Source organism: Musa acuminata, chromosome BXJ2-9 (assembly GCF_036884655.1).
Source record: "Musa acuminata AAA Group cultivar baxijiao chromosome BXJ2-9, Cavendish_Baxijiao_AAA, whole genome shotgun sequence".
Taxonomy (NCBI): Eukaryota; Viridiplantae; Streptophyta; class Magnoliopsida; order Zingiberales; family Musaceae; genus Musa; species Musa acuminata.
Window position 1 is genome coordinate 5,963,911 of NC_088346.1, and position 56,501 is coordinate 6,020,411.

At 38.9% G+C, this 56,501-nt stretch overlaps 6 protein-coding genes across 9 annotated transcripts; 4 read left to right on the forward strand and 2 right to left on the reverse strand.

Annotated features, from left to right (window-relative positions):
• Nucleotides 1-5,031: 5,031 nt before the first annotated feature.
• On the forward strand, nucleotides 5,032-11,016 carry LOC135622817 (probable arabinosyltransferase ARAD1). 2 transcript variants are annotated; one of them, XR_010491166.1, is made up of 5 exons: nucleotides 5,032-5,185; nucleotides 5,272-6,441; nucleotides 6,831-7,498; nucleotides 8,093-8,293; nucleotides 8,375-11,016. XR_010491166.1 is itself a non-coding variant. In XM_065125016.1 (3 exons), the coding sequence occupies exons 2-3, from the start codon at nucleotides 5,503-5,505 to the stop codon at nucleotides 7,350-7,352; spliced, it is 1,461 nt and encodes a 486-aa protein (XP_064981088.1). In that variant the 5' UTR covers nucleotides 5,032-5,185; nucleotides 5,272-5,502; the 3' UTR covers nucleotides 7,353-10,029. The 2 variants fall into 2 exon arrangements, 1 of the variants encoding a protein (XP_064981088.1); XM_065125016.1 differs by having other exon boundaries at nucleotides 6,831-10,029.
• Nucleotides 11,017-12,288: 1,272 nt separating this feature from the next.
• LOC103997392 (probable apyrase 6) lies at nucleotides 12,289-23,396 on the forward strand. Of its 2 annotated transcripts, none has more exons than XM_065125020.1 (8): nucleotides 12,289-13,054; nucleotides 14,397-14,509; nucleotides 17,784-17,891; nucleotides 18,857-18,911; nucleotides 19,805-19,987; nucleotides 20,727-20,824; nucleotides 21,208-21,404; nucleotides 22,807-23,396. In XM_065125020.1, exons 1-8 carry the CDS (start codon nucleotides 12,451-12,453, stop codon nucleotides 23,072-23,074), a joined length of 1,626 nt encoding a protein of 541 aa, XP_064981092.1. In that variant the 5' UTR covers nucleotides 12,289-12,450; the 3' UTR covers nucleotides 23,075-23,396. The 2 variants fall into 2 exon arrangements, with proteins under 2 accessions (XP_064981092.1, XP_009416865.2); XM_009418590.3 differs by having other exon boundaries at nucleotides 12,290-13,054; nucleotides 19,799-19,987.
• A 236-nt stretch (nucleotides 23,397-23,632) lies between these two features.
• Nucleotides 23,633-29,590, reverse strand: LOC135622818 (protein ADP-ribosyltransferase PARP3-like). Of its 2 annotated transcripts, XM_065125017.1 has the most exons (18): nucleotides 27,880-29,586; nucleotides 27,277-27,581; nucleotides 26,991-27,186; nucleotides 26,794-26,904; nucleotides 26,648-26,705; nucleotides 26,507-26,576; nucleotides 26,212-26,386; nucleotides 25,998-26,131; nucleotides 25,675-25,912; nucleotides 25,448-25,575; nucleotides 25,281-25,357; nucleotides 25,041-25,201; nucleotides 24,743-24,952; nucleotides 24,568-24,670; nucleotides 24,405-24,487; nucleotides 24,187-24,330; nucleotides 23,931-24,113; nucleotides 23,633-23,842 (listed from the first exon to the last, which is right to left on the reverse strand). In XM_065125017.1, exons 1-18 carry the CDS (start codon nucleotides 27,883-27,885, stop codon nucleotides 23,777-23,779), a joined length of 2,448 nt encoding a protein of 815 aa, XP_064981089.1. In that variant the 5' UTR covers nucleotides 27,886-29,586; the 3' UTR covers nucleotides 23,633-23,776. The 2 variants fall into 2 exon arrangements, with proteins under 2 accessions (XP_064981089.1, XP_064981090.1); XM_065125018.1 differs by lacking the exon at nucleotides 23,633-23,842 and having other exon boundaries at nucleotides 23,972-24,113; nucleotides 24,187-24,305; nucleotides 27,880-29,590.
• Nucleotides 29,591-30,116: 526 nt separating this feature from the next.
• Nucleotides 30,117-38,402, forward strand: LOC135622819 (uncharacterized). The gene is made up of 14 exons (XM_065125021.1): nucleotides 30,117-30,492; nucleotides 31,954-32,065; nucleotides 32,553-32,665; nucleotides 33,839-33,961; nucleotides 34,062-34,234; nucleotides 34,535-34,610; nucleotides 34,774-34,860; nucleotides 35,901-35,981; nucleotides 36,056-36,088; nucleotides 36,244-36,297; nucleotides 36,499-36,540; nucleotides 37,601-37,679; nucleotides 37,771-37,841; nucleotides 37,975-38,402. Exons 1-14 carry the CDS (start codon nucleotides 30,313-30,315, stop codon nucleotides 38,092-38,094), a joined length of 1,344 nt encoding a protein of 447 aa, XP_064981093.1. The 5' UTR covers nucleotides 30,117-30,312; the 3' UTR covers nucleotides 38,095-38,402.
• Nucleotides 38,403-40,734: 2,332 nt separating this feature from the next.
• Nucleotides 40,735-41,353, reverse strand: LOC135621924 (stress-response A/B barrel domain-containing protein At5g22580-like). The gene is made up of 2 exons (XM_065123552.1): nucleotides 41,196-41,353; nucleotides 40,735-41,093 (listed from the first exon to the last, which is right to left on the reverse strand). Exons 1-2 carry the CDS (start codon nucleotides 41,312-41,314, stop codon nucleotides 40,895-40,897), a joined length of 318 nt encoding a protein of 105 aa, XP_064979624.1. The 5' UTR covers nucleotides 41,315-41,353; the 3' UTR covers nucleotides 40,735-40,894.
• A 9,066-nt stretch (nucleotides 41,354-50,419) lies between these two features.
• Nucleotides 50,420-50,855, forward strand: LOC135624003 (stress-response A/B barrel domain-containing protein At5g22580-like). The gene is made up of 2 exons (XM_065127471.1): nucleotides 50,420-50,538; nucleotides 50,630-50,855. Exons 1-2 carry the CDS (start codon nucleotides 50,420-50,422, stop codon nucleotides 50,853-50,855), a joined length of 345 nt encoding a protein of 114 aa, XP_064983543.1.
• The last annotated feature ends 5,646 nt before the right edge of the window (nucleotides 50,856-56,501 follow it).

Consider the following 56,501-nt stretch of genomic DNA (forward strand, 5'->3'; position numbering starts at 1 on the left):
CTATGCACGGTCGAAGCCTTCCGCGACACCGCTCCTCGGACTCAAACAAAGGGAGGACGAGCCCCTCTCTCATTTTGTGGATCGTTTTGCCACGCAAATCCGGGGCCTGCCGGACACTCACCCCTCTCTGTTAGTGCAGGCGTTCATGATAGGCCTACGACCTTTCAGATTCCTCTGGTCCCTCGCGGAGCAACCTCCCACCATGGTGCCAGAGATGCTCCAACACGCTAACCGGTACATCACCGCGGAGGCCTGGGCGACCGTGAGGAGAAGGGCGGCCCCCGACCGTGGGCTCCATAACAGAGGTCAAGCACCCGCGGTGGCTACCCTATGTAGTACTCATGAAAAGAAATTCAAGCCCTGCCTCAGCCTTTTTCGAGCCAAGGTCCAGTATCTACCTGACCCCCTCTTGACTCGTGGCTTAAAATCTTTTGAATCTACACGGCTCGGTCGCAGCCCGCTTGCGCCGAGCTCCTCGGCCATAGGTTGCCGAGCAAACCTCAGGGCGGCTTGCCCACCTGAGTTGCATCCCTCGGCCGCAGCCCGCCTACGCCGAGCTCCTCGACCACAGACTGCCAAAGAAACCTCAGGGCGGCTTGCCCACCTGAGTTGCATCCCTCGGCCGCAGCCCGCCTGCGTTGAGCTCCTCGGCCACAGACTACCGAGCAAACCTCAGGGCGGCTTGCCCACCTGAGTTGCATCCCTTGGCCATAGATTGCCGAGCAAACCTCAGGGCGGTTTGCCCACATGAGTTGCATCCCTCTGCCGCAGCCCGCCTGCGCCGAGCTCCTCGGCCAAAGTTTGCCGAGCAAACCTCAGGACGGCTTGCCCACCTGAGCTGCATCCCTCGGCCGCAGCCCGCCTGCGCCGAGCTCCTCGGCCGCGTGTTGCCCGAGACCACACCTGCGTTGTGCTACTCGACCGCGTGTTGCCCAAGACCACACCTGTGCGGCTTGCCCGCCTGCGTCGTGCAACTCGGTCGCATGATGCCCTAGACCACACCTGCGCGGCCTGCCCGCCTGCGTCGTGCTCCTCGGCTCCATGCCCCCGATGTTGGGAAATACTGGGGGTGACATCACATGCGCAACGGAAGAACAAGAAAAACAAAATCCCCGATTCCCAAAGAGATGTTCGTCGTCGTGCAAAGATTGGTACACAAAAATCCGTGAAAAATGAAACTGCGTATAGAGTAGATTGTGTTACCTAGGGAGATCGTATATCCATGTTTCCTTGTAGATCCTTAGGAGAGGGTGAAGGAGGTCAAGCGTCCTCCTCTTAAGCGGTGATCCACACAGCAGGGTTGCGACGACGCTCCTCAAAACTCAAGGCCTTCTCTGAGGTGGAGAGGGAGAGGAGAATAGGAAAGGCAAGCAAAAGCTCTCTAGCCTATGAGGCTCTGAATCCCTCCCATTTATAGAGGTCCCCTGTCAAACCCTAATGGGTCCTCCCCTAGTGGGTATTGGATTTGCATCCAATAAGACAAGGGCTCCGTCGGATATCTCATATCCGAACCTCTACTCATCGCAATGCCTACCTTATGTGTGTGACCCTCTAGGCCCAATATCGAGCTGGCCGTGAGTCATACCAGTCAGAACTCTTTCTAACTCAGTGAATTATTATCTCTGTAATAATTCACTCGACTCATCGACTACGGACGTACTAGGCCACTACGCCATAGTCCCCATACGATACAGGGGAATCCAATCCATTGGACCTGTTTGTCCTTAGTTACCGTGTACCTATAGTCCCTCATCCATCTAATATCCCAGAGACTGTATATCGAGCATGGTGTTGTCAGACCCATACGGTTTCTACTCGAGTCTCGCTCTAATCGGATTCTCTCGGAGAACTCTCTCTCTCAACCCGAATGACCCTAGCCAGGGATTTGTCTGAGCAAGAACACTTGGAATATTCCTTTCATGACGTCGAGAGTGGATGATCCTCTATCGACACTCAATAGCCCTCGTAAGGTCGACTACCACTCCCAATGACCAGCTGTACTAGATTTGAGACATCCAAACCTATAAGTCCGGTATCAAAGAGTGGAGCACTCATACATGACATCCTTGGTGTCTCAAGTCTAAGGACCAGATACACTACTAGGACTACGGAATCGCTGTCTGACAATAAGGCATCATCAACCATCCAGCATTCCGTAAGCGGATCAATCAGTGAACTCATTCTCCAATGAGCACATGTACTGTATCCCTAGTATCCCTACACGAGCAGCTATGAGACCAGCTACATCCATCATATGGACAGATATACAACACACCAGTCTATCTGGTTATCACGATGTCCCTCTCGAGTAACCTATGACCAGGATTATTTAGGATATGTGTTTAAAGGTGAATTGATCTCATTATCGTGATCTCATCACGATCCGATTCCCATTGCACAAATCCAAGGACATCACAATATATGTATGCATTTATGCAATAGTTATAAAGTGATATACGCCAAAATATAATAAGCAAAACGATTCTGTATCAAGTCACACGTGTCATCACTTACGTGATTGGCTTGCTGGGCACCTATGATTAGCACCCGAGACCACACCTACGCGGCCTGCCCACCTGCGTCGTGCTCCTCGGCTCCATGCTCCTGAGACACACCTGCGCGGCAAGCCCGCCTACGTCGTGCTCCTCGGCTTGATGCCCCCGAGACACACCTGCGTGGCCTGCCCGCCCGCGTCGTGCTCCTCGGCCGCATGGTACCCGAGACCACACCTGCGCGGTCTACCCGCCTGCGTCGTGCTCCTCGGCTCCGTGCTCCCCGAGACCACACCTACGCGGCCAGCCCGCCTGCGTCGTGCTCCTCGGCTCCGTGCTCCCCGAGACACACCTGCGCGGTCATCCCGCCTGCGTCGTGCTCCTCGGCTCTATGCTCCCCGAGACACACCTGCACGGTCAGCCCGACTGCGTCGTGCTCCTCGGCTCCACGCCCCCCGAAACCACCTCCCTCGTCGCGGCCTGCCCGCCCGAGACGTGCCCGACCTCATGTCACATGAGACTACGGCATCACCAAAGGACAAAGCCATGCCTCGGACTTCCCCCTATTACAATGACCGACGCATAGCTTCTTCCGGGGGGAATATGATGAGGGTAATAATTGCGACATGACGTGTCACGACGTCAGCCACACCTGGGCGCCACTCTGCCCGAGGAGGAGGGCAATAATGCTGACTCGATGTGCGCTGATGTCACCCGCTCTCAGACAATGACTTCATCGTTGTCTGACCCGCGCGCTTGACTAAGGCAGAGGAGGACGACGACCGATGCTCGCCCATACCCTACGGCAGTTCGGTTCTCCACGCAACGTCAATGGCAATGTCAGACGCCATCAGAGGTACGATCCTGCCTCCCGCAGGCAGGCACATCAGGTAACGCTAAACTTACTTATAAATACCCCAAAGTTCTAAATGAGGGGGGGACACTTCTTCACTAAAAAACTCCTTCCACATCATCTAACTTGATCGTCGGAGGGGTCGGGTCGAGTTTCCGACCCGACCTGTGTGCAGGTACAAGGGCAAGGTTGCATCTTCCCAGCGTCGCGGAAAAGCTTCACTCCCCATGCAACGTCCCGCCCGGACCATCGTAACCGGCCACCCCAGTGGGCTCGAGGAACGCCGCGCAAGATCCCCGCGCATTCGGACCTGAACCAAACCGCGTCGGCCCCGAGGCCACGACATAAAGTTGTTTACACTAACAGCTGACATCATTATTCTTTGCAGTAAGGCCAAATTATTGTATAATGTGATATTGATAATAAAACATTTATCATTATCATGTACAAGTATTGGTCTGATGAGAAAGTACCAAATCCACGTGTCAAATATCGATGATTGGAAACCTCATAATTTTTGTATCAATCTATAAAAAGTTGAAGATAAAAAAAATAATATTATTATTATATTGATGATGTATCGAATTTATTTACAAGACGTTAAGATTTTGATTCAAACCACGATGAATTTTATCGGATTCCCAAGTAATATGAATGAAAATAATAGAAATGAAATTAACTATTTATTTTTACTTATCTTCTTGACCTAAAGCTAAAACTAGTATGTACCTTGAATACTGTTCATATCTTATGACATCTTAATTAGTCCACATGGGTAAGATTAAAATTAATTTATAAGAATATGATGAATATATTATTATTAATTTTAACTTAAATATTTAGGTATGAGATTTGAGTCAAACAAAATTGATATACTAGTTAGCTCATCATGCTCGGATCGTAATTTTTTATATCATAGCTAACATAGTATTTAAGCATGTGAAGACTCCAGAAAATGATTATTCATGAATGGAGTGACTCGTCACGATATGAAGTCATCATTGAGTTACGTCTTACATTCATCATGTTAGGATTTGATAATCTAATCAGTTTTTAATAATTTACCAGTTGAAAATTGAATTAGAATCGAATCTAGATAATTTGATTTTGATTCAATTTTATTAGACTAAAATTTTTATGTGATTATGAATTATTAAATTTAAATCAAAAGTTTTATGTTACTATTTTTGTGTGAGAGTACATTCAGTTTTGAAACTTTATCAAATTTTTAAATAAAATTAAATTTTTTTTACTACTATATATATACTGATCAAAATATTTCGTGGTTAAAAAAGGTGGCTGAATAATTTTCTCATTGTATTAATGATGTGTTAAGGGAGTTGAATATTCTATGAAATATTTTACGAGGGTAAGAATACTCCATACAATATTCATTGGATTTTTATCCATGCAGATACACAGATGGAAAGTGATGATTTATATATTAGCAAAATATTTCGTGGTTAAAAGAGGTTGAATATTCCGTTGAATATACTTTGTGTAATATTGGTTTGGAATCTAATCCACACGGTGTATAGATATGGATGAAAGTAACCTACAATATTTCTTAAGTAAAAATATATTATATATATATATATATATATATATATAATATCATCAATAAATATTCTATGATAAAAAAGAGAGTAACAGTTCAGGTGGGACTCGCGCCAGTGAGGCGCAACGTGGCGTCTTTGATCTCTCTCCACGAGGCGCAACTGCAGGTCAATCGTACTTCCTCCTCGGTGAAGGTTTCTCTTCCACCCATGCTTTTGTATCCTCCTCCTGACCACCTCCCAACACTAAATCACCGTGAATCGAGGGGGTGATTCAGCTCGAGGTAGGGTTACAAGATGTTTCATTTATTTCTTTTTCTCTTCTTCTTTGAATGAGAAGAATAAACTAATTTGATACCTTTTTATTAAGATTCACAAGAAGACGGGTCTAACAAATTCTTGAGATCCATCGGGAATTGGGTTTAGGGTTTTGTCCTCACAACAATGTTGGTTTTTTCTTCTTTGATCCACCGATCGTGTTGGGCATTATGAGATATCAATGAACTGATTCATCATAAAGTCACCGTCATTTATTCTTGATGTCTTGCTCGATCTGGGAGTGCTGAAAACGTGCTCTTTGGGACCCGTGTCAGAGAGGAAGATGCAACCCTCGATCTCGGTGACGAGAAGGTTCCTCTTCTATGTTCTGTTTGCGTCGCTGTTCTTCTTGTTGTTTACGTGTTCCGATCTTTTGAGGCCCCGCAGTAGGCCCCTTGTACCTCAAACAGTGCTTATGTTCGTTCTTCCTAATAAGACTTCAGATGACAGCTTTAGAGCTAGAGATAGGACCAAGTTTCCCCATTCCGATCCATTTCCCTTTTCTTCCTCAATCGTCGTCAATGATAGACGAGGAAGATCTGAGAAAGACATTAGAGAAGCAAGCAGCAAAGGATGCGACTTGGATCGGTCTTTACTCAAGGTATACATGTATGATTTGCCTCCTGAGTTTCATTTTGGATCGTTGGGCTGGAACGGAAAAACCGATCAGACATGGCCGGATATCGCCGAAATGGATCGAATTCCGACCTACCCTGGTGGATTAAATTTGCAGCATAGTGTAGAATACTGGCTCACCTTGGATCTTCTTGCTTCAAATGTTCCCATTGTGGCGAGGCCTTGCACGGTGGTCCGTGTGACAAATTCAAGCTCGGCTGATGTGTTCTTCGTGCCCTTCTTCTCATCTTTGAGTTACAACCGGCATTCGAAGCCACAAGGGAAAGGTAAAGCTAGCAAAAACAGGATTTTGCAGGATGAGTTGGTGAGGTACTTAATGGGCAGAGAGGAGTGGAATAGAGGTGGTGGGAAGGATCATCTTATTGTAGCTCACCATCCCAACAGCATGTTGCAGGCTCGAAGGAAGCTTGGTTCTGCTATGTTTCTGCTTGCAGATTTTGGGAGGTATCCATCGAAGATAGCCAATCTCAAGAAGGATATCATTGCTCCTTACAGGCATGTAGTTCGTTCAGTCGGCAATGACTCTGCCACCTTCGATGAGCGTCCGATATTAGCATATTTCCAGGGAGCCATCAATAGGAAGGATGTAAGTTAATTGCAATTGCCTTATTCGGCTCTTTGGATTGTTTCTTTTAACATCTTGCTTTATATGTTGGTATCAATAGGTTTGAATCATCTATGGGTATAATTAACTTTTTAATAATTTTAGAAAACTTAATTTGCATTTTTAGCTCAAATATGTGGCAAGGGTAACATATTAGCTCAAATTAAGGTACAATCGCAAGTCATCTTATGATATAATGCATGTTAGGGTATTCCTTTGGTGCTTACATCATGCAGCTTATTTTAGTCATGGATACTTGTTTTCAAACATTTCCTTAGCATTTCAGACTGCACATGCTGTTCTTTTAATATGTTAATTTCATTTGACTGCCTTGTCAATTTGATATACCTGACTGGACTAATATATATCAGGGCGGTAAAATTCGTCAAAAGCTCTATTACCTTCTCAAAGACGAGAAAGATGTGCACTTTTCTTATGGTAGCGTAAGGGAGAATGGAATAAGAAGTTCTGGTCAGGGAATGGCTTCATCGAAATTCTGCCTGAATATCGCTGGAGACACCCCCTCCTCAAATCGTCTCTTCGATGCCATTGTCAGCCATTGTGTTCCCATTGTGATCAGTGATGACATTGAACTCCCGTTCGAAGATATCCTAGACTATTCAGATTTCTGCATCTTTGTACGCACCTCGGATGCTGTTAAGAAGGGTTTTCTTCTGGATCTTCTCAGGGGAATCAAAAGAACAGAATGGACTAAGATGTGGGAAAGGTTGAAGCAAATAGCTCATCACTTTGAGTATCAGTATCCATCAAAGCAGGGGGATTCTGTTCAGATGATCTGGGAAGAAGTTGCTCGCAAAATCCCATATGTTCGTCTGAGCCTTAACAAGGAGAAGAGATTACACAGATCACAGTTTGTGAAGCAAAGCAAATAGGATAATACTTTTGAGGACTCTTGTACATCAGGTTGAAACCTTAGAAAGCTATTTTCTGGGCACAGGGGAAATCAATATCATAGAATTGTGCTTCACTTGTTCAATAAAGAATGTGCAAGCTTGTTAATAGTGCATATAATTTTCTGGTATGTCTATTATTTCTATCCTATGCATTATGTTTCTGTTGCTTTTCCTAACCATTGTGAACCATGCACTGAGAAATACTGACACAGGACATTGCCAATGTGCCTGTAATTTTATTCATAAATAAACTCAAACATCAGACTGAGGAGGATCAACTGATCTACAGATGAATGCCATTAAAAGCTAACTTCAGCTGTCCCTATGCATAAATGAGTAGGAATTTATGCTTGAGATCTAGTTTCTCAGATGATAAATCATGGAGCTGTTGATTGTTGTTAGAACAAAATCACACTGCTGAGTTTACAGTAAGTCTTAATTGTTTATGAATGTCTTTATATATATGTATGCATGCTTTTAAGATGTGTTATCCAAGAAATGCAAGACAGACCCAAAGGGATCTAAATTTGTGATGCCCAGGTTGTCTTACTGTAATCCTCCATTCTTTCCCTTTAACCGGCTATTTACAGATGCCTCCTCTCTAGCAAAACCATTGGATGATTGAACTATCAAATGAGGAAAGAAACAAAGCATTACAAGCAGCAACGAAACCTCATGATCTCCTTGCAGTTCTTCGCGTGATGGATTTCTTTTCCCAGCTTTAGTTGCTTCATGGATGCAACATCCTCCCAGCTAGTTTTGGACGACGATAAGGAAGAGCGCTCACGAAGCTTCAGCACCGGTTGTGGATGGGATCTGATCCCCTTCGAACTCTTCGTTTGCTCATCTTGTTAGGATCCACAGGCGGTGGCTCTGCTGCAGATTTCTTGCTCGCATCAAGGCTGACGACACCAGTATGGGTAAGGCTGCGTTCCTTCTTTACTGTCCTTGCATGTTCTTCTTCGTTCCACCTGATGCCGTAGACCTCCTCTGGCTTGCAGGAAAACAACCAAACGCACACGAGAAGTACAAGGAGGAGGAGCCTACGAGTGCAGATTCCCATCGGTCCTCCAGTTAGCCACAGAGATGTGAGAGGCCCTTCTGGTTCGGCCTTAAAAGGCCCCATCCCTGTAGATATAGTCCTCTCATTCATCGGCATATGGGTTTTGGTCCAAAAGCACAAAGCTCAGTAACCCAAAAAACACCTAGAGAATTCGGATTCACTCCAATCATATGGCTGCAACCCAAGCAAATCCAAGGCTGTTTTAGAAGGTTCTGTCATGTATGAATAAAGAGATTGGCACGCCATCCTTGGGAAGCGAAGTATCTTTCCGGTGGTTCCCTTCCCTCCCCTCCAAATCCCCCCTCACTAAGCAAGCACTAAAGGAGATGTTCAGGGAGTACGGCAGCAGCAAAAGAAACACCTGCTTTATCTCTCTTCTGTGATCATCATCCTGTGCTTTAGGATTTCCTCTTACAACAAGGAAGCACTCTTATCCATGCACCCAATGAAATAAAACAAGTACTTGGTTTCTCGTGCTGAATGCGCTTCTTTATGCTTTTCTGCGTTATTCCTGCTGCTATATACCCTACTTTTCCTATATCTCATCCATTACTTCTCCCATGACTCTTTAATTTTCCTCTTTTCCTTTTTCCATGGAGAACACATTCCTCTTTCACTGTTTTTTTCATATTTATATTGCTTCTCAGTATCACATGCAGCTCGTAGGATTCCTAAAGCACAGGTTCCCTCACTTCAACAAAAACTACGAGCAACTCAAGTATCGCACATCAGGTGTTTGTTGCTTTTTCTCTTTGAAATAAAGCAAAAGAGCAACAGTGGATGCTGCTGCTTTCCAAGGGCACAAGACTAGAACTCACATGGAGGACTATGCTCCCATTGCATGAAGAAAAACTCAACAATATTGTTTCATGCAACATAAAAAATTTATCTCCATATTCAAGTGCCTTTCATACATACATCATGCACAATGTCAATTTGATTTTTGATTCTAGAAGCATGCTTGTTCACTTTGAAATAAACTCTCTGATGTTCTTTTTATTTATTTATTTATTTTTCTTGCTAAAAAGTGTTCATCTATTATTACTTAATACATGGTACTTCGGAAACCTCACAAGTTTGTGATCATTGAACAGGGAGAAGAAGGAAAGAACACAGGAAATAGAGCTGCAGGGAAATCCAGGGAATTATCATGATTTGGTCTTCTCTCTGGAGACTAGTTTTCTAAAGTGGGCAATTTCTTAATGTCACCCAAGTGCTTTTATATACTTTTGAAGCAGGCTATCAGATATTTGGGACCCAACTGAGTAATTCTATATTAGAACTGGCAGAAAAGTAAGTGAATCCTAGCTAATGTGGACACTTGTTTTAAAGCACCCTAAAGAACAAGTGTGCAAATGCTGACTGTTCCATTAATTTACCTAACAGCTATTTTATGTAGTATTCAGTGGATCTAAAGATATCAGGTCTTGGAGGAATTTAGGTAGAATTTGCACATGGTCTTCAGCCAGTTTGCCTCAGATGTCCTTCAAATAGGATCAATTACATCCATTTCATATTTAGTGAAGTTGTATGGCGTAAAAGTGATCAACCAAAATAACAGTCTGTTTCTCGTGAAGTGATATTTGAACTCAATAGGCTCTCTCCTTCTGTGATAATTTTTAGCATAGTTAAAGGCACTCATAATATTAATGTGCATCATCACAGGAACTGAGCCATCTGTCAGAACTCCAAGATATTTTAGAAATTATCTTAGCTATATGATTTCTCAAATTCTCATTACAATAAAAACATGTCTTCCTCTTATTTTGCCATCTGATTGGTTCAAATTAAAATTATAGTTGCCCTATGTTGAAAGACCATTGATGTTGAAGTTTAAAGGCTCCATGAACTATATATTGTAGCCTCTCCTCTTCATATGCTTCTTGAAGAGCATGATAGAAGTGTGCATTTTCTTTGAGGTGAGGCTCTCATCACCAAGATTCATGGATAATTTATGGTGGCATTTTGGTGAACCCTTTTAAATTATGTCTAGTACACTCATCTACCATGATCTTAATCATTTAATTAGGTTCAAATAGCTACAAAATTGCTTCACGGATCTCCGAACAAGCTTATTATATTCTTGTATGTGATGTGAGTCCTGATTGTACCAATGTGATATTTCAGTTTTTAAGTGCAAAGTTATGATCATCTCAGCTTCATGGGGTTTCCACATTGTCAAAGAAGTCGAAGAATTGCCATGCCAAGAAGACTGGAAGGAATGCGATGCCTAAGCAGTGACCCCCTCCGAAAGATATCTTTTGGGGTATATCACATAGCAAATAATTTCTCACAGTTCAAAGAGTTTATACTAGTAAACATTTTTTTATTAATCTTGTCACAAAGTATCATTGCAAATGTAAGAGGATGAGATGTTCAATGGAGTTTGAGGTGTAGATTGAATTGTGTATGTATCAAGTCGATCGTATGAATATGTTAATGACGCAAACGAAATTTGTGTTTTTTCTTTTAACTTGTTTAGGTACTAAAAGTACATGTTGATATGGTTTGAGTGTAATGCTCGTTGATGTTAGATTTTGGGATAAGTGGAAGCATCATCATCTTCTTCGGATCCTTCAATCACTATTTCATCTTTTTCATCTTGGATAATTTAAAGGCGTCTGGGATTGCTCTCGAGTAACAATAAGGTTACATATTTCATTGCTTTTGTGACTGCTAGGTGGATATTTATCTAAAAGCTTTTGTGATTGTCTATCTATCTTTATAGTCATTCATCAATTGCAATGGCAATTATAAGCTGTTCATGCCATGCTCGAATGCTTGGGCTAAACTTAGTGGTAAGGTCCATTCTATCCTCACCCTATTAATTGATGACTAATCTAATTTTATTTTTTAGTAGAGATAATATAATGTGTTTGACATCAGATCACTTCCCTCGTACATTCCTCTCTTCTAGGTGCCACTATCCTCCTAAGAGACTGCTACCATAGTACTCTCCGACTATCTTGTCTTCCCCAAATAAGGGGATCTCCACTAATTCTTTCTAATTTTTAATTCTTAATCAATAAATATTTGATTCTCATGAAAGCTTATCATATTTGTAAAAAGATAATTTTCAAAACCATCCATCAATTTTAAATATTTATACTCCACATTTTATATAATCCTTAAAAAAGATTTAATTTATAATATTATTGAAAATAAATTATAATATTTATGATAATATTCTTAAAAATATATTAATTAACAAAAATAAAATCACCTTATTCTATTGTTGTAGCAAAAACATGAAAATTAGAGTCTTTACAAAAATCAGATCCCTAAGATTGAAGAATCTACCAGATAGTTGATCAAATTTCATATGATCAAATTTCTGAAGGATATAACACCACTAAATGAAAGAAAAAGAATTTACCAGATAGTTGATAAGTAAAATAACTGATTAATAAAAATATTTTATATTTGGTAATTAATGAGATTGCAACCTCATAATCATTAACCAAAACATTAAAAGTCCATAAATGATAAATAAAACAAAAAATATAAAAAAGACCACACACCTGCCGCACCTGCGCCGCATGCGCGGGGATTCACCGTTCACTTCGGATGCCCAAATTCACGCTCCTTGTAACGAGGCACAAATCTTGCGCTTGCCAACGATTCCGTGCTGCGTCACGCCCGTCTCAGACTCGGCGCGTGCTTCCCTCTTTGCAGGGCCACGTAAGCATTGGACAGAAATTGCTACGACGGATGTTGTAACAGATCCTCCACTGCGGAAATGCGGTCATCAGCTCAAAGCGTGACCGTCTGATGCGTGGGTCCCCTCTGTCGCGCTGGATCCAATTGGTCCGTGTCCTTTTTCCTCTCAGCGACAAAAATAAAACCAGAAACTACAAGAACTCCATCCGTCGCATCTGTCCGCCGCAGGAGGAGGCACTCCGGCGAGAATCGGCGGCGGAGGCAGGGTCAAACCCTAAGTTCCTATTCTTCATCTTCTTCTTCCAGGAACTCTGGCGATCCGACCAGACTTCCTAGACCTCACCCTGCGTATTGATGCGACGATCGAATGCTCGACCGCCGGCAGTCGAGCCCGAGCCCTCGCACACGATGAGCGCCTCCAAGCCCCATCAACTCCGCCATTTGTCCGTATCCTCCCGCCTCTCCTTCTTATCTCCCTCGAATTCCAAGCACCACCGCCGTGCCGACGGCTGTGGCCGCCGCTGCGCCGTCATCGCCCTTGCGGCCGTCTTCCTATGTCTCTTCATCGTCACAAGAGGCCCTGATTCTCGCAAATATGCGATAATTTTGGATGGCGGGAGCACCGGGACTCGGATCCACGTATTCGCCTACAGGATCGGATGGGGATCGATGCCGACGCTCGATCTTGGCCTGACGGCGTCGATGAAAGTCTCCCCAGGGCTGTCGTCGTACGCAGCGGACCCAGAGAACGCGGGGCAGTCTCTGGTGGAGCTGCTGGAGTTTGCGAAGGAGAGAGTTCCAGGGGAACTGTGGGAGGATACGGAGGTACGACTCATGGCAACGGCAGGGTTGAGGTTGCTCGATGTAGCAGTTGTGGAGAGGATACTGGAGTCTTGCAGAAAGGTCCTGTGGTCTTCGGGCTTCCAATTCCAGCATGATTGGGCAGCTGTGATCTCAGGCAGGTGAATCTAGAGAACTCTATTGCTGCTTTTTGAAATGCTCTTTTGGTGTTTTTAAGCATATCAGAAGTTGTATAGAGCAGAAGATTTATGTGCAAGTCATTTCTTGTGGAATATTTGTTAATTTATCTTTTTTACCTTTCACGTTTGTTATCTATTGCTTGTCAGTTCAATTCTTTTGCATGCAAGTTTATAATGGTTAATTGAGTGTCCAAATCTTTCCAAGCATTTTTGTAAGTGAGACTATGGCTTAAGAAATTCAAATCTTGTTATTGAGCTCTGGATCTTATAAATGTTTTGTTTACTTGGATGCAAATGCATAAGCTGCATATGTTCTCTAGTAAAGCAGTTCGAGGTATAAGCAGCTGAAGTTCACGTGAATTCAATTGAATTAAGTTGGATAATCTTATTGCATGAGACCCATCTCCATGTTTCAGCTTCCAGTAGTGGGAAGCAAAACTAACAGTCACTAGATTTCTCTTTTTTGTTTTTTTTTCTTGTAAAGGAGTTACCTCTGTCTTCCCAAAATATCAGCTGCTTCTTCTGCTAGCTGCCTTCTTACCGTGCTAAATTAACTTCACTAAATTACTTTTAGACCCAAGTGAACTTATCATCTTCTTAGAAGTCTAAGTTTCTTGTAGAATTCAAGTAGTTTAAGTTTCAATGGCTTAAGATGCTAAGTTGCTAATTCTTCCATAGTTTCCAAAAGATTAAACTCAGAGGTCAAAGCATTTTAATATGACACATTTTCTTTCGTCTAACTTGTGAAAAGGAACAGTGGTCTATTTTAATGATCCAAATGTACCTCATAAGGTGCATCAAGCTGTTATTGATGATTCTCTCATTATTAAGAGAAAAAATTGGTCATGGTACTTGTCCTTTTAAGACTTAGGTTTTATTCCGTGTTGTCAACCTAGTACTTAACTAAGATGGATTATATTTTTTATTGAGCTGGCTTATATGGATTAGCTTGTTTAGATGCGTCAAAGAAGCCCATGGTCTGGATCATTATCACCCTGGTTGTATGTATACTTTGTGTGTTTCGATTTGGGTTCCTGACAATCTTGCTCTGGCTAACATTATTGAGGTGCCGATAGGAAAGCTATATTTCCTTTTATATTTGTTTTAGTTATCAAAATGTTTCAATGTCACCTATTTTCTCTAACATAATTGGCCTTGTTTTGTATATTATGGTTATCCTTCTACTCAATGTCAAGTGAACCTGCATTTACTAGAAAATTACACCTCTAAATTATTATATCTTTAGGATCCTCCTCTTGGAGGACTCCAGATGAGTTTTAGTTTTGTAACGTTGTATAACTTGTAACAATCTTCTTACAGGTTCTGATGAAGGCATCTATGCATGGGTTGCAGCTAACTATGCTCTGGGTAGTTTAGGAGGTGAACCTAAGAAAACTACTGGGATATTTGAACTAGGAGGAGCTTCCATTCAGGTTTTTTTACCATTTCATAAGTTAGCTAAATCAACTCTTGCTGCAAGCTCTTTCTTCTTAGGATTTTTTATGTTGATTGTAAAAATTTGGTTAATGGATAAAAGTTTTTCAGACAACGAATAAGTTGTTCTGCCTGATATTTGTTCAAAAAGGTTAATCTTGTTATAGATGTGGTTTGTACTCGACTTCAGTTAGTAATATGTAGTGCAATACTTGCATGACTCTCTGTCATTATGACTTATATTTCTTAGAGAAAGTTGTGGTAGTTTAGAAAAACATAAGCTAGGTATTGCAATTTGTTTATGTTTTGCTGGGTTGTGAAAATTGCTATATTAGCTCACCTCCATTAAGGATAAGTTGCATTATATATGCAATTTAAGTAAATAATATTTTTGAGTTCTTTGATGTCCTAATCCCTGGTTTAAGGCACTGGTTCTTTAGTTTGGTTTCATGATTTCATTGAAGAATGTAAATATATACAAAATGTAAGCTGTGCAACTTAAATGGATTTAAAAAACTCTAACATCTTAAATTTGTTTTTTTTTTATTTAAAAAATGATAACGACAACTACAACAGTAATAGGACACTCTTTTAGGAAGCTAAGTTTATTTTCTTAACAGCTATTTTGCTGAATTTGTTCTTCTTTCCTTGTTTTGGTTATTCTCCTCTTTCTGAATTTTCTTTTTTCTTGACCTATCAGTGTGATTGGAATTGAAGATTCTAGGAAATTTAACGTGTAACTGAAACCATTTGACTCTGGTAGGTGACAATAACCCTAACATAGGTAAAAAAATTTCAACCATTGGTTAATTTTTTTTTTATAATACTGAATCTCCATTTAGTTAAATCCTGTTGCTTAAATAAGAACTAAGGAACTCAGTTGAAGTCAACTAAAGTAATCCAAGATATAGGAAAATTAGGCATGACACCCTCAGGGTTAGAGAAATGGCATTTGACATTTTATGTGGAAAATGACAGATAATTTCAATTTTGATTTGGTTCTTGTTACAGACAGATTACATGTTTGTTCCACAAAAAGGAGATTATAAGTGGAGGCCTGTGGTTCAATTGGGCTTCTCAGCTTATAGCCTCCTTTATGTGTGATGGTATGTCAAGAGTTGTCTTTTCCCCTTTTTGAGTTCTTAGTCTAGGATTACCCTGAGTTAAATAAAGCTCCTATTGTACTGGAAATCAATAATAGGAGTTCAATCACCTGTTGGTTCTTTCCGGCACCATTTTCTAGACCAAATGCTTGTCTTCACTGAAATAGGAAGGGCCTCTTTATAAGTCTTCATGTTGTCCTACTTTAGCTGATTTCTTTTTTGGGCCATGATGGGGCTGGTGCAGGTGCACTAGGATATCAGTGGCTAGTACATAATTTAGGTGGGAGCAGCACCGATTGGTCTTGTCCGTTATGGGGTCAACAATTTTCTTTTGTTATGAACTTGAGAGTTTCTTGTTGAAGTTTAGTTGTAATCTTATTCCTGAGCCATTGGGGTTGACAGTTGACATAGAAGCTTCTTTTCTTCTCTGAATTGCCATGAGTTGTCATAGTTTCTGTATTTTTTATGTGATAAGGCCAACCAAGCAGGGTGCTTGGCTAGCCAAGCCACCGGCCTAATTGGCCCAATGCATGTGGCCAAGTGCCTTGTTGCTGTCTACTGTCATGGGTGGCAAGGGGAGAGAGCTTGCCACATTAGTCCATCTCACATAAACAGCTAGTGTAAATCTCTTGTGGTTTGTATGATAGTGAAGACTGGCTTTGGTTAGGGTTTGACTAGGAAGCTCAGTCAACTTCTATTTGGAATTAAACTAGGGCTAACTTGAACAATTCTATTAGTCCTAATCTCGGTTAAAGATGCCTAAGAAGACTGACAATCTTCTTGAGAAGCTGAGTGATAGAGGGAGAGATTGATTGTGGTTTTCACTCCAATCCATTTGGATCTGATGGATGAATGTGCTACAATTTACTTCTGTTATAAAGCAATGGTTGCTAGCTCTACCCAAACATTGTCACTGATAAAGGTGGGGCACGAGGCAAATTGATTGCTGTATCTCTGTAAATTTTATGCAGTCTTAAGGTGCAATGTTACAAACACTAAGACAGCTGCAGGTGGCCATGCTATATATGGCTTGCCCATCAAACATGGTTGTGGTGCTTAATTTGTAGATGGAATTATCAACAGCGGTAAATTTTAAATTTTGTAATAAACAGATTCTTTATCGTCGACTTAAAAGTCAAAAATTTGATAATGCTGATGATTATGCCCTTAAAGTTCCCAAGATCTTGCTTATAATAGGTTGGTCTTCTTATCTATGTGCATAAAGGTGGGTGGGAAGGGGACACGTTTAGGATAGCTATGCCATATATCCATACACCCAATTACAGTAACACCCCATGACACAAGTATGGTAAATTCTGGCCTTTGCCTGTACTGGATCTGTTACGATTGCAACACCAGTCCTAGAATGGCCTCTAAAATGGTCAAGGGCAGTCAATGGTAGTCCCTTTAGATTGGCCTACATCCTAAACATATTGCTTCACCAGCCTGCACAACAAAACAATTGAGCAGATGGCCACACCAAATATCAGCAATATTGCACCATTGATGCTGTTGGTAGATCATCAAACTTACATCAGACTTTTGCATTGGAAAATGCAATTTTTTTTCCAGGTTCAGTTAATTATTCAGAGCTAAGCAATCTTAAGCATAAGGACAGAGCTAACAAGATCAAGGTGCCATTTCAAGCATTCCATCTTGAGGAGCGAATTTTGCAATTGTGCAAATTCCTGAGTTGGAAGATTCTACAATCTGGAAATTCCAAGATGAGCAATTCTTCTACATTTTTGTGATGGAATTCGACAATTTTACGGGAGAACGCTAGGATCCTTGATTGGAGGCTAAACTCATAATAAAATTTTCGTTTTAATATGAATATGACCACTAAATTATTGAAAGTATTTGATAGAGGGGCCCAGTTACCATTTTTAATAATCACTTTAATGATTATGTTGCCTGAAACAACAGATGTAGGATGATGATAGTTGCTTCTTCATTTCAGGAAATTTTAGTAAATAGCTAGATGCTAGTACAAGCAAATTATGCTATGTGGTTGAGCTTTGATCAAAATTTTAAACTTTTGTAATTAATATTTTCTTGTATTTCAGAATGAAAATTATTCTGTAGTGCATAATTGACCTTCATTCAATGTTTCAAAATTTTGTAATTATGATCACCATTTATGTTACTTTGTCTTGATTCTCAATTTCAGGCAACCTTTGTTTCAAGTGAACCTTTGGCCCCAGAGCTCTCACATGTCCTTCAGTTTGGAAAAATTACATATAACCTTTACAGCAATAGCTTCCTGTATCTCGGTCAGGTGAATTTCCTGCCATAATAAGCTTGATCATTTCTACTTATTAAATATGTATAACTGCCATAACTTGAGAAGTTATTTCCCTAGATTCTTGTGTGCACAAATATGCACTTAATGGCCTAAATCTATACACTGAATATGTTACTCTATTGACCAGTTGCACTAAACTTTGTCAGGACAGTTCCATACAAGTCATGACTTGAATAGTCAATAGAGATCATAAGGCATTTGCTATTTCAGATGTTTGTTATTTGATTTACACAGGAGCGTTTATAAAATCAAATTGTGTTCCAAATTTAATTGAGTAGATAAAAGTATTAAGATTTGTTGTGATAGATTCTGAATAACAAATGTGGAAATATATCATGAAAAGTTAAATAGGTTATTTGCATATTTTCAGAATAAGGTGCATCAATCAATCTGGCATTTTGTGGTACCATTGGTCAGTTTGGGATAATATGGTGCCATTGACTAGTTTAACCATGCTACAAGAGAAAAGCTAAAAGATACCATAGAACTCATCACCATTATTTGAAAAGGTTGATCCTCATAGATGCTACAACATTAAAAAGAAAACTTTGTATTACCAAGTTCTTTTCCTTTCAAAACATTATAAATGACAGAGAGTATAGCCATTTGGATGTTGCTAATCAATAATTCTGAATAACAAAAAAAATGTCAGTTCCATGTTATCCAAAAGAGATCTGGGTGCTATTTGAGTCCACATAATCACATTATAATTTTCTTTAGTAAGAATGGCACTGTTCTGAGATTCATCAATATTCGTGTACTCGTAGAGACTCATCTAAATTTTTTATTTACATTGCTGAATGAAACCAGTCTTGTGCTTCCACTTTTGCTGCTTATTCCAGAAGGCATTATATATATGTTGGATGGGTTAAATATGTACAGCAATATAGGTTCATTGAAATCTTGTATATAGGGAGCTAACTGATGTCATCCTGCAGAATGTGGCTTATGACTCACTTCATAACTTGCTTAGCTCAGGAGACCTTAGATCATGTAAGTTGTTAGTTTTTTTACTCTTCTTTCTGATTACTACTAAGTTTTGTTTGTTGAGTTTCTACATGGGAAAATGCAGATTTTTCCTATTGCTATGATAACAACATAGCTTCCTTACCAAATTGGTTTGCATAAGCTTAAAAGATCTTTTTGATGCTTTGTAAAAGATAGGTCTCTAGATAGAGGGTTAGTAGTGTTGGAGTTTGCAATTTCTATATTGGGATTCATTTCCTACTTATGCTTGCTGGTCCTTTTTGTTATTTAACATTTGGAGATAATATGATACCTTAGATATCATAAAATATGTGTGGTTGTTACTTGTTAAGTTCCAATGAGTGGCTGAACTTTTGAAGCAATTTATGCATATTTCAGATTCTTGCTACCTGGTGTTCCTGAAATGAGCCTTAGCTTTTGTAGGAATGAACAGGGCCTTGTTCTAGTGGTTGTTTGCCCTCTTCAACTTGAAGAGTTCTAGGTAAAGAATTGTCATGGAAGTGATGCCAGGTATTTGACTCCTTAAGGTCCATGACAAGAAAGTTCAGAATTTTGAGGATGATTGGACTTCTCTATGTAAAAGTTATGGCAAGTTCAATGCATTTTCGTTTCTGAGGTTTAAATTGATCTTGATATCCTTCAATGTTCAGCAGTGCATTATGTACATAAGAGTGATTCATCATGTTTGTTATGCCCTCAATCTAATCCAAGTAGTGTTACAAATGAAAAGGCATGTAGCATAGATAATAATCAATAATCCAACCTGTCACTGCATTTTCTGGCAGATGTAGTGTTCAGGTTAGATCAATTTTAAGGTTTATGGTTCTAACGCCATGTGTCTCTATGAGTATATTAGGAATGATAAATAGTAATATTTGGACACTTGTTTCCAGCTGCAGCTTTTATCCAGGAAGAAACCTATATAGATCCTTGTATTCCCAGAGGATATATGCGTGGTGGGGGACCAGGAAAGCTTTCTACCAGTCTCCTCAATTCAAAGACCACATATAGGTCTTCTCGTGCAATTGGTAACTTCTCCGAATGTAGACTAGCTGCATTGAAGCTTCTAGAGAAGGAAAAAGGTAACTAGTTGTTTTTTTGCTACTGCTGAAGACCACATTTTATCATCATCTTACAAGGTTTCTTTTTTCTATTTTTTCACCTTCTTAAATGTAGCCATGTTAAGTTAGTTATATCATTTTTTTGGCCTAAGCTATTAAGATATGAGATTACCACTTCAGTTTGCCATAACTCCAACGGCAGTCATCAGAGAAACAACCTTAAATTTGTACCATGATCTTTTGATTTATGGAGGTCAAATTAATGGTGTTCTGTCATGTGCCTTTGCTGACAGCCTCACAATTGTGAACTCTCTGATACAATTTTTCAACTCATTTGAAATAAAGCCACTGCAAGTTTTTCTAGAAGAAGATTAAATTTTATGGGCACAATTACCTTTATGTGGAAAATGGGTGGTTATCTGCAGTATCCATCATTATGATCAGAAGAGCAACGGACTCTCTACTTATTTGGACATCTTAAGATTTGTCAGTCCATTTTAAAATGTATATCTTGCCTTATGGACCACACATGTTGATGTCAAAGGTTTTATTCTGGCCTCTTTATCTCCTCATCTGATTTCTTTCCTGTATAGTTTTGAAAGAGAGACTAAGCTAGGTTCAGTTCAGAATGCCATATTAAGTAATGATATATAAGTAATCACATATTATTGATTTCTTTTTGGGAAGAAATCCTTATGTATAGAATGAATTTAGTGGCTATTCTTGTAAAAGAAAATTTTTATTTTTTTGATATCTGCAGAAAAATGCTTATCCCAGATCTGCCATTTTCGGCTGACATCTATGCCTAAGTTGCAAGGGAGATTTTTGGCAACTGAGAATTTCTTTCATACTTCAAAGGTTAGTTAATTTTGTTTTCTGTTCACATATTGTTTTCGATAGACAAATCTAGGATTTGCCAGCAACAACTTAGGCCGCAATGCCTTCAACCAACAGCATGAGATAACGCTGGATATGACTGCAAAACTTGTTTTAAAACTATAGAACATGATGGAAAGGAAAATAAGATTCTTGTCGAATATGCCCAATGGCAAGCTCAAATAGGCTGCATATGTATCCTTTCTGTGTGCACATGTGCTGATATGCATTTGCTCTTTGGAGCTTAGCAGTGATTATTTTGGGATCTTACAGCAAGTTTTAGTGAGAAAATTGCTCTTTATGGTGTTTTTCCATGGCCAAGCTTGTTTATGACTCATCATTTGTCTCTTTCTTCTACTTGATAGTTCTTGGGCTTGGGACCAACACCATTACTATCTGATTTGATAATGGCTGGGGAACAATTTTGCGGTGAAGATTGGCTGAGACTCAAAAGGAAATATGATACTTATGACGAGGAAGATCTCTTGAGGTTTTGCTTTTCTACAGCATATATTGTGGCTCTACTACATGACACTTTAGGATTTCCTATGGATGATGGAAGGTATATGAGCTATGCCCATTGCATATCTGCGAGTAATTTATATTTTGTTCTTTTTCCAATTCAGATTAGAACATGAAGATAGTAAGATTATATTTTACTTGTTGAAGTTACTTTACTTTAATTTGGTTTTTTTAGCTTCTAAATTGTTAGCTGAACTTGCATATATGCAAAAAAAGAAAAACTTATTTTAGCAGTACATAGTTCTAGCTCTTGTTTTATATATGCTAAAATCTCATGAGGTTATGTTCCAGGCAGTATCTACCATGAGCTTAATATTCTAAACTGAAAAGGTATCATCATCAACCAACAAGAAAAATAACAAGCTGTAACGTCTTGCGGTTCACTATATAAATGTTTTTTGTTCATTTTTCTATATAAGACAATATGGCTATAATTAATTACTTAACTACCCAATACCCTAATCGATAGAGCATATATCTTACAACTACCTTATATATGTGTTCTTAACAAACACAAGAATCACATAAAAATTCGAAGTTCTTTTGTACTTTACTACTTAGCTTTTTTATTTATGATAATGTCTTTGTCAATTTCTTCTTTTTGTTGTATAATAGATCGAATTTACCTAAAACCCATATTTGTATAATATATCTTACAATTACCTTATATATGTGCTCTTAACAAACACAAGAATCACATAATTTAAAGTTCTTTTTGTACTTTACCACTTAACTTTTTTCTTTATGATAATATCTTTGTCAATTTCTTCTTTTTGTTGTATAATAGATCAAATTTACCTAAAAACCCATATTTGTATAATATATCAAATTTGTATAATATATCTTACAATTACCTTATATATGTGTTCTTAACAAACACAAGAATCACATAAAAATTCAAAGTTCTTTTTGTACTTTTACCACTTAACTTTTTTCTTTATTATAATATCTTTGTCAATTTCTTCTTTTTGTTGTATAATAGATCAAATTTACCTAAAACCTTTACTTACATGAAATTGTTCATCCATCTTGAATACACTTCAATTCTTCTCTTAGTATTATTAAAACTTTGTTACTTGTAATTGTTGTTACTCCTTACTCTAAAACCTTTAATTTCTAAAATTTTACAGAAGTTTCGAGTAAATGCTATCTATCTATCATTGACTAAGATAATATCATGAACAAACAACATATGTCATGAGATTTATCCACCAAATTTAAAAGTCTAGGACTATTATCATCCACTGAAAGCCCTATAGACTTTCCATATTAAAAGGGGCTTAAAGTAGATATTCAATTCAAGGTTGAGTGTGCTTAAACATGGATGATGACACCCGAGAATCTTTGCAGATTCCACCTTGAAGTTGATACAATATCTTATTTAGGTTTACTTTAGCTGTATATAATAAGGAGACATAACCCACATATTGTCTATGTTGCAGGGTTGTTTTCGCAAACCAGGTTGGTAACATACCACTTGACTGGGCATTGGGTGCTTTCATAACGCAAAAAGCATTAAGACCAAGTGCAGAGAGCTCTGATTGGATCTTTGCTGTATTAGGCGAAGACCCATCGGCGTTCTTCTATCTATTCGTCTCCATTATGCTAATCTTTACAGCATGGTCTGTGTTGAAATGGATGAAACCAAAGCTGAAGATTATATACGACCTGGAGAGAGGCCGTTACATCCTAACTCCTGTGAACCGATGATCCTGCTTGACTTCTGGATATATGTCCCTGAAGAAGAGGTAGATAGCTTCACACTATACCGAATAAATAGTGATTATTGTATCATCCTAACTCCTGTCAACCGATGATCCTGCTTGACTTGTGGATGTATGTCCCTGAAAAGAGGTAGATAGCTTCACACTTTACCGAATAATGATTGATTATTGTATTTGGGGATTACCCTCCTAGCGAATTGACATATCGTAGCCAGGGATTCACAGGTCCCTCTGTATTTATTAGATAATGTTGTAGTAATGTCCATTGTATTTCTTAGTATAGAATATAAAGTCATTTGCATTCAGAATGCACTCACATGGTTGTGCCAGTTCGGCGATGTCCGACATTGGCCGACAGGCTGCTCTCATGTAGCTGTGTGAAACGAGATTTAACAGTGTGTTATTGAATCTGTAGCCCTATCTTTCCAAGTCGAGTTTCTCGATGCATTCTACTTGCAGTCGTCCATTTCTCACCATTGCTGTCGGTCGATGGTCTCGCCATTACATTCTACCAAGCATAGCCATAAATCTAGTACACCGTACCTGAAGTAAGCATCCGTTCAGAAGCAAGCAAGCGTTACACCTGCTCCGCAGCGTATTCACATTCAAAGTTCTTACAGAACAGGTTCTCTACAAAACAGGAAAAAGATTCCCTCACAAAGGACCCCCGCAACAGGTCTCCTCATGATCATTCCTCACCCATCACCACGTTCTGCTCCTCGTACTTCACGGCAACCACGAATCGCATGCACACCTGCACGTCACCGCACGAGATTTGAGCAAACCCCGTCGAGAACTTACGCTGCTCGGCAACTAAAGCCGAAGTAGACAAACATCATCACCTGTCTCGGATCGTAAACAGCGTACTCGTTATACTCGAGCGGCCTATCGGTGTGCTCGGACGCAACTAAACGTCCGCAAGGCACCTTCACGTCGTCCACCCACTTGAAGTGCTGCGACCCATCGGGCTTCTTCCTGCCGAGTCCTTTTACGCTTACCTTCTCCTCCTCCAGTTCCTTCGTGTCCTGCTACCCACAGACGAATCAGTTCATTGTGCGGATAGCTTGCAGCAGAAACCCAAGAAAGACTCATTCTTACATCTGGTGCAGTAGACATCTCAGTTATCTGCTCTCCCAGGGAAACCACGGCCAAGAGCAAGAACCCATCTGGCCTGTCAACTGCGGTGAATCCGTATCTAGCGGCCTCAGCCGATGCATCTGAGCAAACAATCGCTTTTCCAAACTGAGAAATTAAAGAACAAGAATATGATACCGATCCCACCATTTGCCGATCATGAAGTCGTAGTCTCCGCTTACCATGTATCCAGGCGCTGGTATTTGACATACTGATGGGAGCAGTCCTTTCTGTAAATGCCTAATCAAACTAGAACTCCTCGTTCCTGCGATCGTAAATGGAAAACGATTAATCTCGTCGATTGCTCCCTTTCCGTAATCAGACGTGGATCGGACTGCAACATACCACACCACAACAAGATCTTGTTTGGCAGCTTCTTCACTTCCTCGTACGAAGGACCAGCGCCCGATTCGACGGCAAATATGTTCTCCACGGATACACCGTACGTCTGCAAGAAAGATTGAATCTTCAGCGTGAGATCCTCGACGAAAGCTTTCGAGAAATCACAAGAGTTGCTAACCACGTCTCCAACTTTGATGGGCTCGTATGTGGTCTCGAGGTACTTGAGGATCATCTTGTGGTCGTCTGATTCCTTGTCCAGAGGTGCCACAGAGCAGCCGAGTCTGCCGTAGCGATCGGAAAGTGGGTCGTCGACGGTCGCACCAGACATGTCGCCGACGAGGCGGGACGCAACGTTGATGTCCCTTATGCACTCCAGTCCTGCAGCCACCTGCAAGTTTCAGCAGGCAAGCCGTGTTAATCGATGTCGCTCGTCCACAGCGTTCCCCGAGACAACACAGGCGTTCGTGTTCATTTACGTGAACCGTGAGTTCCTGGAAATTCTTCATGATGAACGGCCGGACGGAGTGCATGAGCGTGAACCACTTGTTGGTGAAGTCCAGCCACAGGACATTGGCCTTGTCGCTCGAATCAGGTGCTTTCTTGATGTCCTCTCTGAAATTGAGCAGCTCCTCCTCACCTGAGAGCAATAGATTCTTGATCGGATGATCGGATATTGTAGAAGCAGTAGACATAGAAGAGTCGGATGGCTAACTCACATCTTTCTAGATGCAGATCGGTGACCATTCCCACGGGTAGGTCTGGACAATCATATCCCATTTCCATCATTGCATATCTATTCAATACATGCTTGTGAGCGGGAAGGCAGAGATTTTGATGCATGGAGTTCGCATTCTGTTCTACAGAATCCAGCAGCATGACCTACCTGTAGATCTCCTGGCTGCACAAGACCTTCATAAACTTCGCCACCAGTGGCTCCAGCTTACAGTGAGCAGCTGCAACACCCAGCTGCCGAGCACTCAATCCCCCGTGTCTCACATCAATACCATCGTCCTGCAACACGAATGATCTTGACTGGCATATATTTGCGGAAATAATTTGATTTGGACACCAACAAATCGTCGCAAAAAGAAGCTCAAGTATTAACCTCACCATGTCGATAGGATAGAACTTGAGAGGCATTTTCTGGAACTTCTTCTCCCTCTCCCATGTCTCAAACTCGTTCCCTGTGACCTCTTTGAAGAGGCGAACAAACTCTTTCAGCGCATCATCCACGTTGTTCCACTCCTCGACCCTCTCATCTGCCTTGGGGTCGTCTCCTACTCGGCCCTTCTTATAGTACAGATGCACGTTTTTCTCAGGAACCTGAATCAGCTGCAAGACGCAATATCTGCAAGAAGATGCATGGACAGAGAATATCATATGATCCGAAACACACGAGCTTCCAGTAAATCATGTGCAAGGTCGAGATATACTCGTTGATTCCCCTCCCCAGATCACAAAGGGAGAACGCACAGTTGTATAAGATTCCATCCTTCTCAAATATGAACCCTCCTTGCTCCTGCAACATGCTATCCTTGTAGACACACCTCTTTCCATACAGCTTGAGCTGCCAAAACCAGTTGGAATCCCCCTTGGCGGTGAGATCATTTTCTCAGTCCAAACGAAGAAGAAACAAGAACAGCTTACTTCTGCCGTCAAAGATTCGAGAGCTTCTTCGTTCGGGTCCATTTTGTCCCATGGAATTCCCCTTCCCTCGGGGATAAGATCAGAGACGACGTCGTAGGCATCGAGGGGCTGCGCCTGCTGCTTCTGGATGCTATCTATCAACCAGTTTTCACTCACCACAGCAATGTTCCTTTCCCTGTTTTGATGTTTCACCACGAAACAGAGTAAAAGATAATAATATATCTAAAGTTCAAGTTTTGACTTGAAAGTAAACAATAGAATCAAGTCGACGAGTGTGATTCGTCGATGAGTATACATTGCCTCCGCCACTCTGGATGAACCTCCTCTTTCACGTTCCGCAGGGGACACAACCAAGCAATTGGCACCTGTCAAGGCAAGACTACCAAGTTCACAACCATCTTTTTGCAGAGGAGAGAAGGAAGAAGTCCCTACATACCAATAATGTTATTAGAGACCTTTCCGCCATGCTTCTCAATTTCCTCCCTCCATGTTTGCTACACCAGTCAATTCAGAAGTTGGTCGCCGGGGAGCAGAATGTAGGATACGTAGGAACTCAAAGATAGAGAGAAAAAGAGACGTTACATGTGTTCGAGACAGACGACCGGAGAGGGAGATCACCAATCCAGCAAAAGGCTTATTCGACGAAGTCAACTCCCGGCGAGGGTAGATTCTCGATTCTTGTTTCTTGATCCACTGCGATGAGACGAACCCAACAGGTCATGTTTCTCGTGCGTACAAGTGGGAAGAGGAGAATGATGCGAGTAGAGAGACTATATCACCTCCTTAACCGTCTCATCTCCAATCCCCTCGGGGATCATCAACGGCTGATCTCTCCTCCGCGCGTCGGTGGTGGTGTATATACAGGTGCTCCATTCGCTGTAAGCCCCTCTGCATAGGTAGTTGCTCCCGCTGCAATCCACCTGGTTACGGCAGACCGGGCATTTCTCCAAGGGCCCATAGAACATCATATCTTGGCTGTGGCAGAACGACGGAAGCAGGAGGGTTAGAATGAATACATAGCTCAAGACATCAGAATGCTCGAGTAGTATTAGGATGCAGAACTACCATCGAGGGACGACTGCATCATCAGAACCAGAAGGGTCTTGCTCGTTAGCTTCCAGTATCCTGCGCATCTCGTTTATCGACAGATGCTGCCTCGTAGCCTTGCAGAACTCCTCAAACTCGACAGCAACGTCTACTGCAGGTTTGCCGTTTGCATCTCGATTCTCCCCCTCGACCTTCGCCTTCTTATTTTTAGATGCCTGCTGCTGTTCACCATCTCGCCCTCCGTTCTCCGCCTTCTGTTTCCCTTTCCCGATCTTGCCTTCCTCCTCGGCGGAACTGCGTGTATGGGACCTTGTCTCATGAACCTGTGCATGAGTCCTCGATTAACATCCATTGTATTATTCCAGTTGTACACGACAGTCGAAAAGTAACTGCGACATGGTTAGGGAAACAAGAAGAGAAGGTGCCGTTCATATATTTTCGGTCATTAATCGCATTCGCCACCGAGTAGCTGCTGTAGAAATTGAATTATAGTACCAGTTCATGGCTTCCCAATACAAAACACGGTAGGTGCACTCTCCTAAAAACGAAACAAAGAGAAACCTCGACAAAGTCCATTCTCGATCCACCATCACAAAACATGTACAAGGAGAAACGACACACCTTCATGTTGTCTCCGGCAAACACCACTCCAAAATTACCCTCTTCGAAACAACGCTTGGCAAGCGGCAACGTTATCCGCGGCTATAAATAAGAACATCCTCGTCCGAGACACCTGTTATGCCGTTCGTGTCTGTCCCCGTCCCGGACGAACAAGTGTATCGCCTGCGGCCATATCCTGACACGGGGCCGCTGAGTGTTCCACGGACGGTGGCCAGCGGTCACGGGCGCCCGACACGGTAGATGGTCAGGATTTACCGCCTCGAGTAAAGAGACGGACGATGAGCGGTGCACAATTCGCAGCGGATAGTGTTGGAGATATCCGTCAGAATGGTGTTAAACCTTTTGCCTTGTCCTCTCATCATCATAATCCCTCTACATACCAATCAATTACCGCCCTCATATCCAATCCTTTTGAGGCCTTGGGCCATGAGGAAGAGCCGCATGCACCCCGCCCAAGGCACCGCTCGACAAGGGCAGTTCAGCTGGCGATCCTTTCGGGGCTTTTGGTTGATAGCGTCACCGAGGCATTCAGGAGAGCAGCGGATAGCATGGCAGAGGACGACAGTGGCTTTCTCCAGGAAGAGGAAGATCCAAAATGGTACAGGATCACGCTTAAGCAGGGTCCCAAATATCGCAAACCACGAGTGCAGGAAAGTCCCTACCTACCTCTCCTCAATCTCAAACGACGAACTAAGAAATCCAAAATTGATCTTAACCTAGCCTCGTCGGCTGACACCCTGATACCGGATCTGCTATTACATCCTCCGCACAGTGTTCCGTTCTCTGTTTGCGTTACTGCTTTCTTCCTGTTCCACTCCTTGATCGAGCAACTTTTACTGGAGAATTTTATGTAGTAATATGGTGGATACTACAAGAGAACACAATAAGAAACTTAGACATAATCCTCCGCATGACCGTCTGCTCGCTTACGAGTACAACACTAATTGCTCGCGCCCGCACCACCGGTCGCCAGTCCCCTCTCTCCCCTCTCCTTTAGCATCATTCCGGTGCCACGCCACTGTGCATGGGACGCAAGGTGTTACCTTCTCCTCATCTTGCGCGCTATAAGCAGTCCCTCCACTACCCCCACCACCCCCATACTCTTCCCGTCTTTTCTTGACCAGTAGGTGGTACTCACACTGCTACTATTCTTATCTCCACGTATCAGATAAAGCTCCGCCATGTCCCCTCTTGTTAGGTGCTGTTCGTGCTATATGGAATCTTCATGCGCCTGCAGTGCCTTTTAATGTTTGCAGCACTGTTGATTTAACGGCATCTTTATAGACTCTCTGCTTCAATTTTTATGGTAGAAACTCGTCTTTCCTTGCTCTAAACTGGCATTACATATGTTTTCCTGCAGACGAGTCATGGAGAGGCTCAACACCTTGCTGTTTTGGCAGAACTGCTGCGTGATGAAGGAGACTGAGAGGCTGTGTAAGAAGGCACAGCTCTTGAACCAGCGGAACCATGCACTCCTGCCTCAATTGAAACAGAAGACCACACTGTTCATTTAGATCTGACTTAGAATGGAAGGAAACAAGGAAAAAGATTAATTAATTATTGAAATTATTTTTTTTACTAAAATAGTAGGAGCTTTGTTTTAGGAAAAAAAAAATCAAATTAGAGATATTTTGTGGGGAAGAAAAATCAAAAATAGATATTTTTTGCCTTCCAAGTTTCCTCCCAAAACTGTCCCCAAATGTCAGATTTATGAGAGTGCGATATGAATGAACTCTTAAGGTCAATTACTGTAAGATGGCCACCTGTATGGCAGCCTTGAATGCAGATTGGACTTGATTGACGGTGATGGCATCTCTATGCAACTTTCTAATTTTCAATACCCCACAATTAATTATTATATGTAAAATGCATCGGGTGAGTATTTTTGGTACCGAATCTATTCCATTAGCTTGAACCGACCTAAGATAAATCGGATTCGAGTTCAGACACGTAAGTAGATTCAAATATCGTGCAAATTGTGATCACCTATGATCGCCACCAACCCTGCTCGCGGCGGCGCGTCGTCATCATCAATTCGATCGACACCCCCGGAGCACGAGCGACCACGCGTGCGAGGGTCACCGTCCAGCGTCTGCCACGCGATCGCTCGTGGCTGGTATCGCCCCGCATAGGTGCGGGCTGCCAACTTGTCATGCTTAGTCATCCCTAAAACGAGTTCTGAGCGGTGTGGCAGTCCCTCCGCGGAGGCCACATCAACCCGGGCCGATCTGGTAACATCCATCCTCGGCTCGAAGTGAAAAATCTGTATCATCAGCGCCAACCACCAGCCGTCTCCGAGCAAGAAAGAAGCCGCTAAGCGTCAAATGGGCCATCCTTACCTTTGACGCTTCTTGCGCGGAGTAGTACAAAGAGAAGCAAAAGGAACAGAAAGGAGGAGAGTAGCAGACGAGAGGAGAGGAGGGTTAATTGATAATGGCGGTGAGTGATGTCAGGATCTTGAGGCCGTTGGTTCACTTGTTGGTGCCGTTGTTTATCCATTGGATCGCCGAGGAGATGACGGTGTCTGTGCTGGTGGATGTCACCACCGGAGCCCTCTGCCCCGGCGAGAGGTCCTGTGCCGAGGCCATCTACATCACCGGCCTCCAACAGACGGTGACTTCTCTTATGTCCATCATTTTTGTTCTTCCGAATCCGGGCTTTAATTTTTACTGTAGTTGTAGTCGCCGGGCATATTCGCCCTTCGATTTTCCCAGGTCTCTTGAGTAGCTGTTTTTGGGGTTAGATCTTTGATGTCCCTGAAAACGGGATGGATAGCTTCATGAGTTAATTTTCCTGTGAGTTAGCTATGTTGGGATTAGCTTCCTGCGGTAAATGATGTTTTATGTTTATACTACAGACTTGGATCAAGAAGTGACTTGATTAGACGACACTCGTAATTGTGTTACTTTTTTTCGTATCGTTTTAAATTTGATTTGTTTATAGTTGTATTCAAAGTTGACCGAATAAAAAAATACGGGCTTGTTGTAAGTTGATGAATTATTTGGTTAATATATAGTCTGCTTTCAAGAATCAAGATTTCACATTCTTATTTGTTAAACTCATACAGTGCCTCTTTAATTGATGTGCTTTTCATAAATAATCTGATAATTTATATGTTGCCAGCACCACTTGTGTGAATCTTTAGAGCATTGTTCCACTTGGATTGGCAATGGATTATTCCCATGTCTGTAGTTTTATTTTAAAGAAAAAACTAATATCCTTCTGTTAGTATCACATTAGTTTACAGACAAGATGCTCTTACCTGTACTTGAATGAATTCTCTAACCATCGGGGGATGTGTCAATAGTCACTTCCCATCTCTGTAGTTACAATGATAACCTTGACATTGGCAAAACAAAATGTCGTTAGTCAGACTCTTTCCTTTTTTTGATAGGTTGTCACAACAAATTTTGGTTGTCCAACATGTTAGGGGTTTAGGGCCAACCTGAGTCTAACAATTACAAATTAGCAAAAGGTTAAGTGGTTAAGGCCAAAGGTATGGGAAGCCTTGTGGCTTCTTCATCAGAAATTACAATTAGAAATCTGAAACAGATCACAAAAAATGAGATCCTCATTCTGCTCTTGATTATTACACTTCACAATGGCAAGCAGAAGGAATCGATTTATACTCCAAAGTTGTATATTCCTTGCAAATCAACCTGTGGCAGTAGAAAATCCATTTTCGACTTGCATAATTTTCTGTAGGGAATAGGATCATTTAACCTCCCTGTTAGACTTATGAGCATTGCTTCATAGCTATGTACTTCCAGTAGGATTATGGAATTAAATTAATTTGAACTTATTGAACTGTCTGATACAACTTAGATGGCCTCCTGGAGTTGGTCTTATATCAGTACATAAACAAATGTTTGCTATTGGATGTTCATTGGAGTTTTCGTTCTTATTTCTTTCTCATCTTTTTGAATCTAAAAATATAAAATGAAGCTTGGTATTTGATATATCCATGATTCTCAGATAAATTCTGAGGAGATTAGTTGAAACTTCTAAGATCAAACATCAAAGGCGGTTGATATCTTGTTGGGCTTGATTTTAAATTCTTCAATGCCCTTGTAGGTTGTTGGAGTATTTAAAATGGTGGTGCTTCCTATTTTGGGCCAGCTAGCGGATGAATATGGGCGTAAACCGCTGCTTCTCATTACTATTTCTACATCTATAGTCCCATTTGGTATGAATCTTCTGTAATCCTTCCTAGACATATAATTCAGGCGATCACTATAAATCACTTAGTTATGTTGTTGAGCATGGTCTATTAGTGTACAACATAGTGTCAAAAAGATTTTCCTTTTGCTTTATATTTTCAGTCAGTGTAGACTGAAAATAAGCACATCTCATGGCATCCAAGATAAATAAGTGTCAAAAAGATTTTCCTTTTCCTTAATGGTCTATTAATGATCATAAACGTATCCAAGATAAATGAAGAAGCATAATTATACTATCAGTGAGTACAGTACTTGAAGTTATTAGATATTTCATTTGACATTTCATGGCATTGTTGTATTGATGCCTAAACTAACTTAATTTGTTATGTTAACTCTCACATATTTTTTTAACCTTTTCATTTTCCAATTAGTCAATATTTTTCATCAAGTAGAATTTTGGTAAATCTCTTTCCCTTTTATTTCTCAATATTCACTTTGTACTTGTAATTGCAGCCATACTTGCTTGGGATGATTCCAGGGCAGCTGTCTATTGGTATTTTGTACTTCGCACAATATCATATATCATAAGTCAAGGAAGCATATTATGCATATCAATTGCTTATGCGGTTAGAGGTTCTCCTGCTTTGGTTTTTTTTTTTCCTTTTATATGCAAATAGAGTAGACTGATAATATGTTTTCTGTTGGTGTTCAGTTTTATGACTGTCTTATCTTAATTCTGCTAATTTATGATAGATTATCTTTCACAACACTTAAATTCTATTCCATGCATGTCTAATAATAACTTCTTAGATATTTAATATGTGATCCAACAATGAAGTTTTGTGGTAATGAAGAGGATAGACTAGCAACATAGTAATGGGATACTAATTCGCTTTTGAACAATATTTCAAGTAAGCACTCATTTTAAAATTTTAGTGGAGCCACCACTAGAGGTTAGCAACGTCTCTGCTAGAGTGTCAAAGGTGAATCCGGCTTCTGACTTAAGCCATTGCTGGAGGCCATTGATGCCTTTGGTAAAGTCTCAAAAGTTTTGTCAAGTTACATGCAGTAGCCTTGTAACTTCCTATGCACTAGCTTCCTTCTTATATGGGCCACTAACCCTTTTGAATATATCATTAATAAAGTCCTCACTACAACTTTTATCTGGCAATACTGTGTCTCATTTTGCCACATCCATCAGTGCAATTCAAGTGCTTATCTGCTCATGCAAAACCCTGGGGCTGTACTACTTCATAGCAAAGTTGACAATTGAAAATTTCCCCGGTTTCTTCAGAATACTCTTCCAACAAATAGAAACCATACTGTAAGACACCTATTGAAATAAGAATATCTATATATCTGAATATACAAAGGTCTATCCTACATGTGTGTTGCCAAATCCATTTCACACGCAAGGGATAGTTAAAATCTTTTAAATTGTATATCCCAGTTTATTATGTCCTCTTCAGTTTCATTCACTAGATCCCTTCCATATTCCTGTGTAGATTATCTAACTTTCTAACATCAACTATTAAGTGTGTTAAGAGTGTTTTCACTTAAAATGTTGGTACATATATAACTATCCTATCTATCAACAATCTTTCTTGTTAGCTCTTTCTTGAGAAAAAAGTTCTTGTTACTAAACATAAAGAATTATATAACTATCTCCTGTTGAGCCTCATATTAAAAGCTTTGAGTTGGCGAACATATACATAGATTCCTATATGAATCTCAAGTGTCATATACATGCACATATTCCTGCCCATGCTACGGATTGATCCATTCAGAAATTCAACTAGGCTGATGTAATTGAGGTCAGAAAGAGATCTGCTGCATTTGGATGGATTACTGGACTTTTCTCTGCTGCACATGTACTGGGAAATATCCTGGCTCGCTTTCTACCTGAAGGGTGGATATTTGAGGCATGTTCTTGATCATATTTATAAGCCTTCACTTTCTTTTTTCAGCATTGAAACTTTGTTTACCATCATTTGTCATTCTATTATTTGATATCATGTATAGGTGTCAATATGTTTGTTGGTTTGTTCCACACTGTACTTGAAAATATTTCTGGTCGAGACGGTCATGGTGTCTCCAAGACAAAGTGAAAACAGATCGTGTTCATCCATTGTTCTCAAAGTCTTCGTGGAACGTTGGTATTCGATGAAAGATAATATTTTTGTTATTAATAGTAGGTAATTATTTTGATCATTTAACCTTTTATTTGAAGTATGTGTATTCAATTTTTGTAACTTTCCTCTATGCTGCACCTATTACAGTGTCCGAGTACAGGTCACATTCTTATCATTAATTTACAGGAACTGATCATTCATTTGTCTGTTAGTATTTAGTAATAACATTGCTCAATTTGGACTCCCTGACAACAATTTTAGTGTGTCCAGCAGCTTAAATTTTAATCTGTTTTCATGGATACATCCATGGAATATGATGATTGTTATCTCTTACTAACTAGTCTTCTTGTATATAATATGTAGTGCAACTCTCAAGTGCATCTCATCCATTTCCTTCTTCTATGAGTTGGGGATGTCTGGCATAAGCAGTGTTTTACTGGTATAGTTCTTTCATTGTCCTCCAGTAATATTTGTTTAGCTTTTTGTGAAAGTTTACTTTTGTTTACATCCTTGTCTTCTAAATTCTTTCACTAGATATTCTCATGTTCTAGATCTATTATCACATATGAACAAGTGGGTTCTTACATAAATTTTTTCTGCAGTACTATTTGAAGTCAGCTTTTGGTTTCAACAAAAACCAGTTCTCGGAAATTCTACTGATGGTTAGCTTTGGGTCTATATTTTCCCAGGTGCCACAATGGCTTTTGTTTGTACCACTTCATTCTTAATCTGCTATTTGTCTCTATCAGTTCTTTTCCTTTCTTTGTTAGTGAAGCATCAAATATAACTTTTAGATGTAGAAAGAACTTTCTCATGCTGGAAACTGTATTTACTATCTTCAATGACTTGTCATCCTCTGAATTAGATATTTCAAGTGATTGGACTAGTACCAGACAGGTAACTTGGCCTATATATGTAAAATTATGTGTATATATTCATGAAAATGAGTTATACTAATAAATTTATTTATATTGTCATTCAATAAAAAAGAATCAACATCAATTTGTCTTTTGCAGATAGAAGTTCTCCACTATAGGAACATCTCCATCACCATAAAAATGTACTTCTTGAGTATAGCTGGTTGTAATTTACAGTTCATCAAACAAGTTTTGGCTGTGTATAACATAATGTTTTCTGAACCAGCAAACATCTTATGTATTTTACCCAACTCTAAAACTGTCTACGTTACAGAGAAATTTAAAGAGAGTTACTAAAAAACAAAATTTGGTAGATCTTTCAATTACTTAATTTTCACAGAGTCACTATTCAGCTAGACCGGGTTTGAGATTCTCTTTCTGATCCACTTGCTTCTGATAATAATTCTCCATCATTTGTTGTAAATCTTCGCATTAATTAGAGATATCTTCTGGTCAGATGGTAGACATATTACAACATCCTTTGCCTTGCATTTTATAATCATTGCACATACTCTAGAGGAGCTAATTTTTTGTTTTAATTAGTTAACAGGATGTTATATTATATTTGTGCTGCATATATGCATTGGCTATTTCGGCATGATCAATGAATTCTTTATCATATGTTATGCATCGATTTTATTTTCAAGTGATTGATGTGTTCAATGCCAAAACGATTTATTTGTGATAGGTTGCAAGTTCCTGAAAACATTTCCTACTGAGTCAGCTACTAATGCAACCAGACGTAATCATGTATTAATTTATCATTTTTTATGTTGTGCTTGAAGTTGCTGATTTGACTCTTTTGTTTGTAGATCTTGGTTCTTCCACTTATCAATCCTCTTATGGGAGAAAAGGGTGTACTTCTAATTGCTTTGGGTGCTTCAATTGCTTATGTTAGTCTTAATCTTCTTCGAACTTTTGGAATTTGTTTTAGTTTACATATTCCTAATGTATCTTTCTCTTACAGGGTATGCTTTATGGCTTGGCATGGGCGCCTTGGGTATGATTTTTATCCATACTTTATGTTGAGTTATGTGTCCTTTATCAGTTTTTGTTACACAGCCAAATACCACTCAAGCAGAGAACTATTTAGCAGATGAAGTGATTTGCATGTTGTTTAAGATATCTCTAGCTCTGATTACATAACTTCTACAGGTTCCTTATCTTAGTGCTTCATTTGGAGTCATCTATGTCCTTGTTAAACCATCGGTAAGCATCTCGACTTTCAGAAAATTTGTTTCTGTAATTTGTCTTACTGAAATGTTAAATATACATAGAACTTTACATTTAATGACTATACCTTTAGATTTGTTAATTAAATTTATTTGTAAAAATTGTTTTTCTTCACTGCTTGGATAGTTTTATATTTGTGACCTTATACATTCTAAGCTAAGATATCATCATTGGCAGACATACGCCATCATCTCAAAAGCAGCTATTTCAAGTGATCAGGTATATTGCTAAAACTTTGGTTTTTAAGTAAATATTCTAACAATATTGCAAAATGCAAATGTCTGTTCATAAGGAAATGCCAAATAAATTTATCAACTGGTTTCTTTGCCAAGTACTGAAAATTTTTATATCATGGAGTTCCTTTATGTGAAATAGGTGCATGGTTAGGTAGATATTCCAAAGCAAAAGAAAAGTTGTGCTCATTCAACTTATAGATCTAACATCAATCTAATTAGCTTTTTACATAACAAAAAATCTGTTTAATATGAGGCTTTCTCATTTATAAAAAAAAAAGAAAATTCTTTTTCAATTCTTAGCAACTATACTATACAAGGTTCACAAGGTAAGGAACAGAATCCAGATCACAGTTCGCCAAATTTTGCCCAATTAGTTAGGAATTAGCTGAATTGTCAGGATCAGTCAGAAGTGTCAGTTGGTAACAGCAGGGCTCAGTCAGTTTGGACTGGCATCAGTAGATTTCAGCCAATTTCTGGTCAGGCCTGATGAGACTCTGAAAAACTGGGAGAGGATCAGGATCAAACTTGGTCAACGGTGATCAAGGTTAGCTGATCTAAGAATTACAGGGCTAGCGTCTTTCTTGCCCAGTTTGTTGTTCCCAAATTGTTTAAAAGTAATTTTTATTATTGATTTTTAAATAATTTAAACCAGGTAGTTAATCACGTAAAATCCCAAGGGAGCTGGCCTACACACCCCTTTGGAGAGAGGACAAAGAAAGTTGGAAGCTATGTTCGGGGGTGTTAATTGGGCTTACCCATCTATGTTGTTATATGCCAAACCATAACATCCGGTATTACTTGCAAAAACAATTATAGAATAAACATTAATTGTTTACCGAGTGATACCGGTTGTGTCCATTAGTTTGATAAGTATTTGAAACCATGATTTAAGCTATGACCTGTTGGCAAATTCATTGTGAATGGAACACTCCATCTCTTTGTATGAGAAATAAAGCTATACGTTTGATTGGGAACAAAAGGACTGCCTGCAGTCCAAGTATTTAGTTGTCCATGATTGAGTGCGGAATTTGGTTCATTTACAGGGGAAGGCACAAGGACTTATTGCAGGTGTGCAGTCAGTTGCAAGCTTTCTATCACCTCTTGTAATGAGTCCACTAACATGTAAGTAGAGTATTTCTCTCAGATTTGTAAGACTGCAGAGTTGCATTTCTAACATCTAACATTTTTATCTCTGCAAAATTTTCGAATTCAGCTCTGTTCATTTCGGGCAAGGCCCCTTTTAATTGCAAAGGTTTCAGCATTCTGGTTGCCTCAGTTTCTTTGGTATGTTGTATCTCCCTTTGCTGCACACACATTTCCACTTGTAATTCCACAGATTCAACATCCCAACAGAAATTTCAGGTATGCACCGACACTGTAGACTTGCATTCTGATCTAAAGTTGCATTTGTATGTAGATCATCTCATTGGCCCATGCTTGTCTGCTTAACTCGGAGAATCCAGATAAACCACCTGAACATGAGACTAGCCAGTGCGGGGATGAAACTGTAGAAGCACCTCTTCTGGCACAGTCTTAATTTCCTCGAGTTGTGCAGTTTGCCTTTTGCTATCACTTGAATCTCAGCAAAGCAAGTCATCAGTTTAAAGGATTCTTTTATTCTATCAAGAGTGGAGAAGAGTTTTACGCATGTGAAACGCAAAAGGATCTGCACGCTGGGTGATGTTCCGAGTGGCACCAAATTGACCTGTGTAAAATTAGTCAAAGCATAGTAATATACTGTACATATTAATGTAGACTATTGAGGTTTTGCCTGGTTCTGTAATGTAGAGAAGGTGGACATTTTCACTTCTATTTGAATAATATTATTATCATGTTTTAGATTCATTTTATAGGTCATTAAAGATCTCATGATGATCAATTTGATTTTGTCTTATATGAGATCATATAACGTGACATCACATACCATTTATGGGAGATTAAGTGCAGAGATAGAAATTTTACTCCACTGATATATCAAGGACAGATAACCTTAATATCTTATAAACAATAGGATAAAGAAAATTGGATGGAAAACATGGGAAACAATTTTGAGAATAAAGTATATGAAAATATCGTACAAATCGACGAGAACTGAATTGGACCAAAATATAATTATAAACTTGGACCGGCCACAATCTAAGGGCAAAAGATCTTTCTTAAATCAAACGAGTGATCTATGGTTACTGTGAGAAAGTGAAAATATCTGGGTTTTTTATCCAGTATTTTTTTTGAAAATAAATATTTTTTAGAAACTATCGTTTACAACATATAAGACGCTCAAAGATTGAAACTATCGACAAAGACTTTTTAGTAAATTATCCTTTACAATATGACTGGCCATAAAGAACTTTCCATATCATGTATAACATCATGCCATCAGAAACAGAAAAAGAAAGGAGCATTGTAAGTCAAGAGAAATAGACAACTTTGACGTTAGCCTTTAACTTATCTCTTGTCTGTTCATTCGACATGGAGATCAGTCTCCAGCAGCCATAAGCCAACTTTTGACGACTCGAGAGGCCACGAAGGGACTTTCCCTGTCGTGTGTTCCCTTCTGTTGGTGGTCAGAAGCAACAAACGAGGAGACCCATCAATCTATCGAACACCAACCGGCCCGTCCATCTCGAGCCTCGGAAAGATGCGGCACAAAAATGCAAGTGAATCGTTGAAGTAGATAAAAAGGTCGCAGCACATGTTTTTCTTGAGGAGAGACGCACAATTTGTTTTGTGGGTGGAAATAGAAGTCATGAATGAAATGCTATCCAGCCCTCATCCACAAATAGAGTAGTCCTTTCTAGTCTATTTCAATATTAATTATCAGATTTGATAGGATAATTAAATTAATAAATTCATCGAGCTTGAATCATTGATCTTTAATATTTATTTAAAAAAACAAAAGAAAAATAGAGATCCACCAAACTCTTCAGCTTCAATGGACAAAATGAAAACTAGTACTGTACATTTCTTCCCATCCTTCTCATACGTGCAGCGTTATCAAAAGATACAAAGAAGAATGAATACATCAACGACTCATTGATCATTTTGAATAGGACATGTAGCGGCGTTCCACAGTCTTTCCAAATCTAACTCGTCCCTATCCTTGCGAAGTCTTCTTTGGAAAACGTTATGATGCCTCTCGAATCTGTTGTGCATGCCTTTCACAAACAACACGGTACCTTTACAACTCCACCTCTTTGGAAGAAAAGAAGAGCCAGAAATAAATGGTTCTAATCTTCCCATTCTGGATTAGAAGACTTGCAATGCTACGAGCATCGACATACTCTTAATCATTTCTACTACTGAGTTATATTGTGAACTGAGCATGTGTAGAAATATTTTTTATTACTTTGATTTCTTTAGTGATCACACAATTATCGGAAAGAGAATAAGCTAACACATTAGGTTACGAAATATTGATTTTCTATAGAACTCCAAGAAGAAAGGTAAGAAGATAGTAAAAGTAACGACGAGTACTTCCGATCTACGATATAATTTTTTAAAAATAATGAAGAAATCAATCATAGCTTATAAACGAGAAGTTGAAAGTTCTCTTTGAAGAGAAGGCTAATCATAAAGTCTATAAACCGTTTCACTTTTGGTATCATTAAAATAATATTTTTAATTCTAACCATTAATTGATGGTGAGAGAATAAGTAAATCTCACTCATAATATGCATGAAATCATGGAAATGCTTTTCAACAAAGCATCAAGTTCATGTATTATCATACATTTTATTGATTGCATAAGAAAAACAATCATGCGTATGATTGTTGAACAACCAACGGTACAAAGTTCTACTTATAAGATTCATTTACTTGAGTTGATGTAATTTGACATGTGACATATACCATCTCGAGTCTGAAGAGTAATTTAACATGTTTTGCACGTGCCAATGACATATAGCACATTCTCCGCATGCGGCTAAGTCTCAATATGGCCCCTATTCAGTTCTATAACTCGTATTTGTACACCATTGACGAATCCATTTGGATCTCAGTATGAACCCTCATCTGCCCATTGGAAGCATAAGAAATATATTGGATACGATTTATCTTTAGTTATTAGATCCATAGTGCATAGTTATACATGTAATATCTGATTTCAACTTCAATGACTTCAAACTATTACAGGATTTAATTAATCCTCGCATGATCATATGTTTTGGTAAAAGCAATATTATACGACAATGGTAGGTTTTATTTTGTATTAACTTTACGGTTTACTACATAACTTCATCGTTATCAATACGTAGCCTTTGACACACGGCAGAGACAACAATAATACTCGAGACAACGTAGACATATGCTTGCGAACTAATCATGGCATAGTTATGGCTTCAAGCACTAATCTTGTTGGTGACCACCGGGAAATCGATGGCCAGGATCTTGTCAATGGCTGCACGGAATGCCTTCCCGAATGCCACATGGCTGGGGTGCTTTATGTAGGTGGCAAGGTCTTCGGCACTCCCGAAGGTCAAGAGGAACGCATGAGTGAAGCCTTGGCCGAGCCTCTCGTCCTTGAGCACGTCCTCTCCCCTGAAGAATTGTCAGGTACCGATGTGATAAACGATGCATGCAACTCCTAACTAAGACACACATAGCACAGACGAGGAATGCATTTATGGATGAGTTCCTTACCATTCAAAGGATTTGACGACGTCTATCTCCGAGACGAGCTTCTGCAAACCTTGCAGCAGCTCTTCCACCGCCGCCTCGTCCTTGAACTTGGCCAGAACGAGATGCCTAATGCTCCCCATATGTTATTGTGTTCTATGGATACTTGGAGCGAGGGATGGGGAAGACTGGGAGGATGGCAGTGGTATTTATAAGCAAGGAGAGGGCTATAGGGATCACCGTGGAAGGTCGCTGGCCACAGCTTCCGGAATTTCCCTCGTGCCTTCCGACTACAAGCTGGTGGGGATGCGTTGGTACGAAGAGCAGGAGACTTTGAGAAGCCAGAAAGCGGGCGATGTTGAATAAAGGAGCCAATCATGCTTCTCATAATAATGCCTGCAGCTACAATATGGATTGTAGCGGTGCCATTACCGACTATTCTGCCTGACAGAGGGGGCCGACGCTCACTGTGTGTCTGCTGCTGCTGCCTTTTATCCATTCAACACGATAGACATATCTTTTTCCTATATTTTACTATAAAAAAAGGAATTAAGAGAGTCGAATAATCAATAATTTAATAGTTTCAATTTTAAATTATATCTCATATGTGCTAATGTTAACCGATTTTTTCAGATAAAAAAGAGGTGAGGGGATTTTTGAACCCAATTCTAAGGTAAGATAATTGATATAGAAAAAAAAAAAAGATAAGAGTGATGGATGATTCTAAGAAGAATTTATTTTCTTTTTCTGTGGAAGATACCTTCAAAAAATTGTGGATTCCTTTTCATAAGAAAGATGTAAAGGGTCTCTCCATAACCATCCTTTCCTAACAAAAATAAATATCAAAATTTGTTTTCCAAAAAATTGAGATGATAAATATATGCCATCACACAGTAAATCTCATTATTCTATACTCGAGAAAACGAAATAGCTTTCGAATATAAAGAGTTACAATAGCAATGTATACTCGGATATCAGAAATGGCCACAAAAACACATTGGCAATGTATAACACGTGTAGTGTGGATATGATATTTTCTAAGTGCATTTGCCGTGGACAAGTGAAAAAGGAGCCCTCAAGCCTGAATTCTTTAATGTCCTCCAACATAAATAAATTAGAAAGCAAGCGATGCAGATCATAAGCTAGTAAAGAACGAGATCCATTTATGCCAAACATGAAAGGCCATAGAAGTTGTCTTGTATGAAGTAAGTTTATATTATCTCTTAGAAGTGTCATGATGCAAACCCTACCTAATCCCACTATAGAATCTTTAGTTAAAGGCTACATATTTATATTATCTCTTACTTTTTCTTTCTCTCTCTATGCCATGATTCATCCTCAATCGCTAAAAGTCACTATCTACACATCAAAAGGGACGAAGAAATAAAAAGAAAACTTTGAAGTTCTAATAAAATAAATCAAAAGCCACCATTATCTCAGCTTCTATATCAATAATTTTCTGTCTATTCGAATTACGGCAATGAGTGGTGACGAAGGGATCTTCATATCACGTGCAAACATTGTGTGATCGGGAAAAAGTGAGCCATGGAGTTCTGATAAAAGGACAGCTTCGACATCTTCATCGACACGGAGATCAGTTTCCGGAAGCGTATCCTATCGTTTACTATATGAGTGGCCACGGAGGGACTTCCCTTCTCATGCGTCTCTTTCGATCGGTGGTCACCACCGGCATTAGGTATAGAAGCCGACGACGAAGAGGCCGATCTCCCATAACAGCCATGCCGGCCATACGTGAAGTCAAAACAGGTCCGGCATGCACCACAAAAAGGGACTAATTGACCGAAGTAGACGAAGTTTTCACTCCACGTTTTAATTGACCGGAAGCTCTCAATGATGCCACTGTAGTAATCATGTACTACACTTTGTGCGACTACGTAGTCTACTGTCTCATGCCAATAAATGGAAGAGAGAGAATCAAAGTATTATTAATGGTGTTACTCAAATGTTTACGTGTGCATGTAGCGTAAGAATATCTATTGAATAAATTAAAAATCTTAGAGATGTGTTTAGTTCTGAGATTGATAATTATTTTGAGATTTTTGAAATGGGTGTCCTAGAAGAATAAAAAAATTCTAATATGAGAATTAATCCTCCTATAGTAATCAACTATTCTATAAATATTATATGTATCTTTAGTTTGATAAGGGAATCGGGGTTTGACTATTCTATAAATATTATATGTATCTTTAGTTTTGATGGGGGAGAGATGCGAGGAGTATTTGGGTGCCTCTCTAAGAGAAAATAATAAGTAAAATTTTCATGATTTGTGAAGTGTAAAAAGGGATTATGCTTAAATGCGACAATTTAAAGTAAGTCTTGTAATTGATATGAATAATTTGATCTTTTTCATAGATAAGGAGTTATCGAGTAATATTAATTTTTTTTTAAAAGAGTTTATGATTCCTCGTGAAGAGAGAAAACTATAGTAATCATGGTTTGGCTATTCTATAAATATTATATGTATTTTTAGTTTTGATGGGAGAGAGATATGAGGAATATTTGGGTGCTCTCGAGTTTCATCCTAAAATGTTTAGAGAGGGTAAGAGAAAATATATAAGTAAAATTTTTATGATTTATGAAACGTAAAAAGGGATTATGCCAAAGTGTGATAATTTAAAGTAAGTCTTTCATACAGCGAATAATTTGATCTTTTTCGTAAACATAGATAAGGAGTTATGGAGAAATATTAAATCTTTTTTTAAAGAGTTTATGATTCACAATTGTATCAAAGAAAGGAAAAGGAAAGCATTGAAGTTTTGACGAGCAGACACAAGATTGATATCAACTTTTAGATTTTTGTAGGCTGTTCATTGGACATGGAAATCAGTATTAGACTCACACTCTTTGACAGGCCACGAAGGGAGAGTTGTCGTATGTATCAACTTTCCTTATCATACAGAAAAAGAAGAAGAACAAGAAGAAGAAGAAACTAATAACCCTATCAACAGTAGACAGCTGCATTCTCGTGTCAGAAGTCAAATAGATATGGACACCAAAGAGATACCGAATATATTTGACTTGCCTCGAGTCGAGGCAAGTCGCTCTCCACGTTTTCCACAAGCTTAAACCCAATAAATTTGACTTAAATTGACGTAATCAAGTTCTACAAATTTCATTAGATGACAAATAGATATCAACGCGATCATACGAAATCGTGAGTAATTTGCTTTCGGTGGGTATCATATGATGTTACTCGATCTTAACTTTTTTTTCTTCGTGAAACTAAATAAGCTTATTAGTATTCCAATAAGTCAAGTATTTGTTTTGGATGGGCCCAACATGATTTTACCTTATGATATTGATAAGGGATAATTTGGTCACTCGATTATTGATGCGACCAATAGGCTCGCGAGGAATTATCCGTTTTAGACGATGGGGGTGTTAGGCTGACAGCTCATATTCAGCCCAAGGTGGGCTTTATTAACCCATAGCTCACCCCCTCTTAACTTAATTCTAATTTATATTAGGGAGGGTGTGATGGTTATAAAAAGAGGTAGAAAAAGGTTGCAACGAGGTAGTGCAAAACCCACAACTATGACAGATGATGAGTAGAAGAAGAGGTTAGATCAAAAAATAGTTAGGTTTATTCGACGGTGGCTTGATGATAGTGTCTTTCACCATATTTCTACTGAAAGTTCCGCATATTCTCATTGGAAAAAATTGAAAGGTCTCTATGAAAGAAAAATAGCTGGTAACAAAGCTTTTTTGATCAGAAAACTTATGAACCTAAAATATAGAGAAGGTGCTTCTATTGCTGAGCATTTGAATGAAATGCAGAGTATTACTAATCAAATATCATCTATGAAAATATCTCTTGATGATGAATTATAAGCATTGTTACTTCTCAATTTATTACCAGAAAGTTGGGAGACACTAGTGGTTTTCCTTAGTAATTCTACGCCAGATGGTGTTGTCACCATGAGTCAAGTAACAAGCAGTTTGTTGAATGATGAGTTAAGAAGAAAGAATTCAGCAACATCTCAAAATGATTCATAGGCACTTATCTTAGAGAACAGAGGAAGGTCAAAGACTAAAAGCAGTTCACGCATGGGTAGGAGCAAGTTAAGATCAAGAAAAAATATTGTTTGCTATAACTGTGGTGAGAAAGGACAAAGAATAATATTACAAGAACCAATGTAAACAACCTAAGAAGAGTAAGAAAAAAGAAAAAAAAGTAGAGTCTACAAAGTCAAAGAATAATATTACAGCTACAGTGCAAGGTGGTGATTATTTGATTTTGTCTTCTTCTGATGATATTTTTTTTTATGTATGTCAAGATCTTGAGTGGGTGATTGACATAGGTGCTTCTTATTATGCTACACCACGGAGAGAGCTTTTTGCTACATACAAGTGAAAATTTTGGTGTTGTCAAGATGGGCAACTATGACACAACAAACATCATTGACATGGGTGATATCTATTTAAAGACCAACCTTGGCTGCAAGTTGGTGCTTAAGGATATGAGGCATATGGTTGATTTGAGGCTGAATTTAATTTCAGTTGGAAGACTAGATGATGAAGACTATGATAGCAGATTTTACAAAGGATAATGGAAGCTCATTAAGGGTTCTCTTGTTATAGCTAGTGGAAAGAAACATCATACTTTGTACAGGTTGCAAGCTATAGCTTATGGTGAGCAGTTAAATGCTACAAAGAAAGACTTCAATATGAAGTTATGGTATAGGCGACTAGAACATATGAGCGAGAAGGGGCTGCAAGCTCTTTCCAAGAGAGAGGTATTGCTAGACCTCAAAGGTACACATTTGAACCCTTGTATTGATTGTTTGGCTGGTAAACAACATAGAGTTTCATTTGCTAGTCCTATTGTGTCTAGAAAAATGCATGTCTTAGACCATGTTTATACAGATGTATGTGGTCCTTTGAGGACAAAAACTCCTAGTGGATCTGTTGATATTCCTAGTATAAGTGGTGCATTTTATTTTATCACTTTTATAGATGATTTTTCTATGAAAGTTTGAGCATATGCTTTGAAGACCAAAGATCAGGTGATTAATGTCTTTAAAGAGTTTCATGCCAGGGTTGAAAGGTAGACAGAAAGGCAATTAAAATGCATAAGATCAGATAATGGTGGTAAGTACACAAGATTATTTAATGATTATTGTAGGTCACATGGGATCCAACATGAGATGACAGTTCTTGGTATACCTTAGCATAATGCAATTGCAGAGAGGATGAACCGCACCATCATGAAAAAGATCAGATGTATGCTTTCACAGGCAAAGCTACTTAAAAGGTTTTGAGATAAGACTTTGAGAACTACAGTTGATGTGATCAACTTGTTATCATGCATAACCCTAGATGATGATGTTGCATAGCATGTATGGTCAGGGAAAGATGTTTCCTACAGGTATTTGAGAGTGTTTGGTTGTTATGCATTTGTACATGTTCCAGACAATGAGAGGTCCAAGCTAGATGGTAAGACTAAATAATATATTTTTCTTGGTTACTCGCATGATCAGTTTGGTTACAGGCTTTGGGATCCAGAAAAACAGAATGTGTTCAGAAGCAAAGATGTAATTTTCTTTGAGGATCAAACCTTTGAAGATTTAAAGAAGAAGACACCAGATAAGACTTTTGCAGAAGGATTAGCAGATTGTGACCCAGTAACTCCTCCAGTATATCAGAGTGATGGGGGAGATATGCAGGAAGATGGTGTAGAGCCTGATGTTGATATACCTGTAGGAAATGTTGAGCAAGAAGAAGTTGGAGAGTAACTTCCCGTAGAACTTCAGTTGAGAAGATCTTCTAGACAATGTCAACCTTCCAGAAGATACTTTACAAATGAGTATGTGATACTTACTGATGCAAGTGAACCAGAGAGTTACTAGGAAGCAGTTGAAAGTGAGCAGAAAGATAAGTGGTTAGTTGCTATTTTGGAAGAGATGGATTCTTCAGAAGAACCACACTTATAATTTGGTACAAGTGAGTTTTTAAGTTGAGGGCTCAAGGATATTATTCTCAACCGAAGTACAAAGCTAGATTGGTTGTGAAATGAAAGACTTCGGTCAAAAGAAATGTGTTGACTTTGAAGAGATTTTTTCTCCTATTATTAAAATGTCTTCTATTCGTGTTGCTCTTGGTATTGCTGCTAGCCAGGACTTGGAGGTCGAATAGTTAGATGTGAAGACAGCTTTCATTCATGGTGATTTGGAGGAGAAAATTTATATGGAGCAATCATAAGACTTCAAAGTCAAAGGTAAAGAGAACTTTGTTTGTAAGTTGAAGAAGAGCTTGTCTGGACTGAAGCAAGCTCCAAGACAGTGGTACAAAAAGTTTAATTCATTTATGATAGAAAATGGATATAAAAGAACGGCTTCAAATTATTGTGTGTACATCAAATGGTTTGATGAGAATTTTATTATTCTCTTACTTTATGTTGATGACATGCTTATTCTTGAGAAAGATATGTCTAAAATTGACAGGTTGAAGAAGGAATTAAGTGAGTTTTTTGCAATGAAGGATATGGGGCCAGCAAAGCAAATATTGGGTATGCAAATTTCTCGTGACTGAAAAAATAAAAAGATTTGGTTATCACAGGAGAAGTACATCGAGAAGGTATTTGAAAGATTCAGCATTAGTAATGCAAAACTAGTTGGTTCTCCTCTTGCATGTCACTTCAAGTTGTGCTCAGAACAGAGTATATCAAGTGATGAGGAGAAGGAAAGATGCAAAAGGTTCCTTATGCTTCAACGGTTGAAAGTTTAATATACGCAATGGTATGTACAAGCAAGGTCTACCATACCGAATCGTACCGCCCGGTACGGGCAGTATGTATTGGTCTGATAGGCTAATGGTACGTCGACCGCCCGCTACCAGTCCGCTGTAGCAGTGCACTGTAGCACTGCAACAGTACAGTTTACTTTTGCAATACACTGTTATAGTAGTAGTACAATGCACTAATACACTGTAGCAATGCTACAGTGCTCGGTGCACTTGGGTATACCGCTCGATACACCGTACCGTACCGGTATCGAGCCTAGGTCGAAATACCGGTACGATACGGTATTGTAAACCCTGTGTACGAGGCCGAACATCGCATATACAGTGGGTGTTACTAGCAGATTTCTTGCAAATCCAAGCAAAGAGCACTGGGTAGTAGTGAAGTGAATTTTGAGATATCTTAGAGGGAGCTCTAATGTTTGTTTAAGCTTTAGAGGTAGATCACCTGTGTTGACAGGTTACACAAATGCAGATATGTCAAGAGATATAGATACGAGGAAGTCCACATCAGATTATGTACTTACTTTTGCAGGGAGAGTTGTGTCATGGCAATCTAGATTGCAAAGGTGTATTACTCTCTCCATCACAAAGGCAGAATATTTTGCTAAGGTATGAAAAGAAATGTTATGAATGAAATAATTCTTATAAGAATTAGGGGTGAAATAGAAAAACTATGTGGTACATTGTGATAACTAGAGTGTCATCTATTTATGTAAGAACCCATTGTTTCATTTCAAGTCAAAGCATATAGATGTTAGATACTACTGGATTCGAAATGTATTTGAAGAGAAGCAGTTGTAATTCCAGAAAATTCACACAGATGACAACAGAGCAGACTTGTTGATAAAGACTTTACCAAAAGAAAGATAGGAGATATGCCGATAGCTAGTCGGTATGACTTCACATTGAGGAGTCATAGGACAACCCCCCTTATGGGCTGAAGGGGGAGGTTATTGGGCTGACAGCCCATATTCAGCCCAAGGTGGGCTTTATCAACCCACAGCTCACCCCCTCTTAACCTAACACCCCTAATTTATATTAGGGGGGTGTGGTGGCTATAAAAAGAGGTAGAAAAAGACAGTAACGAGGTAGTTTTTGGCAGCCACGGAATTCCAAAGAAAAGGATGAGAATAAGACAGAAAAGAAAGAGAAAGAAAGGGAAGAAGATAAGCTTTCATCTTAGGTTAGATCAGATCTACAGTAGATTCTTATTGTGATTACTTGGGGAGAATTAGGGAGGATTTAAATATTGTGCACAGTGACGTGATCCTTGTATCCCAGTTATTCTCTTGTGATTATTGCTAGAGTTTTAGGCAAGAGATTGAGATTTATATATTCTTTATTCTTATAGTGGATTATCTCTACTTTACCCTGTGATTTTTACCCTTCACATTGGAGGGGTTTTTCATATATATCTTAGTATTCTATTTCATTGTAATTTCATTTAATTCCGTTGCGTATTATAGCCTGTTAGTATTTGTTCATATACAAAAGTTTATTTCACTTTATATCTCATCAAGGCATACCCGCACGATTTTATCCTTTCGAAGCATATGAGTTTCAAAAAGTGCCTCCGAGGGTAAGGAAGATCTGGCGAACTTATGAACCCTTGATTCTCATACTTCTCAACCAATGTAAGTCTAAATGATCTTATCAGATATTATTCTTATAAGTTTGTAGTTTGTCTATTTCTCAATTGATGTTAGACTAAAACGCATTTATCACATCCACATGTTTCCATGCCAAAGAACAGTTCGTTGCATGGCCCTATAGTTCAAAAAATATTCTAGGGAGACGTGTGAAACGGAAACCAAATAGCTGAGGATCAACAGTTCATCGTTTCATCGGACAAGTAACAATGGGAGCCTTGCGGAGAAAAGGTCAGGAAGTGCATTAAATTCATGTGGATTCTGTAACATCGTTGGCACAGTAGGTTAGGTATTATAAACCTCTGTGGTACGCAAAATTGTGGTCAAGACGAAACGCGAGAGGGCGTGAATCACACGGATTAGGTGCAACGTCATCCGTCATGGCGTCCACCACATCAATATACGGACATTATATGACTTTGAACTTTTAGTCCCCTTTGAATTTTTGCGTAATGCTGTCGTCCAACTTCTCTCTTGGAAGGGTATCGATATTAGAGAGAGAAATTATATGTCATCAAGAGATGGACGACTCGGTAGAGCAGTTTTATGATGGATTAATGGCATGCAAATGTAACGAGCAGTGTTTGATTGCCAAGTTGCAAATATCACGCACGTGATTCATTCATGTATCCCTTTCACCATTAAAGGAATCGAAGAAAACTTGAGTGCTTCAGACCACTTGCGGTTCACTGGCGACCAGCGCGATGGTAGAGGTGATTCATATCCACGGTGGTCCGTCTTGGTCGAGAGATAAGCCTTGGCTCGCCTATAAATACCCATGCAATCCTCTTCGTGTTCCGCCATCCCTCGTTTCAGTATCCATAGAGTGCAAAGCATATGGGACACATCAAGCATTTAGTTCTCGCCAAGTTCAAGGATGGAGCGGCGGTGGAGGAGCTGCTGCAAGGCTTGCAGAATCTTGTCTCGGAGATCGACGTTATCAAATCCTTCGAATGGTAACTCTCTCTCTCTCTCTCTCTCTCTCTCTCTCTCTCTCTCTCTCTCTCTCTCTCTCTTGTTTTCCTGATGGCAGAAATAATTATTCAGGGGAGAGGACGTGCTCAAGGACGAGAGGCTCGGCCAAGGCTTCACTCATGCTTTCCTGTTGAGCTTTGGGAGCGCTGAAGACCTTGCCGCCTACATAAAGCACCCCAGCCATGTGGAGTACGGGAAGGCATTCCGTGCAGCCATTGACAAGGTCTTGGCCATTGATTTCCCGGTGGTTGCCAAAGAGATTAGTGCTGGACGCAAAAAGTATGCTTCGAATATATAGTTCCGCAACTATGAACTCTCATTTAAGCTGCAACTGTTGTTCTTGCGTCTGCTGTATCCCAAAATCAAAGGCTAAGTATTGATGATGATGATGGAATGATGTAATAACTGCAAAAGTTAATCTTATTTTTAATATCATAAAGGGTCACATACCACCGGCCTCTTCTTCCTCATCCTCATCTTCACCATGCCATACTAGTTTATTTTATAGACATAGGGAAATTTTATTTCTTACCGAATAAATTACAACTTTATGATTCCATAACCAAAATTGTAAATTTATCACTGCACAGTTCTGCAAGAACTGATCATAAAATTGTAAATTTGTCTGTAAAAAACATTGGTGAGCACTCTACAAACATCGTCATAATATATACGTGACATTTTTTTTGTTTTGATCAAATAACAACTATGAGATTCGGATCAAATAACAAAAACCCACTGATGTTCAACAAATTATATCATTTTACAGGAAAAGATTGAGAATTCAAAACAGGTGGGATTGTACCTCTTGTGGGGTCATATTGATCCAAACCAAACATAGTAACATGTCTGCTATAAGCTTTTGACATGTGCAAAACATGTCGAGTTCTCTAAAATTTAAAGATGATGGTTGCATTGTCGCCGATATGGGCGTCGGAAGCTGATTTCAAGAAAACATTTAGGATGATGTGATTTGGTACCCATAAGAAAACGTGACATAAATAAACAACATTTCGTACCGTATTTATAAAATAAGCAAAACTCGATCTTCACAACCAATTCAAACAAAAATTGTCAACATGTTGATGAGAGATTTCCACAAAATACTAATTAGTTGCCTAATTATTAGAATTATACAAGACTTTTGTTAATCGTAAAACACATGCGCATGGATGAATACTTGAATAGAAATAATGGAAAATATACGGTGCAAATAGCTACCAAGCACTATGCACCACTCAAGATTTATTTGGATAGATGACTCAAACATGACCGTCGTGTACACTGAGAAACTTCTTATTGAATAGATCGATATCGGGATGAGTAGATGCGAATCATGAATAGTCAATGGTGGGAGAAGTCGATGATGTCTAAATCAATTTACTTTTGTTCAAACCCAATAATATCTTAGTCGACGAATAAATGTATAAAAAATTTAAATATTATCGAAAAGGTTTCGGATACTTGATCGGATGTCAAATGATACGAAGATCAAGATCGGATCGAAATCCCACCATTATTCCTCCGATCAAACAATCTAATCAACCACGAAGTTGAAAGCGAGTATTTTGAAAAAAATAGTAATTGACCTCGATTAGATGAGATTTTATATTTGACTTAATAAAAAAATATTTTATGATATAGATGAAATATTCCTTCAAAATTTTATATTGGGTTAGGCTTATGTCGTTCTAACCAGCGAACGAGTCCTTGTCACCTTAGTCTTACTTTAGTTGCCGCGTGTCGAGCCTTAATAATAATAAATATTATTCCTATCGCTACAGTATAAGCTAGAGAAATTAAAACACATGTTTGGCTCTCTTGGATTGAGCTCCTTTTGAGGCAAACAAAATAACCTTGCCAAAGGTGACAAACTTTGCCTACTAGTCTTATATCATTTTCCCATTAATAAGAATTCTTTTTTACATCCATTGAGGAGTGTAACATTTTCAAATTGTAGTTACAAGAAGCGAGATAAACTAAATGTAAGATGAACAAAAGGAGCAAATATCTCTAAATAAACAACACAATGACCTCAGACAAAACCTCGTAACTCGAGATTTTTAACATTCACACTTTTCCTTGGATTCCTTGGATTAATTTAAGACTTATATGTTCTATACGAAGACTTCTTATTCTAATCCATTCCAATATTTTATATATATATATATATATATATATATATATATATATATATATATATATATATATATATATATATATATATATACTGTACATATATATACATATATGTATATATATATACATATATATAATTGAAAAGAAACTATTCGTCAAAGAGAGGCTAATTATATATTACCCTTTATAGTTATACGTTCCTAGTATCCTGGTCTCTAGACCTAAAAAAAATTATAAAATTATATTGAAATCCATATGAAAGTAAAATATCTAGCTTTATTTACCTTAGCATCATTGATTTTACTAACAAAAGCACACAAATAAAAGAGCAAATAGATAATTTTAACGTTTCAATTATTAGTGACGGACTACGATGTCGTTGGGAGCCATGGGTAGCTGTTGTGGATAAGAAGAGTAGTGATAAGAGATGAGGACCGCTCGACAATTACATGGGTGTCAACGTAATTGTCGAGTTGCCCTCATCTCTCGCCATTGTTAATTGTCGATCAACAATGCAGTTGTCGAGCATATCTCATTTCTCGTCGTTGCTCTTCTCATCCACAATAATTATCGTTGTATACCATCATCAATTGGAACATTAAAAATATATTTTTATATATTATTTTCAGTATTTCGTTAGTAAATTTGACGATGTTAGAATAAATAAAGCTAAAGATTTTACTTTCATAATAATATGAATTTTAATGTAAATTTTTTAAGTTTACGGATCGGGATACTAAGAAGATCTAACTACAAAGGATAATCTGTAATTAACTCGTCAAAAAATACCTTGTAACATAGCTTTAAACGAGATGATCACTTCCCTCTTTAAAAAAAAAAAATAAATCTCACGTTCATTAAGATATATAGTCAATCAATTGACTATTTCGTTTAGATCTCTAAACACATGTAAAAAAAATACGTAGAAAAATGACCTAAGGAGGGCTCAACTACTATGCATAATATTATGGATGATTCAAGAAATTAAAATTTTTCTTAATAAAACTTTGATTAAAAAAAAAAACACAGATTCAATATGCACTCGAGACCGTCCAGCAACCATCACTTCCCTGATCCCACACAATGTTATATTTCAATCGCAGAAACTGATCGCTCCAATGCCAACCTATCCTTGTGAGTTCCCGCTCGAAGAAAACGTGGAGTGCGACCATCCAATACCTTTTCCGATGCTGACATATGTGTTTGACTAGCCATACGGCGGGGTTGGCGCGACGCTTTATAGGATGATTGGTTCTTTCGTCCTTGTTTTCCGTATCTACAGAAAGAAACGCATGTTTCGGAAAGTCCCTTCGTAGGGCCACTTGAATAGCACACAGTCGGTGACATCTATCGGTAACTGATCTCGGTGTTGAATGCTGAATCCTCGGGAAAACGATTGAACCTTCTAATTAATGAGCCTACAAGCAACGTACTATATAATAGATCATTGACTATACTTAATATTACATCGACTTGATATTATTTGTATTAATATTAATATGATGCTACTATACTTTCTATTGGACCGTTCACTATTTAATATTTTTTATTAATATATCTACTATCTTGCTCTCGATATTATGACACACCATCGGGTCTGCTATGGTGCTGTGGGACCTGATATAGATCACAATCAGATCATTTATACTATGCAACCAATGGCTGCAGAAAATGTTGTTGAATTGATGATATAATAATATACAGTGAGACTCATGTTTCATCTTGGCGAGCTATGGGAAATGTCCAATTGCAGGAGATGTAGACGACCTCAACCTAATATTACAACACTATCTTACTAGATCAAGAGGCCTTAGAATTGGATATACAGGAACATGAAACCCTCACACTCCCTCCCTGCACCACCGAGCCACAACTGCACTTTCCAACGACAGCATGAATGGCTGCAGGTCGCTACGTGTGTATGACGTGAAGCTCACCATCAGCACCTTCGATTCATGTAGTAGTAGTAGTAGTAGTATTAAAGAGTCTATAGCATTCATACATATGTCGCAGTGATGTAGTAGTAGATTCATATCCGGAGTCGAATGATATAATTGATGTATCAGTCATCCACAATATTTCTCCAAAAGGATGTATAGATTAGTTGGGATCTTCTTTGTCTTCATAAGAATGAGCTTTCTTTCAATAATCTTCATAGTCACATTTTTAATATGAATCCAGTACCAAGTTCATCCAACTACCCAATCAATAACAGATTTTTAATATGATACTAATGTTGGTAATCATTATTCAAATAAATAGATCCTTCTGAGACCGATTGATATTGATAGAATCATTCATGTGCCAAGAATTCGCTGAATCTACTAGCTAGACATCTACAAGCTAGAATCTAGATTAGTACTTTTCTTTTTATCTACATTCTTTTATTCTTTCCACTTTTTTGATATCCACAGTTATAGTACTTGATATTCATCCTGGACGACTTTGATCACTCTCGGTTGCTCGCACCGGAGCCACATTAGTTATCACCTCTAATGACTAACTGTATTATATTTAGAATTTTTAATCTATAAATCCGGTATCAAAGAGTGGAGTACTATATCTTTGGTATCTTAAGTGTAAGGCTATACATATAATTAGGACCACCAAATTACTATTTAACGATAAGGTATCATTAACCATCTAGCATTCTTTGAATGAATTATTCAGTGAACTCATTCTCCAATGAGCACCTGCATTATATCCCTAGCATCCCCACACAAGTAGCTATAAGACCAATTGTCTCCATCATATAGACGAGTCTACAGTATATTAGTTTATCCGACTATCTCAATGCCCCTCTCGAATAATCTATGACTAGAAATGTTTAGGGTCTATGTTTATAGACGAATTCGTCTCATTATCATGATCTCATTACACAAATCAAAGGACATCACAATATATCAAGTAGGCAATATAAAGTGAAAAAATATCAATAATAATAATAAACAAAAAGACTATATAGTATGTCACACGTGTCATCACTCATATGATTGGCTTGTAGGACGACTAGCATACACAAGTTAACACAAAAATCTCGATAATGCATCTTCATCGAGTACTCCCTTGGTTATAATATTTTTTAATACTTTAATCCTTAAACTTATAAGATCTTTGTATCACGTCATATTATTATTTTTGAATCCATTTTTTCTTTTCAAAATCTTGCTTCTCAGCAATGTAAATTGCTATAACAATCATTCATGATTAGGTTTATACGAAAGCACCTCAAACCTTCTCAAGCACCTCTTACTATATTAACTATTAATTCTCCTATTGACTTAGACTCTTATATTATTTTAATTAAGTAGCACGTCACCTCTTCTAAAACCTCTCTACCACTCATTATGCGACACCCAATGAAACAATGCCTTCGGCACCACAAATGATATCTTTGTTTTCTCCTTGGTCAAGTGATATGGAAGTACATCAACTTAATCAAATATGTGTCACTAACTCTTCATTACCATCAACACAACTTGATAATACCACTGAATCTGAACATCATCGTCACACTACCACAAGCTCTCCACCGCATCAAGCTCATAAATCTTTATACTAGTGTAAATTCACGTGCGAATAATATGCATTACCATTACCATTCAGTAATTTATAATTAATCAGCGCCGTGCACAGACAAGGGTAGTGATAGCCTTAGAGCTTAACCAATGTGCATGTTGCATCTTCATTGAATGACATCTGATCTATAATATAGTTGGTAAATTTCAGGTTGAAATATATTAGGTGTCTTGTACATAGTTTAATATAACAAAAATTATTTTATATTAAAAAATTAATGGGATAG

What these genes read in the sequence shown, in the direction of transcription:
- LOC135622817 (XM_065125016.1), top strand. Translation starts at nt 5,503, where the DNA reads ATGCAACCCTCGATCTCGGTGACGAGAAGGTTCCTCTTCTATGTTCTG. An exon ending in GAGCCATCAATAGGAAGGAT is followed by an intron (nt 6,442 to 6,830) that starts GTAAGTTAATTG and finishes AATATATATCAG; the next exon opens with GGCGGTAAAATTCGTCAAAA.
- LOC103997392 (XM_009418590.3), top strand. Translation starts at nt 12,451, where the DNA reads ATGCGACGATCGAATGCTCGACCGCCGGCAGTCGAGCCCGAGCCCTCG. An exon ending in GCTTCCTGTATCTCGGTCAG is followed by an intron (nt 17,892 to 18,856) that starts GTGAATTTCCTG and finishes GTCATCCTGCAG; the next exon opens with AATGTGGCTTATGACTCACT. An exon ending in ATTTCTTTCATACTTCAAAG is followed by an intron (nt 20,825 to 21,207) that starts GTTAGTTAATTT and finishes TCTACTTGATAG; the next exon opens with TTCTTGGGCTTGGGACCAAC.
- LOC135622818 (XM_065125017.1), bottom strand. An exon ending in GGTCTCTAATAACATTATTG is followed by an intron (nt 26,577 to 26,647) that starts GTATGTAGGGAC and finishes TTGCCTTGACAG; the next exon opens with GTGCCAATTGCTTGGTTGTG. An exon ending in TCCAGGAACTCACGGTTCAC is followed by an intron (nt 24,953 to 25,040) that starts GTAAATGAACAC and finishes TGAAACTTGCAG; the next exon opens with GTGGCTGCAGGACTGGAGTG.
- LOC135622819 (XM_065125021.1), top strand. Translation starts at nt 30,313, where the DNA reads ATGGCGGTGAGTGATGTCAGGATCTTGAGGCCGTTGGTTCACTTGTTG. An exon ending in ATGTCCTTGTTAAACCATCG is followed by an intron (nt 36,298 to 36,498) that starts GTAAGCATCTCG and finishes CATCATTGGCAG; the next exon opens with ACATACGCCATCATCTCAAA. An exon ending in CAGCTATTTCAAGTGATCAG is followed by an intron (nt 36,541 to 37,600) that starts GTATATTGCTAA and finishes GTTCATTTACAG; the next exon opens with GGGAAGGCACAAGGACTTAT.
- LOC135621924 (XM_065123552.1), bottom strand. Translation starts at nt 41,314, where the DNA reads ATGGGGAGCATTAGGCATCTCGTTCTGGCCAAGTTCAAGGACGAGGCG. An exon ending in GTCGTCAAATCCTTTGAATG is followed by an intron (nt 41,094 to 41,195) that starts GTAAGGAACTCA and finishes ACAATTCTTCAG; the next exon opens with GGGAGAGGACGTGCTCAAGG.
- LOC135624003 (XM_065127471.1), top strand. Translation starts at nt 50,420, where the DNA reads ATGGGACACATCAAGCATTTAGTTCTCGCCAAGTTCAAGGATGGAGCG. An exon ending in GTTATCAAATCCTTCGAATG is followed by an intron (nt 50,539 to 50,629) that starts GTAACTCTCTCT and finishes ATAATTATTCAG; the next exon opens with GGGAGAGGACGTGCTCAAGG.